The following is a 71,287-nucleotide window of genomic DNA, read 5'->3' as shown; positions in this document are numbered from 1 at the left end:
TTCCGGGTGATTTCGGAGAAAACCGGAATGCCGGGGGGTTATCGGAAACCCCGGGGGAACTAATGGGCCAACATGGTTCTTGTGAGAGAGGGAGGAGGGGGGCTTAGGGCTGGCGGCGCCCCCCCTTGAGGAGTCCGAATTGGACAAGGAGGGGGGCGCCCCCTCTTTCCCTCCCTATCTCCCTCTCCTTCCTTCCCCCTTCCCCCTCCTTGTTGGACTAGGAAAGGGGGAGTCCTACTCCTACTAGGAGGAGGACTCCTCCCCTCCTTGGCGCGCCCTAGGGCCGGCCGGCCTCCCCCCTTGCTCCTTTATATACAGGGGCAGGGGCACCCTAGAACACACAAGTTGATCATTGATCTCTTAGCCGTGTGTGGTGCTCCCCTCCACCATAATCCACCTCGGTCATATCGTTGCAGTGCTTAGGCGAAGCCCTGCGCCGGTAGCTTCATCATGACCGTCATCACGTCGTCGTGCTGACGAAGCTCTCCCTCGACACTCAGCTGGATCGAGAGTTCGTGGGACGTCACCGAGCCGAACGTGTGCAGATCGCGGAGGTGCCGTACTTTCGGTACTAGGATCGGTCGGTTCGTGAAGACGTACGACTACATCAACCGCGTTGCCATAACGCTTCCGCTACGGTCTACGAGGGTACGTGGACTACACTCTGCCCTCTCGTTGCTATGCATCACCATTATCTTGCGTGTGCGTAGGAATTTTTTTGAAATTACTGCGTTCCCCAACACTCCCTCACCCGCTAAATCAAATATTCCATCAGTTCCAAAATATGAGGGGCATTAGTTTTGTTGAAAGTCAAATTTCTTTAACTTTGACCAAGTTCAGAGCAAAAATATCGACATCCACAATATTAAGCAAAAAAGTATGAAAATTTATTTCTTGATGAATTTAAAAATAACGATTTGATATTATGAATTTTGATATATTTTTATACAAATTTGATCAATCTTAAAAGATTTAATTTTAAAAAAATAATACACCTTATATTTTGAAACAAAATTATTACTTTTTAAGGAAACCCAACAACACCAACGGCGCAGCAGAGCGCGCCCAGACCTTTCTAGTAATTAGTAATTATGTAAACAGGAGTACATCATCCGAAAACCTTCTGATGATTGTAACACGTGGCACGCAGACATAACCAGACGCAGCCATTTGCTAACTAGGAGAAACACACTGACACACACACACACCCCACACCCTACTCCACAGAGAGAGACTCGACAGGGTCGAAGGCGTCCGGCCGCAATGGTGGGCCTCTCGAACGGCGTCCTGGGCGCCCTGAGCATCGTGTCCCTCGTGGCCGCCGTCCCGCTCCTCGGCGCGGGCGCCTACCTCCACGACCACGCCGCCTCCACCGAGTGCCAGCGCCTGCTGCGGCTGCCCACCCTCGCCCTGGGCGGCGGGATCATCCTCCTCTCCCTCATGGCCCTCTTCGGCGCGTGCTGCCGCGCCTGCAGCCCGCTCCTCTGGCTCTACGTGATCGCCATGTTCCTGCTCGTCGTCGGCATGTTCTTCCTCACCGTCTTCGCCTACGACGTCACCAACAAGGGCGCCGCCACCGCCGCCGACGGGAGCGGCTACGGGGACTACCGGATCGGGGACTACTCCGACTGGCTCAAGGACAAGGTCGAGGACTACGAGACGTGGCAACAGATCCAGAGCTGCATGGCCGACGCCGGCGTCTGCGGAGATGGCCGGTTCAGCGGCCGGCTCGGCGGCGTCTCCGCGGGGATCGACGCCACCGACTTCTACCGCCTGCATCTGCCGCTCCTCCAGGTATGCGTGCGCGCTTTGTGGATCCGTTGGATGGTTGCATCTTGCGTGGCGTGCATGTATCACGCGTCACTCGCCCACGCACTCCTGCTCCTGCCAACTGTTAAAAACTTAAAACCGTTTCACTCAGATAACTTTTTGCCCTCTCTCATTCTAAGTAACTGAAATAATGCCCATTTATTTATGGAGATTGAACGTTGCATTAATACGTCACTTCAATTCAGGAGCTGCTAAGTAAGGCTGATGATTAATTGCCTACATCCATATCTCGATCGCCATATTGGCCCTTGTTCATTTCACTGGAACTATAAACATCACTCGCTTAATGACTAAAAAGCACGAACACGGAAAATGCAATATCCAAAAATATCAAATATCGTGTTAACTGAGGATTGGCGTGAAAAATGTTGGTGGATGAACGAATTTTATTTGTACTACAAAAGCTTTTTTTTTGTTTTGAAAGAACTGCCATTTTTCTGTAACCGTGCCAAACCAATTAAGTTCATTCGAAAGAAACGATATTCAAGATAATAAGTTGTTTTATTTCTGTTTTATGTATCAAAATATTGTGTGCATATTTTCTTCTTAAAAAATGGCCCTTGTCATTTGTTTTGTTTCTGGCTGTTCGGTTTGTTTTTGGCTTGTTTCTTATTCCATCCATCCTAAAATCTAAAATACCCCTGACTCCCAAATACAAGGTGTATTTGTATTCTAAAGTCAGATGTGTCTAATGTTTGAGCAAGTTTATAGCAAAATATATCAACATCTACAATACAATTTCATGACGAATCTAATGATACCGATTTCGTATTGTAAAATATTGATATTTTTCTATACAAACTTGCTCAAAGTTAGAGAAGTTTAAATTTGGAAAAAAAGTTTAATACACCTTATATTTTGGAACGGAGGGGGTAAGAGATATTTCGACTCACTAAGACAAGGTATTAACCAACAAATGCTTGCTTTGCACAAAACTGATTTAGTTAGGTATGGCGTGATTCTGTAACACATAAAAACATATTGGTGGGGGTAAATAAAGTATCAATGAAAGGTCTGTGCAAACGAATCAAAGTGTCTTATATTTTGAGACAACCTTTTGTTTCTCGTGGCTTGATGATCCCTGTATTATTTTGCACAACCAGTTAGCCACACTGCTCCTCCTTGAATGAATGAATTAAAGCAGGCCATCGAGCCAGCTAACAAAGTGTCTGCCCTGAAATGAACAATCTTTTGCGTGCAGTCCGGGTGCTGCAAGCCGCCGGCGTACTGCGGGTACCGGGCGGTGAACGCGACGTTCTACGAGGCCCCGGCGAGCGGGCCGGGCACGACGGACGCGGACTGCCAGGCGTGGAGCAACGAGCCCAGCCTGATGTGCTTCCGGTGCAACGCGTGCAAGGTGGGCGTGTTGGCCACCGCCAAGAGCAACTGGCGGGCCGTGGCCGGCGCCAACATCGCCGCCCTCCTGCTCATCCTCCTCGCCTACTCCCTCGGCTGCTGCGCTCTCCGCAACCACGACCGGCCCCGCCGCGGCGGATACTACTACTGATTGCTCCAGGGGATTATTAGTTGGTTTGAGGTTCAGGATTCAGAGAATCGGAGTAGATTTTCGATCTCGTGCCTTTTCTTTCTTCTCTTTGCTTATTAGTGCAGTAGCAGTAAGTAGAGCTAGCGCAGAGGTAACAGAGTTGATGTAAAATTTGTTTGGCATCAAGTCATGTTCAATGGTGTTCTTCAGAGTTCGAATCGGCCCAACCTATGATCATGCGTTCTGCTGTGACTGCCAAGCGGTTTTGTGCCGCTACCATAATGATGAGTTGCTGACAGCCGGTAAGTCTAAAAGGCCGAGGCAAAGTCCTGTTACGCGTTAAGTCTTCTGAAATTTTCCTTCCTCCATTTTGGACCCCTGTTGTCCCCTCTCGTACGTTGAAGGACGCATGATGTATCTCCGCTGACGTTTACCTTCGATCCCCGCTTGTTTTTGCACCGCGCTACACTCAGAAAAGTGAAACGGGAATGCACACCCTCGCTGTCTTGTTTCTCCATTTATTCAGCTCAAATGGCAAAGTGACAGCAAAGTGAAACGGGAATGCACACCCTCGCTGTCTTGTTTCTCCATTTATTCAGCTCAAATGGCAAAGTGACAGCACAAGTAAAAAAAGAAAGAGAAAAAAATGGTGGTTCGTTGCAGTGGGCTGCGAGGCCCAAGGCGGCCAGGATGTGCAGCAGCCCGTTATCCTTCCACCGTTGGAAGCGGGCAGTGATCGCTGCTCTGTGAAACCAACCTATGATCATGCGTTCTGCTGTGACTGCAAAGCGGTTTTGTGCCGCTACCACAATGATGAGTTGCTGACAGCCGGTAAGTCTAGAAGGCCGAGGCAAAGTCCTGTTCAGCGTCAAGTCTTCTGAAATTTCCCTTCCTCCATTTTGGACCCCTGTTGTCTCCTCTCGTACGTTGAAGGACGCATGATGTATCTCCGCTGACGTTTACCTTCGATCCCCGCTTGTTTTTGCACCGCGCTACACTCAAAAAAGTGAAACGGGAATGCACACCCTCGCTGTCTTGTTTCTCCATTTATTCAGCTCAAATGGCAAAGTGACAGCAAAGTGAAACGGGAATGCACACCCTCGCTGTCTTGTTTCTCCATTATTCAGCTCAAATGGCAAAGTGACAGCACAAGCAAAAAAAGAAAGAGAAAAAAATGATGGTTCGTTGCAGTGGGCTGCGAGGCCCAAGGCGGCCAGGATGTGCAGCGGCCCGTTATCCTTCCACCGTTGGAAGCGGGCAGTGATCGCTGCTCTGTGAAACCAACCTATGATCATGCGTTCTGCTGTGACTGCAAAGCGGTTTTGTGCCGCTACCATAATGATGAGTTGCTGACAGCCGGTAAGTCTAGAAGGCCGAGCCAAAGTCCTGTTCAGCGTCAAGTCTTCTGAAATTTCCCTTCCTCCATTTTGGACCCCTGCTGTCTCCTCTCGTACGTTGAAGGACGCATGATGTATCTCCGCTGACGTTTACCTTCGATCCCCGCTTGTTTTTGCACCGCGCTACACTCAGAAAAGTGAAACGGGAATGCACACCCTCGCTGTCTTGTTTCTCCATTTATTCAGCTCAAATGGCAAAGTGACAGCAAAGTGAAACGGGAATGCACACCCTCGTTGTCTTGTTTCTCCATTTATTCAGCTCAAATGGCAAAGTGACAGCACAAGCAAAAAAAGAAAGAGAAAAAAATGGTGGTTCGTTGCAGTGGGTTGCGAGGCCCAAGGCGGCCAGGATGTGCAGCGGCCCGTTATCCTTCCACCATTGGAAGCGGGCAGTGATCGCTGCTCTGTGAAACCAACCTATGATCATGCGTTCTGCTGTGACTGCAAAGCGGTTTTGTGCCACTACCATAATGATGAGTTGCTGACAGCCGGTAAGTCTAGAAGGCCAAGGCAAAGTCCTGTTCAGCATCAAGTCTTCTGAAATTTCACTTCCTCCATTTTGGACCCCTGCTGTCTCCTCTCGTACGTTGAAGGACGCATGATGTATTTCCGCTGACGTTTGCCTTCGATCCCCGCTTGTTTTTGCACCGCGCTACACTCAGAAAAGTGAAACGGGAATGCACACCCTCGCTGTCTTGTTTCTCCATTTATTCAACTCAAATGGCAAAGTGACAGTACAAGCAAAAAAAGAAAGAGAAAAAAATGGTGGTTCGTTGCAGTGGGCTGCGAGGCCCAAGGCGGCCAGGATGTGCAGCTGCCCGTTATCCTTCCACCGTTGGAAGCGGGCAGTGATCGCTGCTCTGTGAAACCAGCCTCGCGCAGTGCCTTCCACATCATGGCCCGTGAAGCCCAGCTTTCACCGCGCTACACTCAGAAAAGTGAAACGGGAATGCACACCCTCGCTGTCTTGTTTCTCCATTTATTCAGCTCAAATGGCAAAGTGACAGCAAAGTGAAACGGGAATGCACACCCTCGCTGTCTTGTTTCTCCATTTATTCAGCTCAAATGGCAAAGTGACAGCACAAGCAAAAAAACAAAAAGAAAAAAATGGTGGTTCGTTGCAGTGGGCTGCGAGGCCCAAGGCGGCCAGGATGTGCAGCGGCCCGTTATCCTTCCACCATTGGAAGCGGGCAGTGATCGCTGCTCTGTAAAACCAACCTATGATCATGCGTTCTGCTGTGACTGCAAAGCGGTTTTGTGCCGCTACCATAATGATGAGTTGCTGACAGCCGGTAAGTCTAGAAGGCCGAGGCAAAGTCCTGTTCAGCATGAAGTCTTCTGAAATTTCCCTTCCTCCATTTTGGACCCCTGCTATCTCCTCTCGTAAGTTGAAGGACGCATGATGTATCTCCGCTGACGTTTACCTTCGATCCCCGCTTGTTTTTGCACCGCGCTACACTCAGAAAAGTGAAACGGGAATGCACACCCTCGTTGTCTTGTTTCTCCATTTATTCAGCTCAAATGGCAAAGTGACAGCACAAGTAAAAAAAGAAAGAGAAAAAAATGGTGGTTCGTTGCATGATGTATCTCCGCTGACGTTTACCTTCGATCCCCGCTTGTTTTTGCACCGCGCTACACTCAGAAAAGTGAAACGGGAATGCACACCCTCGCTGTCTTGTTTCTCCATTTATTCAGCTCAAATGGCAAAGTGACAGCACAAGCAAAAAAAGAAAGAGAAAAATTCAGCTCAAATGGCAAAGTGACAGCACAAGCAAAAAAAGAAAGAGAAAAATTCAGCTCAAATGGCAAAGTGACAGCACAAGAAAAAAAGAAAGAGAAAAATTCAGCTCAAATGGCAAAGTGACAGCACAAGCAAAAAAAGAAAAAGAAAACCAATGAAGCCCAGCTTTCGCACAGGCCCCGAACGGTCCACTACTCAACTTGGAACGGGCGGGCCAACAACAGCACAATCCTGACCAGGCCCGCAGCGCTACGGCAACGTCCACACCACCTTATTGCCCCCTCTCGGGTCACAAGCTCACTCTAACGAGCTCGGCGAGGAAAGGGGTGGAGGAGGCTATTTAATCTGGTCGTTCGCTCCCTCGCTAAGCGAGGTGGGACTAAAAAGAGGTGGTGGAGAGCCGTGCGAGTGCGTATGTGCTGAAGCGGTACGTGGCTTTTGTTTCTGTCTCTGTCGCTTTGCGCCGTTCAGATAGGAATATTCGTTTCCCTCAAAAGAAAAAAAGATAGGAATATTCGTGAAGCAAGAGTAGACGTGCGGAAGGATGTGGACCAAATGTGTAACTGCAACCTTTTGACTACTGATGAATTACTGATCGCTTCGTCCGTCCATGGGGGCTTTGGTTGGTTCAGGATTCAGAGTAGATGTACAAGCGTGACCATGACTCAGGAGCTGGTGGCAGTCAGGAAGTCCGGAAGACCGAAGCAAACATAATTTTCATCAAGGAGTGATCTTGTGAACTTTTCCATCGTTATTCGATTCAGAATGTTGGTAGTGTTCTCTCTGCTGCCCCTGTCGTCGACTGTTATTTATCTCTGGCCCGTGCTGGTGCCAACTGCCAAGGGAGGGGCACCTTTGTTGCTTGTTGCTACACCGACACTACACTCAGAAACGGGACATGGAGAATGTCGCAGACTCGCAGCCTTGCGTAATGTGCGGCTCACTGAATCTGACTTGAATCAGGTCGACGGCGCTAAGAGCATCTACATCTAAATTCACGTATAAACATCACCAAAAAGATCGGTCATAGTTCACACATTCATGCTGTTCGGCAAATGCTAACTAGATACTAGGAGGTAGATACTACGAGCTAGATATGAGAGGGCGAAGCTTCGCCACGTCCTCGCCGGCCCTTTTTGCCCTTCCGGTCGCCAGCACTGCTATAGGTGTCCACGTCAGGACGTGCGTCGATGTTGGAGCCGTGGGAGTCGGACGTGTCGGAGGAGGAGGAGGAGGAATTGGAGATGATAATGTAGCCCTGCAAGCGTCGGACGATGCGGTCCCACTTGCACTTGAGCTTGGCCACCCTCGTCGCTGCCTCCGCCACCTCCCGCTCGGACTGCTCAATGCCGAGTTGGAGCTGCTTGGTGTTAATCCTCTGGAGCCGGCGGGCGTCCATCTCCGCTGTGGTAAGTGACTGACGGTACACCCATTGGAGGAGACGCTCCTCTTCGTCGGGCACGGACATGACGCCTCGGCGGCGGGCAGATTGCACAGCCGCGGCGGACGCAGCCCCATCTCCCTTTCCCTCTTCCTCTTGTGGCGGGCCGCGCGTGCCTCCGACTCCGGAGTCCGCATTCGCGCCGCCGGCGGTGCATGCACTAGAACCCACCGCTGCCCGCGCGGAGTAGCGGCCAGAGGTGGAGGAGGCTGCCGTACGGGCAACGCCGATTGGGCTGCCATCACAGATCCGCATGCGGGGCGGGAAGGGAAGGCGCCGACTTCGGCGCTGCGGCGACGGGCGACAGGTGGCGTCGCACCTGAACCGGAGCCACCGCTCGTACCGACCCACGAGCGCTCCAGTGCGATACAGAGCGCCAGCTCGTCCTCGTCTCCGGAGCGGCCATCGGAGTGGCTGCGGTGCTGGACATGATCGTCGTCGCCCAGATTTGGACGAATTGGGGAAAGGGAAGTGGAACGGAGCGGAGTGAAGTGAAGTGAGCCTAGGGTTTGCTCCAGAGGGGGATTTTGTGGGGGTGGGCCAGATGTGGGCTAGGCGGACGTGGCGCATATCCGGCCTACATTTGAGCTGGATATGAGGGGTGCTGGTCATCCCGGGCGTTTGAGGACAGTTTGAGATGTCCGGTTAGATCCCTTTTTTTTGTGACCGGTCAGTGACCGAACGGCCTGCCCGGACATTAAGACAAGTTTGAGAGGTCCAGTTGTAGATGCTCTAAACCACGAGAAGTTAGGTGACATGGGAACGGACGATGAATGAATGACAGCGAGGCCGGTGCTCATAGTGAAGCATCAACAATAACTAAACACCCAGCATCTGTATAACTAAGATGCACACAATCAAAGTGAACACATACACACAAAGAAATCCGCTGCAAAGAGCATAGTTATAGAGGACCGAAGCTACGACTAGCTGTGTGCAACGCTTGACGCAGAGGCCGAGGATAATTCTCCTTTTCTAAGAAAAGATTAAAAAGGGACAAAAAAAAGGCAACTACAATTCATTCCAAGCCCAACGATGATGATGCAAGCACACATGATTCAAACGTCATAACCACACAAATCAGACACTGTGCAGTGCACACACTAGGCAGGCAACACATACATTACGAGCCATCACGAGCCATACACACAATTTATATCATTTGGTCCATCATGAAAAGTAGTTTCATATTTTATATATTATGCATTATAGATATTATTATTTTATTCTATAATCTTGATCAAACATTTAAATTGTTGACTTGCATGGAAACCAATACACCTTATATTCTAGAACTGAGGGAGTATTACATTTACAACTGGACAACTTTAGATACACTATTTTGGAAAGGTTGTATTATAACCTGTTGGTTGATTATTGCTACTTGTGGTAGATGTTGGGTTTTTTCCGAAGAGGAATAGTGAATTAGTATAGTAACAGATAGTATTTCCCTCATTTAAGAACCAATGTTTATCGAACCAGAAAGAGACGGCACACAAACAACATGAACGGTACCTACACACACAAATAAGATGCTTGCACCCAACGAAGGCAAGAGGGTTGTCAATCCCTTTCTTTTGCCAATTGAAAGGATTAAATCTGATAGTGATTGGTATGCAAATAAAATAAAAGCAAATAAAAACAGCGAGCAATTGTAGGTTTTTAGTAATAATGGAGAATACACTCAGGGGACATAGGTTCGCTAGAGGTGCATCTCTCCTAAGCATAGCATCGGTGGGTAAACAAATTATTTTTGGCAATTGGTAGAATTGTGCGTTATGATTATGATTCTTCATGGCATGATTTACATATGCATTACGGCCGTGACAAGTATACCGTTAATCCAACTGCATCTACTACCATTACTCCACCCCAAGACCGCTATTCAACATGCATCTCAAGGCATTAAGTTCATGAACTTAGTAACGCTTTAAGCAAGATGACGTAATATAGACAAAGTAAGACCAAGCAATATGTTCGAACCCCGTCATTTTATCCTTAGTAGCAACAATACATTACGTGCCTTGCAACTTATCTGTCACAGAGTAAGGACACTGCAATATTGAACCCACTACTATTCACCACTCTCTCTAAAGATCTACTCATCTAATTGATCAAAGAAGACTCATAGATCGGAAAGCATACATAACTATAAAATCACACATAAATAAATCTTAAAAAGATTCAAATAGTTTCAATGAATAATCTGATCATAAACCCACAATCCCAACAAACACACCACGATAATTACATTGAATAGATCTCAGAGGAGATCATTGTATTGAAGATCAAAAGAGAGAGAGAAAGTGATCTAGCTACTACTATAGACCCGTAGGTCCTGAAGGAACTCACACACCATGGAGGCAGCAAGATCGATGAAGATTGCCTCCCCAATGGTTTCCCTGTCCGGCGGAGTACCGGAAAAGGCCTCCGGATGGGATTGCGGAAGAACAGAGGCTTGCGGCGGTGATAAAATTGTGTCAGGTCCCGCTTCGGGAGTTTTAGAATATGTGGGAATTCATAGGCTAGAAATTAGGTTAAGAGGTGGCTCAGGGGGGCGTTCCCCTTGAGGTTGTGGAACCCTCGTGGGACTTCTGGTCTCTCCCTGAAGCTTCTAAGTTCTCTCGTGATCCACAAAAAATCACTATAAAATTTCATCGTGTTTGGAGTTCGTTTGGTATGGTTTTTCTGTGAAACAAAGAAATAGGCAAAAAGTAGGAACTCACACTAGGCACTAAGTTAATAGGTTAGTCCATAAAAATAATATAAAATGACATGTAAAGTGTACAAGAATGATAATATAATAGCATAAACAATAAAAAATTATAGATACGTTGAAGACGTATATATTATATGGACCTATTTACCAACAAATCAAAAATAAGCTATTGGAGATGCTCTTAAGCGGATCTGGTACCATATGTGGCACTACTTTTTAGACAATATGTGACACTATTTAGTGTTAGTTACACCATATGTCCTTATTTACATGTCATATTGTTGTTTGTGATTATACTTTTATCATAAAATTTGATCAACAATATATTTAAAAAAATCATAAAAAATGTATAGCTGGAACTCCATTTCAGTACGAATTGAACAATATGATTTATGTGACATGTAACCCATGTTTTGTTGGTCGCCAAAGTCGATCCTTCATATATGTGTGCGTCACATAGATAGGGACAAAGGAAGTACCTTGTATGGGGTTGCAAGATGTCTTGTATTTTGAAGTATACGGATTATTACAAATGTTACTGGAGATATATATTCTGTTGGAAATATGCCATAGAGGCAATAATAAAATGGTTATTATTATATTTCCTTGTTCATGATAATTGTCTATTGTTCATGCTATAATTGTATTAACCGGAAACCGTAATACATGTGTGAATACATAGACCACAACATGTCCCTAGTGAGCCTCTAGTTGACTAGCTCGTTGATCAATAGATGGTTGTGGTTTCTTGACCATGGACATTGGATGTCGTTGATAATGGGATCACATCATTAGGAGAATGATGTGATGGACAAGACCCAATCCTAAGCATAGCACAAGATCGTGTAGTTCGTTTTGCTAGAGCTTTTCTAATGTCAAGTATCGTTTCCTTAGACCATGAGATTGTGCAACTCCCGGATACCGTAGGAATGCTTTGGGTGTACCAAATGTCACAACATAACTGGGTGGCTATAAAGGTGCACTACAGGTATCTCCGAAAGTGTCTGTTGGGTTGGCACGAATCGAGTCTGGGATTTGTCACTCTGTATTTCGGAGAGGTATCTCTGAGCCCACTTGATAATGCATCATCATAATGAGCTCAATGTGACTAAAGAGTTAGCCACGGGATCATGCGTTACGGAACGAGTAAATAGACTTGCCGGTAACGAGATTGACCGAGGTATGGGGATACCAACGATCGAATCTCGGGCAAGTAACATACCGATAGACAAAGGGAATTGTATATGGGATTGATTGAATCCCCGACATCGTGGTTCATCCGATGAGATCATCGTGGAACATGTGGGAGCCAATATGGGTATCCAGATCCCGCTATTGGTTATTGGCCAGAGAGGTGTCTCGGTCATGTCTGCATGGTTCCCGAACCCGTAGGGTCTACACACTTAAGGTTCGGTGACGCTAGAGTTGTTATGGGAAATAGTATGTGGTTACCGAACGTAGTTCGGAGTCCCGGATGAGATCCCGGACGTCACGAGGAACTCCAGAATGGTCCGGAGGTGAAGATCGATATATTGGACGAAGGGTATTGGAGTCCGGAATTGTTCTGGGAGTACCGGGTGACGACCAGCGTGACCGAAACGTGTTTCGGAGGCCCCGGCAAGCGTTGGGGGGCCTTATGGGCCAAGGGGAGGGGCACATCAGCCCACTAAGGGGCTGTGCGCCCCTCCCACCCCATCTCACGTAACGTGGAGAGGTTGGGGCGCCTCCCCTAGGGCAGCCACCCCTCCCGGCTTGGGGGGCAAGTTTCCTAGGGGTAGGGGTGCCCAAACCCATCTAGGGTTTCCCCTGTGGCCGCCACCCCTCCCCTAGGGAACCCTAGGGCGTCTCCTCCACCCCCTTCCCCCTATATATAGTGAGGGAGGGAGAGGGCAGCCGCACCCCTTCCCTGGCGCATCCCTCTCCTCCTCCAACTCCTCCTCCTCCTCCATAGTGCTCAGCGAAGCTCTGCCGGAGAACCACGAGCTCCATAGCCACCATGCCATCGTGCTGCTGGAGTTCTCCCTCAACTTCTCCTCTCCCCTTGCTGGATCAAGAAGGAGGAGACGTCCCCAGGCTGTACGTGTGTTGAACGCGGAGGCGCCGTCCGTTCGGCGCTAGATCGGATCTTCCGCGATTTGAATCGCCGCGAGTACGACTCCATCAACCGCGTTCCTGTAACGCTTCCGCTTAGCGATCTTCAAGTGTATGAAGATGCACTCCTTCTCTCTCGTTGCTACCATCTCCTAGATTGATCTTGGTGACACGTAGGAAAATTTTGAATTATTACTACGTTCCCCAACAGTGGCATCATGAGCTAGGTCTATGCGTAGATTCTATGCACGAGTAGAACACAAGTAGTTGTGGGCGATGATTTGATCAATTTGCTTACCGTTACTAGTCTTATCTTGATTCGGCGGCATTGTGGGATGAAGCGGCTCGGACCGACCTTACACGTACTCTTACGTGAGACAGGTTCCACCGACTGACATGCACTTGATGCATAAGGTGGCTAGCGGGTGTCTGTCTCTCCCACTTTAGTCGGATCGGATTTGATGAAAAGGGTCCTTATGAAGGGTAAATAGCAATTGGCATATCACCGTTGTGGCTTTTGCATAGGTAAGAAATGTTTTTGCTAGAAACCCATAGCAGCCACGTAAAACATGCAAACAACAATTAGAGGACGTCTAACTTGTTTTTGCAGGGTATGCTATGTGATGTGATATGGCCAAAAGGATGTGATGAATGATATATGTGATGTATGAGATTGATCATGTTCTTGTAATAGGAATCACGACTTGCATGTCGATGAGTATGACAACCGGCAGGAGCCATAGGAGTTGTCTTAATTTATTGTATGACCTGCGTGTCAATGAAAAACGCCATGTAATTACTTTAGTTTATTGCTAACCGTTAGCCATAGTAGTTGAAGTAATATTTGGCGAGACAACTTCATGAAGACACGATGATGGAGATCATGGTGTCATGCCGGTGACGAAGGTAATCATGCCGCGCCTCGAAGATGGAGATCAAAGGCGCAAGATGATATTGGCCATATCATGTCACTTTATGATTTGCATGTGATGTTTGTCATGTTTACATCTTATTTGCTTAGAACGACGGTAGAATAAATAAGATGATCCCTCTCTAAAATTTCAAAAAAGTGTTCCCCCTAACTGTGCACCGTTGCGAAGGTTCGTTGTTTCGAAGCACCACGTGATGATCGGGTGTGATAGATTCTAACGTTCGAATACAACGGGTGTAAGCCAGATTTACACATGCAAAACACTTAGGTTGACTTGACGAGCCTAGCATGTACAGACATGGCCTCGGAACACGAGAGACCGAAAGGTCGAACTTGAGTCGTATAGTAGATACGATCAACATGGAGATGTTGACCGTTGATGACTAGTCCGTCTCACGTGATGATCGGACACAGCCTAGTTGATTCAGATCATGTATCACTTAGATGACTAGAGGGATGTCTATCTGAGTGGGTGTTCATTAAATAATTTGATTAGATGGACTTAATTATCATGAACATAGTCTAAATTGTCTTTGCAAGTTATGTTGTAGATTAATAGCTCGCGCTTTAGCTCCCTGTTTTAATACGTTCCTAGAGAAAGACTAAGTTGAAAGATATTGTAAGCAATTGAGCGGACTAGGGCCGTAGTCTGAGGATTGTCCTCACTGCTACACAGAAGGCTTCTGTCCTTGATGCACCGCTCGATGTGCCAACCCCTCTGGCGTCGTCTGTGGATGTTGTGAACATCTGGTAGACACGTTCTGATGACTACCTGATAGTTTAGTGCGCCATGCTTTACGGCTTAGAGTCGGGGCTCCAAAAACGTTTTGAACGCCATGGAACATATGAGATGTTCCAAGAGCTGCAATTGGTATTTCAGGCTCATGCCTGTGTTGAGAGGTTTGAGACCTCTGACAAGATCTTTGCCTACAAGATGGAGGAGAATAGCTCAGCCAGTGAGCATGTGCTCAGAATGTCTGGGTACTTCAATCACTTGAATCAAGTGGAGTTAATCTTCCAGATAAGAGAGTGATTGACAAAAGTTCTCCAGTCACTATCACCAAGCTGCTAGAAGTTTCGTGATGAACTATAACATGCAAGGGAAGATGATCCCGGAGCTGTTCGTCGTGCTTAAGGCCATAAAGGTAGAAGTCAAGAAGGAGCATCAAGTGTTGATGGTTAACAAGACCACTGGTTTCAAAGAAGGGCAAGGGAAAGAAGGGAAACTTCATGAATGGCAAGCCAGTTGCCACTCCGGTAAAGAAACCCAAGAACCCAACCCGAGACGAAGTGCTTCTATTAGGGGAACGGTCACTAGTAGCGGAACTGCCTCAAATACTTTGTAGATAAGAAGGCTAGCAACTTCAACAAAAGTATATTTGATATATGTGTTATTGATGCGTACCTTACTAGTACTCCTAGTAGCACATGGGTATTAGATACCAGTTCAGTTGCTAATATTGGTAACTCGAAAGAAAAGCTACGGATTAAATGGAGACTAGCTAAGGGCGAGGTGATGATGTGTGTTGGAAGTGTTTCCAAGGTTGATGTGATCACCATCGCACGCTCCCTCTACCTTCGGGATTAGTGTTGAACCTAGATAAATGTTGTTTGCATTCGTGTCTGCGTTGAGCATGAACATGATTAGATCATGTTTATTGCAATACGGTTATGATGGGGAACGTAGTAATTTCAAAAAAATTCTACGCACACGCAAGATCATGGTGATGCATAGCAACGAGAGGGGAGAGTGTTGTCCACGTACCCTCGTAGACCGAAAGCGGAAGCGTTAACACAACGCGGTTGATGTAGTCGTACGTCTTCACGATCCGACCGATCAAGTACCGAACGCGCGGCACCTCCGAGTTCAGCACACGTTCAGCTCGATGACGTCCCTCGAACTCCGATCCAGCCGAGTGTTGAGGGAGAGTTTCGTCAGCACGACGGCGTGGTGACAATGATGATGTTCTACCGACGCAGGGCTTCGCCTAAGCACCGCTACGATATTATCGAGGTGTAATATGGTGGAGAGGGGCACCGCACACGGCTAAGAGATCAATGATCAATTGTGTGTCTAGAGGTGCCCCCCTGCCCCCGTATATAAAGGAGCAAGGGGGGGTTCGGCCGGCCAAGGGGAGAGGCGCGCCAGGAGGAGTCCTACTCCTACCGGGAGTAGGACTCCCCCCCTTTTCCATGTTGGACTAGGAGAGAGAGGGGGAAGAGGTGGAGGGGAGGAAGGAAAGGGGGGGCGCCGCCCCCCTCTCCTTGTCCTATTCGGACTGGGGGGAGGGGCGTGCGGCCCTGCCCTGGCCTCCTCTCCTCTCTTCCACCTAGGCCCACTAAGGCCCATTAAGTTACCGGGGGGTTCCGGTAACCTCCCGGTACTCCAGAAAAATCCCGATTTCACCCGGAACACTTCCGATATCCAAACATAGGCTTCTAATATATCAATCTTTATGTCTCGACCATTTCGAGACTCCTCGTCATGTCCGTGATCACATCCGGGACTCCGAACAACCTTCGGTACATCAAAACATATAAACTCATAATATAACTGTCATCGTAACGTTAAGCGTGCGGACCCTACGGGTTCGAGAACTATGTAGACATGACCGAGACACCTCTCCGGTCAATAACCAATAGCGGAACCTGGATGCTCATATTGGCTCCCACATATTCTACGAAGATCTTTATCGGTCAGACCGCATAACAACATACGTTGTTCCCTTTGTCATCGGTATGTTTACTTGCCCGAGATTCGATCGTCAGTATCTCGATACCTAGTTTAATCTCGTTACCGGCAAGTCTCTTTACTCGTTCCATAATACATCATCCCGCAACTAACTCATTAGTTACAATGCAAGGCTTATAGTGATGTGTATTACTGAGTGGGCCCAGAGATACCTCTCCGACAATCGGACTGACAAATCCTAATCTCGAAATACGCCAACCCAACAAGTACCTTTGGAGACACCTGTAGAGCACCTTTATAATCACCCAGTTACGTTGTGACGTTTGGTAGCACACAAAGTGTTCCTCCGGTAAACAGGAGTTGCATAATCTCATAGTCATAGGAACATGTATAAGTCATGAAGAAAGCAATAGCAACATACTAAACGATCGAGTGCTAAGCTAACGGAATGGGTCAAGTCAATCACATCATTCTCCTAATGATGTGATCCCGTTAATCAAATGACAACTCATGTCTATGGCTAGGAAACATAACCATCTTTGATCAACGAGCTAGTCAAGTAGAGGCATACTAGTGACACTCTGTTTGTCTATGTATTCACACATGTATTATGTTTCCGGTTAATACAATTCTAGCATGAATAATAAACATTTATCATGATATAAGGAAATAAATAATAACTTTATTATTGCCTCTAGGGCATATTTCCTTCAGTCTCCCACTTGCACTAGAGTCAATAATCTAGATTACACAGTAATGATTCTTACACCCATGGAGTCTTGGTGTTGATCATGTTTTGCTCGTGGAAGAGGCTTAGTCAACGGGTCTGCAACATTCAGATCCGTATGTATCTTGCAAATTTCTATGTCTCCCACCTGGACTAAATCCCGGATGGAATTGAAGCGTCTTTTGATGTGCTTGGTTCTCTTGTGAAATCTGGATTCCTTTGCTAAGGCAATTGCACCAGTATTGTCACAAAAGATTTTAATTGGTCCCGATGCACTAGGTATGACACCTAGATCGGATATGAACTCCTTCATCTAGACTCCTTCATTTGCTGCTTCCGAAGCAGCTATGTACTCCGCTTCACACGTAGATCCCGCCACGACACTTTGCTTAGAACTGCACCAATTGACAGCTCCACCGTTCAATGTAAACACGTATCCGGTTTGCGATTTAGAATCGTCCGGATCAGTGTCAAAGCTTGCATCAACGTAACCATTTACGATGAGCTCTTTGTCACCTCCATAAATGAGAAACATATCCTTAGTCCTTTTCAGGTATTTCAGGATGTTCTTGACCGCTGTCCAGTGATCCACTCCTGGATTACTTTGGTACCTTCCTGCTAAACTTATAGCAAGGCACACATCAGGTCTGGTACACAGCATTGCATACATGATAGAGCCTATGGCTGAAGCATAGGGAACATCTTTCATCTTCTCTCTATCTTCTGCAGTGGTCGGGCATTGAGTCTTACTCAATCTCACACCTTGTAGTACAGGCAAGAACCCTTTCTTTGCTTGATCCATTTTGAACTTCTTCAAAACTTTGTCAAGGTATGTGCTTTGTGAAAGTCCAATTAAGCGTCTTGATCTATCTCTATAGATCTTGATGCCTAATATATATGCAGCTTCACCGAGGTCTTTCATTGAAAAACTCTTATTCAAGTATCCCTTTATGCTATCCAGAAATTCTATATCATTTCCAATTAGCAATATGTCATCCACATATAATATCAGAAATGCTACTGAGCTCCCACTCACTTTCTCGTAAATACAGGCTTCTCCAAAAGTCTGTATAAAACCAAATGCTTTGATCACACTATCAAAGCGTTTATTCCAACTCCGAGAGGCTTGCACCAGTCCATAAATGGATCGCTGGAGCTTGCACACTTTGTTAGCTCCCTTTGGATCGACAAAACCTTTCGGTTGCATCATATACAACTCTTCTTCCAGAAATCCATTCAGGAATGCAGCTTTTGACATCCATTTGCCAAATTTCATAATCATAAAATGCGGCAATTGCTAACATGATTCGGACAGACTTGAGCATCGCTACGGGTGAGAAGGTCTCATCGTAGTCAATCCCTTGAACTTGTCGAAAACCTTTCGCAACAAGTCGAGCTTTATAGACAGTAACATTACCGTCAGCGTCAGTCTTCTTCTTGAAGATCCATTTATTTTCAATGGCTTGCCGATCATCGGGCAAGTCAACCAAAGTCCATACTTTGTTCTCATACATGGATCCCATCTCAGATTTCATGGCCTCAAGCCATTTTGCGGAATCTGGGCTCACCATCGCTTCTTCATAGTTCGTAGGTTCGTCATGGTCTAGTAACATAACCTCCAGAACAGGATTACCGTACCACTCTGGTGCGGATCTTAATCTGGTTGACCTACAAGGTTCAGTAATAACTTGATCTGAAGTTTCATGATCATTATCATTAACTTCCTCACTAATTGGTGTAGGTGTCGCAGAAACTGGTTTCTGTGATGATCTACTTTCCAATAAGGGAGCAGGTACAGTTACCTCATCAAGTTCTACTTTCCTCCCACTCACTTCTTTCGAGAGAAACTCCTTCTCTAGAAAGGATCCATTCTTAGCAACAAATGTCTTGCCTTCGGATCTGTGATAGAAGGTGTACCCAACAGTCTCCTTTGGGTATCCTATGAAGACACATTTCTCCGATTTAGGTTCGAGCTTATCAGGTTGAAGTTTCTTCACATAAGCATCGCAACCCCAAACTTTAAGAAACGACAACTTTGGTTTCTTGCCAAACCATAGTTCATAAGGCGTCGTCTCAACGGATTTCGATGGTGCCCTATTTAGAGTGAATGCAGCCGTCTCTAAAGCATAACCCCAAAACGATAGCGGTAATCAGTAAGAGACATCATAGATCGCACCATATCAAGTAAAGTACGATTACGACGTTCGGACACACCATTACGTTGTGGTGTTCCGGGTGGCGTGAGTTGCGAAACTATTCCGCATTGTTTCAAATGTAGGCCAAACTCGTAACTCAAATATTCTCCTCCACGATCTGATCGTAGAAACTTTATTTTCTTGTTACGATGATTTTCAACTTCGCTCTGAAATTCTTTGAACTTTTCAAATGTTTCAGACTTATGTTTCATTAAGTAGATATACCCATATCTGCTCAAATCATCTGTGAAGGTGAGAAAATAACGATATCCGCCATGAGCCTCAATATTCATCGGACCACATACATCTGTATGTATGATTTCCAACAAATTAGTTGCTCTCTCCATAGTTCCGGAGAATGGTGTTTTAGTCATCTTGCCCATGAGACACGGTTCGCAAGTACCAAGTGATTCATAATCAAGTGATTCCAAAAGTCCATCATTATGGAGTTTCTTCATGCGCTTTACACCGATATGACCTAAACGGCAGTGCCACAAATAAGTTGCACTATCATTATCAACTCTGCATCTTTTGGCTTCGACATTATGAATATGTGTGTCACTACTACCGAGATTCATTAAAAATAGACCACTCTTCAAGGGTGCATGACCATAAAAGATATTACTCATATAAATAGAACAACCATTATTCTCTGATTTAAATGAATAACCGTCTCGCATCAAACAAGATCCAGATATAATGTTCATGCTCAACGCTGGCACCAAATAACAATTATTTAGGTCTAATATTAATCCCGAAGGTAGATGTAGAGATAGCGTGCCGACGGCGATCACATCGACTTTGGAACCGTTTCCCACGCGCATCGTCACCTCGTCCTTGGCCAGTGTTCGCTTAATCCGTAGTCCCTGTTTCGAGTTGCAAATATTAGCAACGGAACCAGTATCAAATACCCAGGTGCTACTGCGAGCTCTGGTAAGGTACACATCAATAACATGTATATCACATATACCTTTGTTCACCTTGCCATCCTTCTTATCCGCCAAATACTTGGGGCAGTTCCGCTTCCAGTGACCAGTCTGCTTGCAGTAGAGCACTCAGTCTCAGGTTTAGGTCCAGATTTGGGTTTCTTCTCCTGAACAACAACTTGCTTGCTGTTCTTCTTGAAGTTCCCCTTCTTCTTCCCTTTGCCCTTTTTCTTGAAACTAGTGGTCTTATTGACCATCAACACTTGATGCTCCTTTTTTATTTCTACCTCCGCTGCCTTTAGCATTGCGAAGAGCTCGGGAATTGTCTTATTCATCCCTTGCATGTTATAGTTCATCACGAAGCTCTTGTAGCTTGGTGGCAGTGATTGAAGAATTCTGTCAATGACGCTATCATCCGGAAGATTAACTCCCAGTTGAATCAAGTGATTGTTATACCCAGGCATTTTGAGTATATGCTCACTGACAGAACTATTCTCTTCCATCTTGCAGCTGTAGAACTTATTGGAGACTTCATATCTCTCAATCCGGGCATTTGCTTGAAATATTAACTTCAACTCCAGGAACATCTCATATGCTCCATGACGTTCAAAACGTCGTTGAAGACCCGGTTCTAAGCCGTAAAGCATGGCACACTGAACTATCGAGTAGTCATCAGCTTTGCTCTGCCAGACGTTCATAACTTCTGGTGTTGCTCTTGCAGCAGGCCTGGCACCCAGCGGTGCTTCCAGGACGTAATTCTTCTGTGCAGCAATGAGGATAATCCTCAAGTTACAGACCCAGTCCGTGTAATTGCTACCATCATCTTTCAACTTTGCATTCTCAAGGAACGCATTAAAATTCAACGGAACAACTGCACGGGCCATCTATCTACAATCAACATAGACAAGCAAGATACTATCAGGTACTAAGTTCATGATAAATTTAAGTTCTATTAATCATATTACTTAAGAACTCCCACTTAGATAGACATCCCTCTAATCATCTAAGTGATTATGTGATCCAAATCAACTAAACCATAACCGAACATCACGTGAAATGGAGTAGTTTTCAATGGTGAACATCACTATGTTGATCATATCTACTATATGATTCACGCTCGACCTTTCGGTCTTAGTGTTCCGAGGCCATATCTGCATATGCTAGGCTCGTCAAGTTTTAACCTGAGTATTCTGCGTGTGCAAAACTAGCTTGCACCCGTTGTAGATGGACGTAGAGCTTATCACACCCGATCATCACGTGGTGTCTAGGCACGACGAACTTTGGCAACGGTGCATACTCAGGGAGAACACTTTTATCTTGAAATTTTAGTGAGAGATCATCTTATAATGCTACCGTCAATCAAAGCAAGATAAGATGCATAAAAGATAAACATCACATGCAATCAATATAAGTGATATGATATGGCCATCATCATCTTGTGCTTGTGATCTCCATCTCCGAAGCACCGTCATGATCACCATCGTCACCGGCGCGACACCTTGATCTCCATCGTAGCATCGTTGTCGTCTCGCCAACTATTGCTTTTACGACTATCGCTACCGCTTAGTGATAAAGTAAAACAATTACATGGCGATTGCGTTGTATACAATAAAGCGATAACCATATGGCTCCTGCCAGTTGCCGATAACTCGGTTACAAAACATGATCATCTCATACAATAAAATATAGCATCATGTCTTGACCATATCACATCACAACATGCCCTGCAAAAACAAGTTAGACGTCTTCTACTTTGTTGTTGCAAGTTTTACGTGGCTGCTACGGGCTTAGCAAGAACCGTTCTTACCTACGCATCAAAACCACAACGATAGTTTGTCAAGTTGGTGCTGTTTTAACCTTCGCAAGGACCGGGCGTAGCCACACTCGGTTCAACTAAAGTGAGAGAGACAGACACCCGCCAGTCACCTTTAAGCAACGAGTGCTCGCAACGGTGAAACCAGTCTCGCGTAAGCGTACGCGTAATGTCGGTCCGGGCCGCTTCATCTCACAATACCGCTGAACCAAAATATGACATGCTGGTAAGCAGTATGACTTATATCGCCCACAACTCACTTGTGTTCTACTCGTGCATATAACATCAACGCATAAGACCAGGCTCGGATGCCACTGATGGGGAACGTAGTAATTTCAAAAAAATTCTACGCACACGCAAGATCATGGTGATGCATAGCAACGAGAGGGGAGAGTGTTGTCCACGTACCCTCGTAGACCGAACGCGGAAGCGTTAACACAACGCGGTTGATGTAGTCGTACGTCTTCACGATCTGACCGATCAAGTACCGAACGCACGGCACCTCCAAGTTCAGCACACGTTCAGCTCGATGACGTCCCTCGAACTCCGATCCAGCCGAGTGTTGAGGGAGAGTTTCGTCAGCACGACGGCGTGGTGACAATGATGATGTTGTCCGACGCAGGGCTTCGCCTAAGCACCGCTACGATATTATCGAAGTGTAATATGGTGGAGAGGGGCACCGCACACGACTAAGAGATCAATGATCAATTGTGTGTCTAGAGGTGCCCCCCTGCCCCCGTATATAAAGGAGCAAGGGGGGGTTCGGCCGGCCAAGGGGAGAGGCGCGCCAGGAGGAGTCCTACTCCTACCGGGAGTAGGACTCCCCCCTTTTCCATGTTGGACTAGGGGAGAGAGGGGGAAGAGGTGGAGGGGAGGAAGGAAAGGGGGCGCCGCCCCCCTCTCCTTGTCCTATTCGGACTGGGGGGAGGGGCATGCGGCCCTGCCCTGGCCTCCTCTCCTCTCTTCCACCTAGGCCCACTAAGGCCCATTAAGTTACCGAGGGGTTCCGGTAACCTCCCGGTACTCTGGAAAAATCCCGATTTCACCCGGAACACTTCTGATATCCAAACATAGGCTTCCAATATATCAATCTTTATGTCTCGACCATTTCGAGACTCCTCGTCATGTCCGTGATCACATCCGGGACTCCGAACAACCTTCGGTACATCAAAACATATCAACTCATAATATAACTGTCATCGTAACGTTAAGCGTGCGGACCCTACGGGTTCGAGAACTATGTAGACATGACCGAGACACCTTTTCGGTCAATAACCAATAGCGGAACCTGGATGCTCATATTGGCTCCCACATATTCTACGAAGATCTTTATCGGTCAGACCGCATAACAACATACGTTGTTCCCTTTGTCATCGGTATGTTTACTTGCCCGAGATTCGATCGTTAGTATCTCGATACCTAGTTTAATCTCGTTACCGGCAAGTCTCTTTACTCGTTCCGTAATACATCATCCCGCAACTAACTCATTAGTTACAATGCTTGCAAGGCTTATAGTGATGTGTATTACTGAGTGGGCCCAGAGATACCTCTCCGATAATCGGAGTGACAAATCCTAATCTCGAAATACGCCAACCCAACAAGTACCTTTGGAGACCCCTGTAGAGCACCTTTATAATCACCCAGTTACGTTGTGACGTTTGGTAGCACACAAAGTGTTCCTCCGGTAAACGGGAGTTGCATAATCTCATAGTCATAGGAACATGTATAAGTCATGAAGAAAGCAATAGCAACATACTAAACGATCGAGTGCTAAGCTAACGGAATGGGTCAAGTCAATCACATCATTCTCCTAATGATGTGATCTCGTTAATCGAATGACAACTCATGTCTATGGCTAGGAAACATAACCATCTTTGATCAACGAGCTAGTCAAGTAGAGGCATACTAGTGACACTCTGTTTGTCTATGTATTCACACATGTATTATGTTTCCGGTTAATACAATTCTAGCATGAATAATAAACATTTATCATGATATAAGGAAATAAATAATAACTTTATTATTGCCTCTAGGGCATATTTCCTTCAGGTTATTCATTTAAGTCAGAGAATAATGGTTATTCTGTTTACATGAATAATACCTCCTATGGTCATGCACCCAATTTGAATGGTTTATTGAATCTCGGTCATAGTGATACACATGTTCATAACATTGATGCCAAAAGATGTAGAGTTGATAATGATAGTACCACTTTCTTGTGGCACTGCCGCTTAGGTCATATTGGTGTAAAGCGCATGAAGAAACTCCATGCCGATGGACTTTTGAAGTCACTTGTTTTTGAATCACTTGACACATGCGAACCATGCCTCATTGGCAAGATGACTAAAACCCCGTTTTCTTTGTAACAATGGAACGGGCAAGTGACTTGTTGGAAATCACACATGCTGATGTGTGCGGTCCAATGAGTGTTGACACACGCAGTGGATATCGTTATTTTCTCACCTTCACCGATGAATTGAGTAGATATGGGTATATTTACTTAATGAAGCATAAGTCTGAAACGTTTGAAAAGTTCAAGCAATTTCAGAGTGAAGTTGAGAATCATCATAACAAGAAGATCAAGTTCCTACGATCTGATCAAGGGGAGAGTATTTGAGTTATGAGTTTGGCAATCACTAAAGACAAGGTGGAGTCGTTTCACGATTGACGCCACCTGGAACACCATAGTGTAATGGTGTGTCCGAACGTCCTAATCGAACCTTATTGGATATGGTGCGATCTATAATGTGTCTTACCGATCTACCGCTATCATTTTGGGGTTATGCATTAGAGACAATTACATTCACTTTAAATAGGGCACCATCTAAGTCCGTGGAGACGACAACTTATGAACTATATATGGTTTGGCAAGAAACCTAAGTTGTTGTTTCTTAAGGTTTGGGGCTACGATGCTTATGTCGATAGGCTTCGGCCAGAAAAGCTCGAACCCAAAGCGGAAAATTCTGTCTTCATAGAATACCCAAACAAGACGATTGGGTATACCTTCTATCTCAGATCCGAGGGCAAAGTGTTTGTCGCTATGAACAAGTTCTTTCTCGAGAAAGAGTTTCTCTCAAAAGAATTGAGTGGGAGGAAGATAGAACTTGGTGAGGTTGTTGAACCTTTACTTCAACCAGAGAATAGCGCAGCACAGAAAAATGTTTCTGTGGCACCTACCTCAGTTGACAAGAAAGCTAATGATGATGATCATGGAGCTTCAGATCAAGTTACTATCGAACCTCATAGGTTGACAAGGGTGTGTACAACTTCTGAGTGGTAACCCTGTCTTAAAGGTCATGTTGTTGGACAACGATGAACCTATGAGCTATGGAGAAGCGATGGTGGGCCCGGATTCCAACAAATGGCTAGAAGCCATGAAATCCGAGATAGGATCCATGTATGAGAACAAAGTATGGACTTTGGTGGACTTGCCCGATGATCAGCAAGCCATTGAGAATAAATGGATCTTTAAGAAGAAGACAGACGCTGATGGTAATGTCACCATTTATGAAGCTCGACTTGTCACAAAGAAGTTTCCGACAAGTTCAAGGAGTTGACTGTGATGAGACTTTCTCAATCATAGCGATGCTAAAGTCTGTTAGAATTATGTTAGCAGTTGCTGCATTTTGATTTACGAAATCTGGCAGATGGATGTCAAAACAAAGTTTCCTTGACGGTTTCCATGAGGAAAGGCTGTATGTGATACAACCAGAAGGTTTTGTCGATCCTAAGGATGCTAAGAGGTATGCAAACTCCAGCGGTCCTTCTATGGACTGGAGCAAGCATCTCGGAGTTGGAACATACGCTTTGATGAGGTGATCAAAGCATTTGGGTTTATACAAAGTTTGCAAGAAACTTGTATTTGCAAGAAGTGAGTGGGAGCACTACAACATTTTGATAAGTATATGTGGATGACATATTGTTGATCATAAATGATGTAGAATTTCTGGAAAGCATAAAGGGTTGTTTGAATGGAGTTTTTCAAAGGAAGACCTATGTAAAATTGCTTAAATGTTGGGTATCAAGATCTATAGAGATAGATCAAGACGCCTGATAAGACTTTCACAGAGCACATACCTTGACATGATTTTGAAGGAGTTCAAAATGGATCAATCAAACAAGGAGTTCTTGCCTGAGTTGTAAGGTGTGAATTTGAGTAAGACTCAAAGCTCGACCACGGCAGAAGAAAGAGAAAGGACTAAGGTCGTCCCCTATGCCTTAGCCATAGGCTCTATACGATATGCCATGCTATGTACCGCACCTGATATGTGCCTTGCCACGTGTCTGGCAAGGGGGTACGAGAGTGATCCAAGAATGGATCATTGGACAGCGGTCAAAATTGTCCTTAGGAATAAGGAAATGTTTCTCGATTATGGAGGTGATGAAGAGTTCGGCGTAAAGGGTTACGTCGATGCAAGCTTTCACACCTATCCGGATGGCTCTGAGTAGCAAACCGGATATGTATAGTGGAGCAACCATTTGGAATAGCTCCAAGTGGAGCATAGTAGAAGCATCTACAATATGATATAGAGATTTGCGAAGTACATGTGGATCTGAATGTTGCAGACCCGTTGACTAAAACCTCTCTTGCAAGCATAACATGATCAAATCCCAGAACTCATTGAGTCTTAATCACATGGTGATGTGAACTAGATTATTGACTCTAGTAAACTCTTGGGTGTTAGTCACATGGCGATGTGAACTATGAGTGTTAATCACATGGCAATGTGAACTAGATTATTGACTCTAGTGCAACTGGGAGACTGTTGGAAATATGCCCTAGAGGCAATAATAAAATGGTTATTATTATATTTCCTTGTTCATGATAATTGTCTATTGTTCATGCTATAAGTGTATTAACCGGAAACCGTAATACATGTGTGAATACATAGACCACAACATGTCCCTAGTGAGCCTCTAGTTGACTAGCTCGTTGATCAATAGATGGTTGTGGTTTCCTGACCATGGACATTGGATGTCGTTGATAACGGGATCACATCATTAGGAGAATGATGTGATGGACAAGACCCAATCCTAAGCATAGCACAAGATCATGTAGTTCGTTTTGCTAGAGCTTTTCTAATGTCAAGTATCGTTTCCTTAGACCATGAGATTGTGCAACTCCCGGATACCGTAGGAATGCTTTGGGTGTACCAAATGTCACAACATAACTGGGTGGCTATAAAGGTGCACTACAGGTATCTCCGAAAGTGTCTATTGGGTTGGCACGAATCGAGACTGGGATTTGTCACTCTGTATTTCGGAGAGGTATCTCTGAGCCCACTCGATAATGCATCATCATAATGAGCTCAATGTGACTAAAGAGTTAGCCACGGGATCATGCTTTACGGAACGAGTAAATAGACTTGCCGGTAACGAGATTGAACGAGGTATGGGGATACCAACGATCGAATTTCGGGCAAGTAACATACAGATAGACAAAGGGAATTGTATATGGGATTGATTGAATCCCCGACATCGTGGTTCATCTGATGAGATCATCATGGAACATGTGGGAGCCAATATGGGTATCCAGATCCCGCTATTGGTTATCGGCCAGAGAGGTGTCTCGGTCATGTCTGCATGGTTCCCGAACCCGTAGGGTCTACACACTTAAGGTTCGGTGACGCTAGAGTTGTTATGGGAAATAGTATGTGGTTACCGAAGGTAGTTCGGAGTCCCGGATGAGATCCCGGACGTCACGAGGAACTCCAGAATGGTCCGGAGGTGAAGATCGATATATTGGACGAAGGGTATTGGAGTCCGGAATTGTTCTGGGAGTACCGGGTGACGACCAGCGTGACCGAAACGTGTTTCGGAGGCCCCGGCAAGCGTTGGGGGGCCTTATGGGCCAAGGGGAGGGGGCACATCAGCCCACTAAGGGGCTGTGCGCCCCTCCCACCCCATCTCACGTAACGTGGAGAGGTGGGGGCGCCTCCCCTAGGGCAGCCACCCCTCCCGGCTTGGGGGGCAAGTTTCCTAGGGGTGGGGGCGCCCAAACCCATCTAGGGTTTCCCCTGTGGCCGCCACCCCTCCCCTAGGGAACCCTAGGGCGCCTCCTCCACCCCCTTCCCCCTATATATAGTGAGGGAGGGAGAGGGCAGCCGCACCCCTTCCCTGGCGCAGCCCTCTCCTCCTCCAACTCCTCCTCCTCCTCCATAGTGCTTAGCGAAGCTCTGCCGGAGAACCACGAGCTCCATAGCCACCATGCCGTCGTGCTGCTGGAGTTCTCCCTCAACTTCTCCTCTCCCCTTCCTGGATCAAGAAGGAGGAGACGTCCCCCCCGGGCTGTACGTGTGTTGAACGTGGAGGCGCCGTCCGTTCGGCGCGAGATCGGATCTTCCGCGATTTGAATCGCCGCGAGTACGACTCCATCAACCGCGTTCCTGTAACGCTTCTGCTTAGCGATCTTCAAGGGTATGAAGATGCACTCCTTCTCTCTCGTTGCTACCATCTCCTAGATTGATCTTGGTGACACGTAGGAAAATTTTGAATTATTACTACGTTCCCCAACATATTCTTCATCACATAGATATATATTGTGTAGGATTTGAATTGCTTGCTAGAAAGCGTAGTATTGCAAACCTTGTTAACACACAAAATATTGGTGGCTTGGTGCTCTTTGAGCATGGCATATCAAGGATTTCATGTTTTTCAGTATTCTGACGTTAAATTCGACACGAGGATTAATCTAAACTAGTAAATGTCTTAAAACATGTTTCCATTCTCTCTCTCTATGCGGCATCTAGGTCCTTCAAAACGGTGCTAAAACTCTAGAGTATGTTGCATACTTTACTTTGTGTTTGTTACAAATTATAAAGTTTCAAGTATATATGTAATAAAATATTGAATTAATCATACAATAACAAAGGAATCTAACAATACTAGAAGATTGCTCGTATTATAGGTCTTGGTGAAATAATATCTGGTGAATTAGTCAAATTTGTAGGACTCTACAAAACTCTGTTAATATATTTGCTAACATATATGATATATAAAAAAATCTTGAGATATTTACATGCATTGCATGAGTGTGGACACATATAAATACACTATAAACTCTCTAAGTGCCAAAAATTAATCAATGGGAGCAATGCCATTTTCCTTAGATCCAAGGATTTTTTTAGTGTGACATCCCAACAATATTTCAAGAAAAACTAACAAAACTAATCGACGACACTTATTTGGGACGGATGGAGTACTAAACACCATGTTTTCAATTACAAGTGTATTTGCACCAACATGTGTTATTTAGCATAAATGTAGGTGTTTAACTTAGCCTGGAAAAAACACCGGTTAATATATTAAGTTAAGACAACAAATTTTAAAGTATAAAAGTTTAGTACAAATAAATGGGATACATATATTTTATGCCTACACCCTTGGTCTGTCGAAATAACTCAAGTAAATTAACGGTTGATTTGTTTGAATGGATTAAAAAAAGACATAAGCCTTAAGGGTATGTTTGTTTGGGCACGTGGCGGTTTCCTCATCAACTTCTTGCCCCCACTAAGCATATCTAGTGTAGGATTCCGAAACAGCACTATTGTCCGGTATCCGTTATCTTCCAAATTGGTGCTTCTCTAGTACAGACGACCATTTAGAAGGAACGCCCGATTGGACCAAGAATGGGAGGAGACACATATGGAACTTCATCTCGGAAGTTGTCTCACACAAAGTGAGGAATTTTGCTTGGAGGGCTGCTATTTGGTCACCGTGAAAAGCAATGAAAGGAAATGAACTCCTAAGGAGAGGCAACCCCTGCAATATGTGTGGATGTGATTTAGAAGATGAATAATATGCTATTATTTGTTGCACCAAGGCAAGAGGTCTGCGAGAATAAATATGAAAAGTATGGCCTCTACCAAAAGAGAGCGCTTTAATTCGACATAGTCGGAATGACTTTGTTATGTTATACGTGCATTGTGCATCACTATTTCTTAATATAATTTGCCCACATATAACCATATTTTATACATTATGACACTATTTTTATTCCCCCCTTTGTTTCCAATAATACATGAAGGAGCGGGATGTGCTGAAAAACTACGAGAAAGATGTAAAAGGTCACGTGAAGAAGAAAAAACGGAGCAATAAAAAATCAAGAATAATCACTTCAGATATTTCCATAGGACAATGAGCCATGGGCTAGAAGCCAAGACCAAGGGGAGGCATGTGGGTCCCATGCTCCCACGCCACACACCCAAGACTTGGGGCATGTGCGTAGAGCCCACAAAGACCCTGACCCCCGCTCCATGCCCCTAGTGTTATACTGGCCTAAAAGCCCTATCCTAGATTAATCATATTTTTCAGTCACCGCATCAAAACAGAAAACATCTTCTCTCCTAGTGGGTTGATTCAGCCAAGAATCCGCCTCTTCGGCTGAGAGAGCTTGAAGACATCGTCATCACCAACACTCAAGGCATTGTGGAGATCATCTTCAGCCACATCATTGCCATCTCCATCCACAACATCAACCCATCGTATTAGGTTGGTCGTTGCATCGCAATCCAAGGGCCACCCCTCGCGGCATTGTTCTTCTCTCCCACCTTCTTCATTCTAGCGACGGGACCCACGGCCTGCCCACGCCATCAACATAGGCCGGCTTAACCGCTTGCTCATGCCCACTTGCCTCTCGCTCCCACGATCGCCTCACGCCCCATTCTCTGTTGGCCTTCGCCTGCCACCGCATTGCCGCCGCCCCAACTATTCCTCTACCCCACCTCTTGTTCTTCTCCAGTGACGGTAGCCCCCCACCGCACCTGTACTAGTCAACCCTCATGGCATTGATCAATCTCTTCACCGCCTTCGTCTGGGATGTCGCGGTCCGTTGTGCTCACTGCGCCACCCCCGTCTCCGACGAGGCCCTGCCGCGGCCTCGCCGAGGTCGACGCTCATCATTGCCGCTTGTCACGTCGCCCCCTTCTTCGGCCTCGGCAGAATCGACCGACGCTTGTAAAATTTCCAAGGACCTGATAAATAGCAAAACTATTGGGAATGTCTCCTCGCACTGAAAGCACATCGCCGGAAATCCTGAAATAAATTCAGGAATAATACGAGCACCGGGACTTGAATTCTGATGGGTTGGAAATACCACTGTTCCTCTAACCATCCAACCACATGTTGGTTCGCGCCAATCCGGGTTCGAGACTAGAAGAAGATGACACGAGGAAGTCTCAAACTTCTGCCACCAACAAAAAAGTGTCTGGCGCTGGCGCTAAGCGTGCAACCGCGGTCACGGACAGCGGCAGGGATTTCGTGAGCATTCTGGTAGCGGCCTTTATCAGTCGTGCAACGCACACCATACGTACCTGCCACGTTGACCTCCACCGCCACCACCAGCACTAGCCCGGTATACTCTGCACCTCGCATGCCCTGTGTTCTCCAAGCAACGGCACCCTCCCACCGATCGGCCCATCTCCTCTCCCCGCCATGAAGTCCCACCAGAGCAAGAGCGTCTCGTCTTCTCCGAAACGCTCCGCCGCCTTTGCCGCGCCGGTGGCCTTCCTGCTCGTCCTGGTGCTCGTCACGCTCTACGACTTGACCTTCGCCGACCGCCGTTACCTGCGCATACATGGCGCCGCTTCCTCGTCGTCGGCGTCTCCGGCATGCGACCTCACGCGGGGCGAGTGGGTGCAGGACGCCGCGGAGGCGCCATACTACACGAACCTGACGTGCCCCTTCATCGACGACCACCAGAACTGCATGAAGTTCGGCAAGCCGAGCCTCGAATTCCTGCGCTGGAGGTGGCGGCCGGACGGCTGCGAGCTCCCCCGCTTCGACGCCGCGCGGTTCCTGGAGGCCATGAGGGGCAAGTCCATGGCCTTCGTCGGGGACTCCCTCGCCAGGAACCACTTCAAGTCCCTGCTCTGCCTCCTGTCCAGGGTACGTCTGTGGTGCATGCGCTCGGTCAATGACATCTTCTTGCTTTGTTTCTGATGGAAGTTAACCAGTGGAGACGTGCAGGTGGCGCAGCCGGTGGAGGTCGGGGGTGAGTCGGAGATCGACCCGACGGGGAGGGCCGTCCGGCGGGACTACTACTACGGCAGCCACGACTTCACCGCCTCCCTCTTCTGGTCGCCCTTCCTGGTCAAGGCCAACTTGTCGAACGCCACGCTCGGCATGTGGGACGTGCACCTCGACACGCCGGACGCCCGGTGGGCGGCGCACCTCGCCGGCTTCGACCACGTCGTCCTGTCCGGCACCAACTGGTTCCTGCGCCCCTCGGTGTACTACAAGGGCGGGCGCGCCGTCGCGTGCAACGGCGGCGCGAGCTGCGTCAACGGGAACGTGACGGCCGAGATGACCGTGCCCCGCGCCCTGCGCGCGGCGTTCCGGACGGCTCTCGGCGCCGTCGCCGCCAGCGAGGGGTTCCGCGGCAAGGCGGTGCTCCGGACGGTGACGCCCGCGCACTTCGAGGGCGGCGAGTGGAACACCGGCGGCGACTGCGTCCGCACGCACCCGTACCGCCGCGGCGACCGCGCCCTGGGCGCCTTCGAGGCCGAGTATCGCAGCGCGCAGGTACGTCAAATGGCGCAAACCTCGTAAACCCCCATGATCTCGTGCCATACGGAACGTGACGCACGGCTGCTAAATGAAATGCTGTGACCCGACTAGGTCGAGGCGCTGCGGGAGACGAAGGCGGCGGCGACGACGAGGAGGAACGGCGCGGAGGCGGAGCTGGTGCTGATGGACATCACGGAGGCGATGGACCTGCGGCCGGACGGTCACCCGAGCCGGTACGGGCACCGGCCGGGCGGGAGCGTGGAGGGCAGCTTCGTGGTGGACTGCCTGCACTGGTGCCTGCCGGGGCCGATCGACCTCTGGAGCGAGCTGCTGGCCCAGATGCTCCTGGGTTGAATCGTCTCTAGAAACCTGCAGAATACGATGATACGGCCGTGATTCTTCGATTCTTGAGACGTGTGAAACTGTGATGTAACTTGGAAAAGCTAACCTGTGCTCGTGTCGACAGAGTTAAGCGGTGCATCGTGGATCGTCGGCAGAAGTTTATCTGGCAAAGTAGATCCTCCACTAAACATGGCCACTGTCACGCTGTCAGGACGTTGACTTGCTTAATTGAGTGTGTCTGCCTCACGTTGGCTACTTGCCGCTTGCCAGTGCTTGATTGCTTGGTGACTATGGAGTGGAGGTCCATATGCAACTCACGCACCGGCACTAGCAAGGGAGACAAAACTGTGGACTCGAGCACCCAGCGACGTGCGGGGTAACGTGTAGCCCATGATCATGGATTCCCCATCTTTTTTAGAATATTTCCCACGAGAGGAAATGGACCCTGATTGGACTTGGACACATGCTGCCGCCTTTGTGTTTCTGTGATTGGAAACTGCTTCCTCGTACCATATGGAGCTCACCTTAGGGCATCTATCTTCCCTCAAAATTATTTACCTCATCAAAAGGCTCCCTTTTAATGAGTTAGGGCATCTCCAATGCTACATCCCTAAAATGGACACAATATTTATCCACGGACCGACCCGTCGGAGCCGGTCATCCAACCATGTCCCTTGGATATCTGGCTCTGCTTTTTTTAAGTTCATGAGCTCAAATTAATGGCATATCATATCTTCGATGAGTCAAAATATTCAAATGCAACAATACTCTAACTTAAATATTACAATCCAACTAAGTTTTCAAATGTGATAGCATATCAAATACACTAGAGAAACCCAAGAAAAAACACCACAAATTATTATTTTTAGCTGACATGGGAAATAGCTTTTATATACATTCGTTGGTGTTTCCGTCAGAGCGCTCGCGGAGACACTATACTTCCTCCGCCACATGAATAGCAACACCCGTCGAAGTGTTCATGAAAACACCAACCAATGATGCATTAGAGAATTCATGAAATAAACCACAAAAAATAGCTTTTTTTTGCTTATATGGAAGCAAGGGAAACTCCACGCCATGCATCAAAACAGACACACCAAATGTCCATGGACACGTTTGAACATGTCCGCGGACAGCGTTAGGGGAGCCGGTCATCCAACTGTAGTCGGCCAGACGTGGGCCAGGTAGAACTAGAGGAAAACACACATGGGTTATGAGGACATGTAGCCCAATTGACAGTGGGCCAAGTGGACTGTCCGGACTCCCCAAAGCCTCCCAGATTAGTTGCCGGTCTAGGGGATTTTTATGGTGTGGACTGGTCCGCGGACGACCTTGGTTCTGTAGGAGCTAGTAAGGTTGAGAAATAGAGCCATCTGTTTTGATTCGTTCCAATAGCCATGAGTTGATCATCTTGTTGGATGGCAAAATGTGCTTGGATATGGTAGTCCAGACATTTACTGGCGTTTTGATGAACCACATTCGAGTTACCCCCTTTTCGAAAAAACATTCGATTTACCCTAAAGAAGGTTCAAATAGCTAATTTTCATATATTAGACAACAAACTTAGTTGACTGAGTTGGTTAGTGCATCGGGTACTTTGAGCCCTACCCTATAGGGGCCATGGCGGTTCAACCGGTTTATCACTGAAAACCGAGATTGCGCGGCAAGCATAAAAGATGGATCCAGCTATGCGGGTAGCGGGGCGATTGTCTGATTCAGATCAGAGGCGGTCAAATCGTGCAAATCTGTTGCTAATTGGCGATTGTTCGCCAGTTAACTTTTCCGATACATGAAATATAAAGTACACTTCATGATGAATCTAACGATACTATTTTCGTATTGCTAATGTTGAAATGTTTTCTATAAACTTCTTTAAACATAAATATGTTAAACTTCTTGTAAAACCTGATACACATGCACTGAAAACGGATGGAGTATTGTACGGGCCTTTCTAATCATTGGCGTCCATGAAATATATCTTTTCGGCTGTTGCAAAGTTCTTTCGGATGTTTCATGTTGTGATGGAATATACAACTACTCCGTAGTACTATAATAGTGATCCAAATACTCTTATACTCTCTCCGTCCGGAATTACTTGTCTCGAAAATGGATGTATCTAGAACTATTAGTTTACAGAGGAAGTAGTATATAACTGAGGGTTGACAATTGGGTAAGAGACGCCAAACTAGCAGGTAGCCTTAACCGTAGCTGTTCAGGGGCATGTCAACTCGCCTGACTTTCTACGAACACAGGGTGTACAGTTAACTGAAGAGCTTAATTTAGGACTAGATGCAGTTTTATCTAGCGGGATCCGTGTACTAATTACGCCGTAATTAGTGGTGTGGCACGAGGCCACCTAACTGGCTGGATCTCCATCTTGCATCTGACCCAACATTCCAGAACTGATTACTCAATCATGCAGCTTGAGGTTGACTTCGACGTTCCAGAACTGATAACTCAATCATGCATCTTGAGGTTGACTTCGACGTGCTGCATGGTAGCGTGGAGCTCTTGATCAAGTTGGCGTCTCCCGCTCCGTTTCTTCTTCTGAAATTGAAAAACAATCGTCTCAAGACCCCAACGAACGGAACAAGCAGTGGACTGGAGAGCTTGATTAAACTTTCCGGACATTCCATTTCTAAGTCGGTTGAGTTTGTATACTCCCTCCGTCCAAAAATACTTGTCGGAACAATGGATAAAAATAGATGTATCTAGAACTAAAATACATCTAGATACATTCATTTCTCCGACAAGTATTTCCGGACGGAGGGAGTATTAAGTTTGGACTTGCAAAAGCAAAGATGCCGCTTTTGGTTTATAAAATGTGTAACTGTTCAGGTACCCATTAGATGAGAACAAAATAAAGTCCAAAAACGTTGTCTTAAAATAATTGTCAAACAGCTTAAAAAAGAAAGAAAAAAAAAACCCGGCCTCTACATCCATCTTCGCCTCCATGAATTTTCAATGACTATATTAGCGATACAATATAGATCCGAGGGAGTACTATATTTAAATCTTATAAATGACGCAACCTCACTCGGGATCAGAAAGCAGAGAGCACCTCGGCAACATGCCATGAAGCAATCTGGTCCTAACTTTTTTTCAACTAAAGTTGCCATCCGAAAAGAAAAGAAAAACTGAAACTTGTTATCCGAAAAGAAAGTTGCGATGTTTGACAACTAAAATTGTCATCCTCGCGTCACTAAACTTGCCATAAAAACGTTTGGAGTTGCCATGTGTTCGTGCCACATGTATGCCACTTATCAGGGTCCTAAAATTTTACGTTGCCGGGAAGAAGAAGCTGAATTTGCTTAAAGATTCGTATTGTCCACGTGTCATTTTGATTAGTTGGGTCTAACAATGTGACGAAAAGAGACCCGGTCTTATGGAAAATTTTCCAACCTAAACTCCAAGCAAAGAGACCTGTATCGTATAACACCCTGCATCCAAAACCATTCCGTTTGTGCAATTACAGTTAGGGAGAAAGAACAACCAAGTAGCTGGGCGCAAGTGCAAATCATGTCAGCAAATGCAGCAGCAGCTCGCTCCAAGCGTCGACGGGGCCGGGCAAGCACCAGTGCACGCAGTCGATGCCGAAGCCGACCTTCTCGTGCGGCCAGTGCCCGTACTGCCCGGGGTGCCCGTCGCCCCTCATCTGCATCATCTCGCTCACGTCCATCAGCACGAACCTCCCCGCCGCCGCCTCCGCCGTCGCGGCCCGGAACTCCTCCACCTGCGCGGCGTGGAACGCGGCCTCGGTCTCCGGAAGGCTGCTCTCGTTGCTCAGCAGGGGCCCCGTCCTCAGGCAGTTGCCGCCGTCGTACCACTTGCCGTTCTCGTAGTGCGGGGGCGCCACCGTCCGGACGACCACCCGGCCGCGGAACCCGGCGAGCGCCCTGAGCGCGGTCCGGAACGACGCGCGCATCGCGTAGTGCGGCGCCACGGCGGTGGCGTTGTGCTTGGCCTGGCAGCCGTCGACGTTGGCGCAGCCGAGGAGGCGGCCGCCCTCGTAGAGCACGGTGGGGCGGGTGAACCACTTGGCGCCGTTGAGGACGACGTAGTCGTAGCCGGCGACGTCGCGGCTCCACTCCGGGTCCGGCTCGTCCAGGTACACGTTGTGCGGGTCCATGAACTGCTGCCCGCCGGCGCGCGTCAGGTTCCACCGCACCAGGAACGGCGTCCAGAACACGCACACCGTGAAGCCGTGCTCCCGGTAGTGGTACTTGCGCGTGCAGTGCACGCAGTCCTTGGGCTCGATCTCCCTCGGCTGCTCCACCTGCATGCCCATGCGCGCGCCGGCCGGCAACCAAGAAATCAACACGCGAGCTCATGATGGCAACGCAATGGTGGTCGATCGAGTGGAAGCGGGCATGTACCTCGGCGAGCAGGCACATGAGCGACTGCATGTGGTTGCGCGCGACGGAGTCCCCGACGAAGGCCATGGACTTGCCGCGGACGAGGCGGAGGAAGGCGGCGGCGTCGAAGCGGGGGAGGTCGCAGCCGTGGGGCTGCCACCGCCACCGGAGGATGGAGTCGATCCCGGGCTTGCCGTACTTCATGCAGTCCTGCCGGGCGTCGATCAGCGGGCACGTCGCGTTGGTGTAGTAGGGCGCGGCCGGGTCGGGCACCCACTCGCCCTTGGCCACGTCGCACGCCGCTCCGGCATTGCTGTCGCTCGCGCGGGATCCCGATCCCGCCGCGGCAGTGGAGGAGGAGGACGGGGTGGCGGGCACGGCGACGAGCAACTGCTCGGTGTAGAGCGACGAGTAGTTGGACGCCGTGAAGGCGACGAGCAGGAGGATGAGGAGCAGCCCGCTGGTGGAGGCTGCCCTCCGGACGGCCTGGTTGTTGGGCTTCATTGCGTCCCAGGCTCACAGGGGAGGCGGACTCAGTTGATGGCTTCATTCTTGTAGGTCTCACCGGGAGATCTGGAATAATTTGCAATGCTGTCTCACTGGACGAACATGTGCCACTTGATCGAGCACGTAGCTGACTACTTGATGGAAAGTCAACACTTTGAGTACTTTTTTCCCCCTGACGAACGACGTGCTCTCCTCCACCGAGATAGCCATCCGTCTTTCCTGAAGAATGTATCAGAGCGTATCGGATCGACTAGCTGGAGTACTGTAAATGGGAAACATATCTAATCTAGCGTCTCCGGCGACGTCTCTCCGTTCTTCTCTCTCGCCTCGCTTGCATTATCGACCATCTCTCCTCACATCACTCCCGCCTCGCTCTTTCTCCTGTTCCCTCCATTCCATAGTTTAGTGCACCTGCACTTTTCGAGTTTTAAGTTTGAATGTAAATTTAATGGTATAATTTTTTGCTTCCGCCGCAATCGCACATGTTAGTTAAATTTATGATTAAATTTAAATCTTAAAAAATGCAAACGCACTACATTATGAAATGAAGATCATAATATTCTTCCAGCTCTCTCTAGGTGCCGGACTCTGCCCGAGGGACTGCGGCTCACAGATTTCACACCACCAGAACTAGATGGTCCATAATTTGTTCCGCGTAGCAGCTAGGCCTCCTGGCCCGGATGCCTCTTCCCTTCCCAGATAGCCCATCGGCCTTCCTCCTTTCCGGAAGAATGTATCATGTAGCTGAGCACAATTTTTACGAAATATGTTCCACGTAGCAACTTGAGAGGTTATTTTGTCCATAAAACTTGCAAATGGGCAGTTTTTTTAGGGTGCAAATGGGCAGTTAACTTGACTCATTCTGTGAAATTCGGTTAAAAAAACTCATTATGTGAAATTCAGACTTTTTTTTAGTAATTTACAAACAATATGTAATTGTCCTTATCTACAATACCTAAATAGTTCATCCCCACTATTCTATTTCTCTTGACATGCAGCCTATCCACCTCACCAAACTGCCATATCAGCAATTATTTTCCTTTTCAACTAATTTTTATCAACATTTTATGTGCAGACTTAAATACAGACCGAAGTCCAATGGTCTCAATAAGCAAATAGAAAGAAGAAGCCCAACTGTTTGTCCCTTGAACTGCAAGTGTGACGTATCTTGGTCCTGAAAATTGATAAAAAAAATCATTTAAAGCTTTAATATTGGTGGTGTATGCACTAGGCGCAACCAAAGTTCAAATTCCCAACCAGTCGGTATGAATGGTAAACCGTGCAAGTTTGACCCCATTTTGAAAAAAAAATCAAAGAACATAAAAAAAGCCTCAAAATTAAAATCCTTTTGCATTCAGCCATATTATGTGAACTAGTTAGTAGAAAAAATAATAAATTTGCAATACCACAAGTTTGGAAAAAAAAAGCTTCACAAAATGGCCTATCTGGTATGAACATGCATGAATTTTAAGCCATATGTCCATGGCCATGCCCACATCCATAGCATAGTCCATTATAACATGGAAGCAACTTTTCGGTGGACGCGGGCTTGTGTGGACTTAATCTTGGCCGCAGGTGGATTCCTGGAGATGAGCAAACGTCAAGTCGCTGTCCCCCCATGCTCTATCGCTAGTGATAGGTGGTAGGGGCCTTAGGCGTATCGCTTTGGAACAAATGTTTCGTGCTTTTGAGGCTGGACCAGCGAACAGCGCGATGTGGTACTGGTGCAGCTCGTTTGGTGCATTTGCAAGATCACGTGACCCAAGTGGTGGGACAGCTTGTCCACACCAAACTGTTCAGCTATTCATAATCAAAAGCAGGGTTGGTCCGTCGGTGACGACCCAGGTCGAAGCGACGACTGCTGCTCCTCTGTCCAGCTCGTCTTCTTCCTCGGGGTCAAGACCGAGCGACCAAGATCCAAGCGACGCCTGCTGCTCTTCTCTACACCTCCTGTTCTTCCTCCAGATCGAGAGCTTGGATAGGGCTCCATGGACCTGTTCGTGCCGCCGGAGGGCGATTCAGAAAAGAGGTAATTAAACTGCAACTTAATCTCCCTCTAGGCGAAGGTTTCATTAGATCCGCTTGTTTATTGGATGTAGTCGCTGCGGATTGCTAAGATTACTTGGTCCCATTTTTTGCACGCAGGATTAGCCATGGGCAGATGGAGGGTGTTGCTGTTGCGCGCCCTATAGAGTCCCAGGCATCTATCAGCGTCGCCGAGGGCGACATCCGCCATGCCAGAGACCTCTGCAGCGGCGGCGGAAATGCTGGATCTGTCGGCGAGGGCCCGCTTTTGCAAGTGCGCTCAGAGGCTACCAGCGGATGGACACGCAGGTATTAGTAATCAATTTCTTTTGATTATCTTCTTGGCTATATGCTTGGATGTCAGGCTCGCCACCTGTATGATATGTAGGAATTTACTGTCGATTTGTCTAGTTCCTAAATTTTAGCCAGGGTGTTCGGTCTCGAAGTGTACAAAGTTTTTGTATACTGATGAAAATGTTTATATTAGCATCATGGTTGTAGTCAGGCAAAGGACATTTGTTTTGGTGTGTTCAACTTATGTAATTGAAACGGACATAATAAAAGGGAGTGGGTTGGATAATGGACTAATCCGTTTTACGGTGGCTCTTTTCGTTGTGGCAATATCGGATAGTGGTCATTGAAATTAATTAGCAATTTTGTTGTCTTTGGAGCACCAGGGGACAAATTTTCACTCTGTTATGGAAATGTCACATACGGTAGTTGAAGCTGATTTGATTTTCCAACTACGTGCGAATAACTAAACTTATAATTGTACCATGACAGAGTAAGGATCAGGAAAGCCCCTGCGGAGCGAGAGCTAAATCCTAACCGGAAAAGTGCTCTTGAACTATCGATGAGGGCGTTCATAAGTAAACGAGATGGCAATGTAGTCAACCCAGCAGTCGGCACTTCATTTGATTCACTGGATGAGGCGTATCAATTCTACAATTTGTATTCGTGGGAGGTTGGATTTGGCATAAGGTATTCGAAAAGCTGGCTAAATGTGGAGAGGGTGAAGTGCATGCAGGAGATTGTATGTGGATGCGCGGTGCGTTTCTTAATATTTTTGTCAGTGAGCAAAAAACATGAGTACTATGCGATCGAAACATGATTGGTACTGACAATTGATTCCATGTCCATTGGCAGGGTAAACCGGAGAGGGAGAATACAAGATCAACTAGGTGCGGCTGTGCTGCCAGGATTAGGCTACTGAGGTCGGATGACAATGGATGGTATATTTCAGAGCACAGGCCTCTTCACAACCACTCTCTCTCAAGTACTTGTGGTGAGAAAATGCACTGGCCTTCACACAGGCTCATTGATCACTACACTAAAGATCTTGTTAGGCAGCTGAGAGAAAACAATGTTAGCCTTGGAAAGGTTTTTAGCATAGCTGGTAGTTTTTTTTGGATCAGTTGACAATGTGCCATTTACAAAAAGGTCATTGAAGACGCTGTGCTGCAAGCTGAACAAAGAACAGTCTGATTCAGATGCCCGGAAGACAATGGACATACTTGCAGAGATGAAGGCAAACGATCCAGAATTCAATTATACTGTCCAAGTTGATGATGAGAGCAGAATAAAAACACTTATGTGGGTTAACGGGCGCAGTGTAGAACAGTACAGGTGTTTCGGAGATGTTGTGACATTCGATACAACATACATGACAAATCTATATGACATGCCATTTGGACTGTTTGTTGGAGTCAAAAATCACTTCCAGAGCATTATTTTTGGAGGTGTCATGTTGCGGGATGAAAAGGAGGATACATTCAAGTGGGTTTTCCGTGAATTCATCAGGATGGTTGGCGGCAAACACCCGCAAACAATTTTAACCGGTACACCTATATTGGATAACAATTCTGATTTTTTTAATGTTAGAATGATGATCATGCTGTAAGACTCTGACATGATGACATTATGCATTCATTTGCAGATCAGGCGCGATCAATGGAATTGGCTATAGAAGCAGAAATGCCTAACACAACTCACAGGTGGTGTAAATGGCATGTGCTGAAGAAAGCAAAGGAATCTATGGGGGCTTTGTGGAGCAAGAAGTCTGATTTCAAGAGTGAATTCCACAAGCTGGTGCATCACATGGTCACAGAACAAGAGTTCGAAGATGGCTGGTCTGCAATGCTTGACAAATATTCACTTAGAAAGCATCCATATCTGACTCAAATATATGAGGTGCGGCATAAATGGGCAAAGCCGTATTTCAGAGGTGTTTTTTGCGCGAAAATGACCAGCACTCAACGTAATGAAAGTGCCAATCACATGCTTAAGAGTTATGTCCCACCCAGGTGCCCAATGCATTTGTTCATTAAACAATACGAGAAGCTTCAGTTCGATAGGGGCTCTGAGGAGAGTTTCCAGGAGAAACGGACTGCTCTGGTATGTTCCAGCCTTCAAGAAGATAGTGTTTTTTCCATCCAGTAAAACAAATTGCAGATCATTTTGCCCAATGCTCACTTGTTTGTGTATGTTTTAATGTTTTTAGAGTGGTGTTCTTTTGAAAGTAAATCTCCCAATTGAGAGGCACGCTAGCAAGATTTACACCAGGGCAATGTTTGAGCAATTTGGCAGTGCTCTTTACAAGGCAGGGGCTTATGAACTAGATGTTGCTGTACCAAAAAAGGTATACATTCTTACTCATGTGGATGCGCTCTCTCGTGAGAAATGGAGCAAGGTCCAGTTCAAGGTTGATGTTGATGATGATCAGACCTTTTTCAACTGCGAGTGTGGTATTTTCGAGCATTCTGGAATGGTCTGCTGCCATGCATTGAAGGTAAATGTAATATCTTGCCATGTAAACCGTGCAATTGTTGTTCCGATGTCTAAAATCGTGTTTGTGTCAGCAGGTTATGATCGAGCTCAAGTTGAGCAAGATACCAGAAAAGCACATATTGAAGCGATGGACTAGGGATGCCCGTGATATCTTGCCTGATCATCTCGTTCGGTACCAGAAGGACAGAGGGCCACATGGCTTTGACACTTACAGGCACAACACCATGTACATGAAGGCGCTGGAGTGTGTTCGACTCGGCGATAGTAACGTGAAGTGCTATGATGTTTTCATGGCAATGGTGAAGGAGGTTCACACAACTCTTCTCCCACTAAGCCATGACAAAGATGGTATGGGGCTCGAGGAGCGAGAGGCTGCGGATCAGAAAGCCAAAGAAGGTAACCATGGTAAGATAAATGTCGAGGCCAACATCGATATAGATGAGGGTGATGCAGTGTCAAACTGTTCTGGTATTGCACCTGCGAAAGAAATGCGCCTGGCTGGCAGGCCAACCACAAGCAGAGATAAGGCTCCGTATGAAGAGAAACTGAAGAGGTCAAGGTTCTGCACGATATGCCGGCTTAAGGGGCACAAGAGCACAACCTGTCCAGATACGGGAGATATTCCAAAAGCTCCGAGGAAGATGCCCAAGTGTGGCAAATGTGGAGTGGTCGGACATCGTCGAACTTCATGCGGGAAGCGGGCAGAACCATTTGTTCCGAATTTCCTGTAGTTTTGAAGATGGCATGAGTGCATTTGTTTGTCTCTGATTTCAGCTGGGATAGAAATATATTCGTGATATCCTGGCTTAATTGTGTTGAGCTGATTGTTAGATCTTTGAACTGTTCTGGCTAATTTTATTTCATGTTGATGGGCGTGTTTGAATCGTGTTTTCGTGCGGGAAAAATATTGTTTTAATAGAAAAGCAATACAAGTGCACTCACAAGCATCATGGGCCGCGTTATCTGATTCCAATGGGCCCTGTATATGAAAAACTACCATTGCTCTGGAAATGTTTTTTCTTTCATTGCCACGCTCCACAGGAGAAAGGTCAATGGAGCCGCCGCGCGTGCGTGCTTGTTTCGTCAGAGGCGTGGGAGAGCTGATGTGATAATTTGCTGATGCATGCACAGCAAGTTGATTTGACTAGACACGTCTCTTGATTTCTCAAGAGGCATGGGGCGCGAGGTCTGGGACAGACTAACAAGGAGGAACACATGTGCCTGCATCCACTAGTAGAAAAAGGGCCTTTAGTCCCGGTTTTGGAACCGGGACTAAAGGGTCGTTACTAAAGCCTCTCCTTTAATCTCGGTTCTTACACGAACTGGGTCTAAAGGCCCTCCACATGGCCGCTGCCTGGAGGTCCATCTTTAGTCCCGATTGGTAACACGAACCGGTACTAAAGGAAATTTTATGATTTTTTTTTTGAAAAAAAAATTTGAATTTTTTTTTGATTTCAAATTTCTGAATTATTCTAACCTCTAATCTCTAATCACCCCTCATCACTGCTCAAGTTAACCTCTAATCTCTAATCACCCCTCATCATTCCAAATCATCTAACTTCCCGGACGGTCACCCATCCTCTCACTACTCCAGCCTGAGCACGCTTAACTTCCGGGTTCTATTCTCCCTCGTTTCCAAGTCTGCACTTGTTGTTTTCCAGACAATAGTAAGATGTCAATCCTATTAACCCTCGGAAATTTGGCTTGAGCATGAAGTCACACATTTCACTGTTTGAGTTTGAAACTATTGTTCTAAAAAACAATAATTATTTAGTAACACTAATATTTCTTGAATAAGTAGTTTGACCATAGTTTGACCAGATTTGACCAAAATTCAAAAAAACTGAAATAATTATTTCGTAACACTAATATTTCTTGAATAATTAGTTTGACCATTGTTTGACCACAATTTGACCAAAATTCAAAAAAACTGAAATAATTATTTAGTAACACTAATACTTCTTGAATAAGTAGTTTGACCAGATTTAACAAAAATTCAAAAAAAACTGAAATTTGAGCATAACTTTTTTTTCTTTTAGAATTTGAGGATTCAAAAAATTTGCAAACAAGCCGTAGGCAGTCAAAATCGGATGCGGATTTTCGTGCTGAACATTTTGATATATTATACGTTTTTTTTGACATCGTATGCAAAAGTTATAGCCGTTTTACATTTTCCCTACACTTTTTGCAAAACATGTAAATTTTCCTAACTAGTACATGTAGTAACATAACTACATCTGGAAGGATTTTAATTTTTGAAGTTTTTATCATTTTCTTTTGCTTTTTACAAAACTGAAAAGACGATCCACCGGGGGGGGGGGTAGAGTTTGAAAATGGGACCTTTAGTACCGGTTCGTGCCACGAACTGGTACTAATGCTTCAAACCCCATTAGTACCGGTTGGTCGCTCGAACCGGGACTAAAGGTCTAACCTTTAGTACCGGTTGGTGCCACGAACCGGTACTAATGGGCATCACACCCTTTAGTCCGGTTCGTGGCACCAACCGGGACTAAATGTCCCATTTGAACCGGGACTAATGCATGTACGGTGCCGTAGCCGCTCGAACCAGGACTAATGCTCACATTAGTCCCGGTTCGTAATGCAACCGGGATTAATGTTCTTTTCTGGCCGAACCAAAACCATGTTTTCTAGCGGTGATCTACCCACCCTAGTCTAGTTGACGAGCGTGCTGTCCTGGTTTTCTGCCCCGTCCTCTCCTGGAAAAAACGGATTGCGTATCTGGTAAAGTAGATATGCTTCCAACGTAAAATGCGCCTGCAGTTGTTAGGGTTTGCTCTTTTAATTAATTTCATTAACTTGCGTGTGCACGGTGAGAACACGGGGGGCATTTGTTGGCTTCCAGAATATAACAATCTGGTGATTATCGTTAACATGATCGCATGGTCTACCGTGTGGTAGGTTTAAATCTTCCTAATCCACACGGAAGACACCTAAAGGATACCTGCACAAAGACGTGCAGCGTGCGGCGCGGCTGTCTCCTGCTCCAGAAAAGCACTTTATGAGGGTGGGCGTCCATCTGTGCTAGGACATGGACCTGTCAGAGTGCAGGTTCGCTGCTCGAAAACTTTACATGCTTGATGATGGCGTGCTGGGCGTCGGATGTGCTTGTACTCGTGATGACAAGATGTTTTTAACAGACAAAGATGAAGAACACATGGGCGAGTAAATGCGTCTGTACTGCTAGGGCATGCCTATGGAGATGACGCCGATTTTCAGTTCTTTATCAGCCTATGGAGACTAGCTGGCCAAGTTTCAAATTTTCACCATACCTCAGTTTTGGAGCGCTTGGATTTCGAAATTCGAACGTATGGACATGGAGGGAAAATGAAAATTTGGATGCTCTATAAATAGAGGTGGCGGGCTTCCTCCAAATTCAGTCTTGTAAGGATTTGATGGCCCCCACCAATAGTTCGGACGTGCATTCCGCGGTGACTACCTCCGATGGATCAACCCTGGCGCCCAGTTCGCTAGTTGTTAGTTCCTATAATCTCTACTGTTAGCAAATATGCGATAGTGTTGTGAGTTAATTTTTGTGGTTTGCAACTTGCAGCAAGGTGGCGCATTGCATGTCGTCGCGGAGGGCAGCGTGTCACATGCATCGGCTTCTCTTTGCACCACAGCGGACGACGTTTGCGCTAGTATTAAAAAATGAAACCATACATTAATTTCCTGCTGTTCGCATAAATAATGCATTTTGTGACCTCAGGACAGTGTGCTCGGGCAAGGACCAGTTGAGCGTGCCGTGATTGAGATGGTTCACGTTGCAGAAAATGTAACGGACAACTTTAAATTTTCTGTCCATGATTACACTTTGAAGACAATCGATGCTTTGGTGTGTTAATTTGCTTTCTTTTCAGATCTGTGTACTTCCACATATTACATGCACGGATGAGGAGACGGGAGAGTTTGATCCATTCCGAAGAGAAGATCCATCTGGCAATACTTTGGAGCTCGCGGATGGCGATAATGAATCCGGAACAGGGCCTGTTTACCAAGGTGATGAGGATGATGACGTTGACAGCCCACCCAACAAACGGGTGAAGGTTTAGTTTAGCTGGTCCAATTAGTTGCGATGTGGCATGTAGTTGAAATCACCACGTTTTGTGAGAGTACACTCCAAAACACGTGTGATGAATTATGTTAAGCATTTTGTATTAGTAAGACAATCATTTGCTAGTGTGGCAACCAATTGCATCCTAGCCTGTTTTGTTGTGTGAGCCCATGCATGAGTTGCATGTGATGGTCCCACTTGTCACTTGTGTGCGTGTCTGTGTGTGTGATGGCCCCACTACTCATAGGGTGCGCAAGTACTGCATGCAAAGGCTCGCATGCAAAAAGGCATGCTGCTGTTAATAGATGTCTAAACACATGATTAATAAAAGTGTCATGACACGGTTAATCGGGTTCACCTACCGCTGTTCCACTAGGACGCTTGCCGAAGGGATGGCGCATGTGTATAAATGCCCCGGTGCTGGACTAACTCATTATCCATCCCACCCCACACCCGCCACCTCCCTCCCTCGGAAGCGACGCCGCCCACAGCCGCACACACCACCATTGACGACCGCTGCATTGACTGAAGGAAGAACAAGGTAATCTCTTTGCCCGCGGAGGCCTGCTACTTGATCGTTTTTTCTTCGGTTTGCATTGCTGACTGCATTTTCTTCTGCTAGTTCTTGATGAATCAGATCTAGTCGCCTAGTTCGCGGGGGTGATGGCGCGGGGTCGCCCACCAAAGGCGGCATCTCCGGCAGCAGCGGGCATGACTAACGCTGGTTCTTCGCCCGCGACGACCAAGCGTCCTCCTACAGTATAGACCTGCTTCACCTCCGTTGCATTGCAATCTCTTGCTGGTGAATGGAACCCCGAGGTCAGAAGTGTTTTAAAAGATGTAGGCATGGATGAGTTGTGCAAAATCAGAGTGCTAGGGAACACAGACAGGATCTTTTCCATGTCTTTGATATCTAGAATCAACCCAGATAACATGATGATGGACATGGGTGATGGTGTATTCATAGAGATTAACAGTAGAGAGGTTGCTAGATGTATTGGTCTTGCGTTGTAGACACCGCCGGTGGCCGGTGCGTTGTAGATCGTGAGGACTTGCTTGGCAAAGTCCACGGCATACTTGGCACTGGTATGCCGAGGTCGAACAACATCCCGGTTCACAAAGTCAAGAAGATAGTTCAAGGGGCTAGCAAAGTTGCGATAGAGGGTGATGAGCGCACCACGATGAAGGTGGCGGTCACACTGTTAGCCAGCTCTACTTTCCTTGTGCCTAGGGGTGCCACAGCAAAAAACGCAAATGAGCTACTTCCTGTTGTGGCCGACCCAGAGACGATAGCAGAGTTTGATTTCTGTGATTATGTGGTTGAGGGCCTGAGGGAAGCAGCAAGAAAGTTAAGGGATGATCTCAGCTGTGATCCTTGTTTGGTCAACCTTACTGGGTGCCTTATCATCCCGCAGGTTAGTTCAGTAGCATTAAAACAAATTTATGCAAGCATGTGTATCCTTTAATCCGTACTAATTTCTCTTGGCGTGTTAACTGCTAGATGATCTGGCTGGACTACCACGAGCACAGTCGTCAAGGCAGGCTGCTGCTACCGCTCCCTAGGCTTGTTGACTATTCTGACATGATACTAAGGGGGCTGATCCGGAAGCATGCAATTGCTCAGGGGATAGAATGCGGTCTGGAGGTACATTCTGTCCTTGCTTGGATTTTTCCTGTCTTGTTTGCATGCAACAAAATATATCATTGTTTGCGCTTCTTTTTCTGCCACTTTCAGATCGGTGATATTCCTCGTTCTCCGTCAGCAAACATTATTGGGTGGTGTGGCAATGCTCCTAAGCAACATGGTGAGAGCAGTGGAGCTGGTGTGGCAGCTAGCGGTTCAAACCATGATCAAACGACTCCAGCTGCAGCCGGCGGCTTCTCTGATGAGGTGCACGAAAGAATATTTCCTTGTGTTGTTCTCTGTTTTGTTCTGTTACATATCCTAAGATATGTATTTTATGCTTTGTTGTATTGAACATGCAGATGAAGAAAAATACAGCCGAAACCCGGAAAAGGGTTCTTGAATCATTCAAAGCTGCCATGGACTACCAGTACCAGCGATGAGAAGATGAATTTCTCAAGGTATTTGATAGTGTCAGAGAGTGTCATGGGTGAGATCAAGAAGAGAGCAGCAGAAAACAGGCGAAAGGAGTTGGAGGGCACTTTGGATTTCTTCCTGGCACACGTGAAACAGCATGCTTCCGTGATGCCTGTGTTTCCTGTTAACATGCCTGATGCGCCACGTAACGGAAAATCTGCAGGTACAGATGTGATTTTTTTCCCATTTGTTGTATACAAGATTAAGTGCTGTTTTGTTTGACACTGATTCTAGTTGTGTCTTTTGCAGTGGCACAAGACCTGGCTGCAAGTTCACGGCAAGCTACTCAAGCAATGATGTTTGTGGTTGTGGAGAATAGGAACAATGAGGGACGCTTTGCTACAGCTGCTGGTCAAGCAGATAAAGGGAATCTTCCGATCGTTGATGAAGGCACATCAACTGGACTGATTGCCACTGCAGGTAATTTGCCTGTGTCATCAAGTGGCATAACTACTATATGATTACTTATACACTTTTTGTTCAAGCAGCTGCTGCATTTGGAGAAGCACATGTTGATAGTGAGCCAGAGGACAAACCAATGGTGGTGGTTGACCGCAAGGGGAAGGCAAAAGCAACTGATGGTATAATTTCAAACTAGACCCCGCTATGGCATTGTTGTGATTACATGCTAGTTTCTGATCCATTTTCATTCTGCATGGCTGTCAGACATAGCTCCTAGGGCCACTCGTCAGAAAACCATGCACGAGATGCTCGCTACTTCATCTCCATGCAACCTCACTGGGCCTGATATACCAAGTGGATTAGTTGACACGTCTATGTACTATGTGATGACTGAAGGTATAGAAAACTAAATGAACTTCAAAACCTTTCCTAAGGTTCTTCAGTTTGTGGTGTTTAAGTATTCGGTGTGATTGATGCAGATCATGTGATGCAACCGCTTATTGAAGAAGCTGGTGCTGCCGGCGAGGGTTCGCATGCCAAATACATTGCTAAGTACACTCCGATCGGCAACAAAAGGCTTACTCTCCCTGGGGTTGAGGGAAGCCCTGATCCGACTCCTAATCCACTTGGTATGTTTTATTTGAAGATCACCCATAATGAATTTTTGTTGCTTCAGATTCATTGGCATGACACATTGACGCGGCTGTTTATTCTTGTGCTCAGCTGTAGTTCATCCAGATGCATACCTGAGTCCAGAACTAGACTACGGTTACTCGCCTTTCGAGCTTGAGCTAAATCAGTTTCAGTACCCTGATCATGTTTGCCTTGGGTTCTACGACAATGTGGAGTATCTCTGTTGCATTACTTCTCTTGGATGGTGAGAGTGATTGCATTTGTTTGCTACAATTATTCTTGTGTCTGCTTACCATGGGCTTAACAAAACTTTGTTTGTTTTGATAGTGTTTGGTATGAAAGCTCACACCCCACACCTTTGAAACTTGATGGCAACAAGATAAAGTACCAGTTCAGTCTCAAAGGGGAGATGCACTACAATGGGATGGAGGCTTGGGTACGTGGATTCAATGAGAGAGAGATTAAGATGATGGAGATGGTTGGATTACCAGTTTGGAGGGGTTTTGTATCTCCTGATGTGCCGGTGAGTTAAAAACTGTAACGCTAATATGTGGCCCGTAAATATATGTTGTGTAAGATGCTTACAGAAGCTGATTGGTTGATGCAGTTGCACTTTGAGAACATCTTGGACCTGGAGGGGGCTGCTGTGCTGCGGATGTTGCTTTCTTCTAGGAGCATTGGATATCAGTTGAGACTTTGTCGCCTGGTACGTGGCAGCTTGCTTCTCCTAAGTAGTCGTGGCCGTTGTTGTTCCAAACTGATATCTTTCATGCATTTGCAGATAATGATGCCTATCTCAATGATGAGAGGCTGGTGCTTGTATGTGTTTGACATGCATCTGAAGAAACTGAACGTCCTCGACCCAGTTTTCACGTAGATGGGTTCCGATGCGTATAGAGCTAAGCACAAGAAGACAATCATGTTGATGCTTAATGGTATGAAGCGCGCAGGTGCGCTGTTAGACGATGGATGGAAGATGACCGTGAGGTGCAACATGAACATGCATGTTGCATGTGGCAGGTGCGTTGATTGTGCATTGTACATCTAGTGATTGCAAAAACTATATTACTTCTCTAATGTATATACTTGTCATTGCAGTGGTGAGTCTCCTGGCTACATAGCTTACTACGCAGAGAACTTCAACGGCACTCGCCTGGAGGTCGACGTACCGCATGTAAGAGAGCTACTATTTAAGCTAACGACGGTTTCCCGGTCAAGTTCATATTTATTCTACAAGCACTGACATGATGTTTCCATCTTTGCACCAGGTTGGTCTGGTGGTTAGAAGGAAGAGGATGTTGTACGAGACGATGGCGGCAAAGGAAAACGCTGCACCACGCCCAGGAATCATGGAGCAGGTGGCTGATCCAGAGTAGATTACAACGCCTTGGTGGTGTACTCGTAGTTCTCTAGGTTGTTGACGTAGTTCGCAAAGCGTATTATGGCATTATTTTGCGGTGACGTGGCCAGCGCTCGTGCATGTCTTTTGGTTAGGGCGTAACAGTAAAAATTAAGATTAAAGATTATGAATGCTATGCTTTGTGTGATTTGGGTGCTAGTGTTTCCACGATTCCAAAAACTTTGTGTAATGTGCTAGGTTTCCGTGAATTTGATGATTGTTCTTTAAATTTGCATCTTGCGGATTCAACCATTAAGAAACCTATGGGAAGGATTAATGATGTTCTTATTTTTGCAAATAGAAATTATGTGCCCGTAGATTTCATTGTTCTTGATATAGATTGCAATCCTACATGTCCTATTATTCTTGGTAGACCTTTCCTTAGAACGATTGGTGCAATTATTGACATGAAAGAAGGAAATATTAGATTCCAATTCCCGTTAAGGAAAGGCATGGAACACTTTCTTAGGAAGAAAATTAAATTGCCTTATGAATCTATTATGAGAGCCACTTATGGATTGCATATCAAAGATGACAATACCTAAATCTATTCTTGTTTTTATGCCTAGCTAGGGGCGTTAAACGATAGCGCTTGTTGGGAGGCAACCCAATTTTATTTTTGTTCTTTAAATTTTTGTTCCTGTTTAGTACTCCCTCCGTCCGGAAATACTTGTCGGCGAAGTGGATGTATCTAGACTTATTTTAGTTCTAGATACGCCCATTTCTATCCATTTATGCGACAGGTAATTCCGAACAGAGGGAGTAATAAATAATTCATCTAGCCTCTGTTATGATTGTGTTTTTTTATGTTTTAATTAGTGTTTGTGCCAAGTAAAGCCTTTAGGATCTTCTTGGGTGATTATTGTTTGATCTTGCTGATAAAAACAGAAAGTATGTGCTCACAAAAATAATTTTCATTTTTTACCAGAAAGCGATAAAATACCAATTCCAACTGCAGTAGATCAATATACAAATTGTCCTGGTCGTCATAATTTTTCAGAATTTTTGGAGTTACAGAAGTATTTGAAACCTACAGATTGCTACAAACTGTTCTGTTTTTGATAGATTCTGTTTTTTGCGTGTTGTTTGCTTATTTTGATGCATCTATGGCTAGTATCGGGGGGTATGAACCATAGAGAAGTTGGAATACAGTATGTTTAACACCAATATAAATTAAGAATGAGTTCATTACAGTACCTTAAAGTGGTGGTTTATTTTCTTATACTAACGGAGCTCATGAGATTTTCTGTTGAGTTTTGTGTTGTGAAGTTTTCAAGTTTTTGGGTAAAGATTTGATGGATTTCGGAATAAGGAGTGGCAAGAGCCTAAGCTTGGGGATTCCCAAGGCACCCCAAGGTAAAATTCAAGGACAACCAAAAGCCTAAGCTTGGGGATGCCCCGGAAGGCATCCCCTCTTTCGTCTTCGTTTATCGGTAACTTTACTTGAGGCTATATTTTTATTCACCACATGATATGTCTTTTGCTTGGAGTGTTTTGTATGATTTGAGTCTTTGCTTTTTAGTTTACCACAATCATCCTTGCTGTACACACCTTTTGGGAGAGACACGCATCAATCGGAATTTATTAGAATACTCTTTGTGCTTCACTTATATCTTTTGAGCTAGATAATTTTGCTCTAGTGCTTCACTTATATCTTTTTAGAGCACGGCGGTGGTTTTATTTTATAGAAATTATTGATCTCTCTTGCTTCACTTATATTATTTTGAGAGTCCTTTAGAATAGCATGGTATTTTTCTTTGGCTATAAAATTAGTCCTAATATGATAGGCAGCCAAGATGGGTTTAATAAAAACTTTCATATAAAGTGCATTGAATACTATGAGAAGTTTGATTCCTTATGATTCTTTTGAGATATGAAGATGGTGATATTAGAGTCATGCTAGTTGAGTAGTTGTGAATTTGAGATATACTTGTGTTGAAGTTTGTGATTCCCGTAGCATGCACGTATGGTGAACCGTTATGTGATGAAGTCGGAGCATGATTTATTTATTGATTGCCTTCCTTACCAATTACACCCCCTAGGAGCATGCGTGTAATACTTCGTTTCGATAACTAATAGATTTTTGCAATAAGTATGTGAGTTCTTTATGACTAATGTTGAGTCCATGGATTATACGCACTCTCACCCTTCCACCATTGCTAGCCTCTCTAGTACCGCGCAACTTTTGCCGGTACCATAAACCCACCATTTAACTTCCTCAAAACAGCCACCATACCTACCTATTATGGCAGTTTAATAGCCATTCCGAGATATATTGCCATGAAACTTTCCACCGTTCCGTTTATTATGACACGCTCCATCATTGTCATATTGCTTTGCATGATCATGTAGTTGACATCGTATTTGTGGCAAAGCCACCTTCATAATTTTTCATACATGTCACTCTTGATTCATTGCACATCCCGGTACACCGCCGGAGGCATTCACAAAGAGTCATATTTTGTTCTAAGTATCGAGTTGTAATTCTTGAGTTGTAAGTAAATAAAAGTGTGATGATCATCATTATTAGAGCATTGTCCCATGTGAGGAAAGGATGATGGAGACTATGATTCCCCCACAAGTCGGGATGAGACTCCGGACGAAAAAAAATAAAAAGGAGGCCATAAAAAAGAGAAAAGCCCCAAATAAAAAAATGAGAGAAAAAGAGAGAAGGGGTAATGCTACTATCCTTTTTCCACACTTGTGCTACAAAGTAGCACCATGATCTTCATAATAGAGAGTCTCCTATTTTGTCCCTTTTATATACTAGTGGGAATTTTTGTTATAGAACTAGGCTTGTATATTCCAGTGATGGGCTTCCTCAAAATGCCCTAGGTCTTCGTGAGCAAGCAAGTTGGATGCACACCCACTTAGTTTCTTTTTGAGCTTTCATACACTTATAGCTCTAGTGCATCCGTTGCATGGCAGTCCATAGCCCGTTGATACGCCTAGTTGATGTGAGACTATCTTCTCCTTTTTTTCTTCTCCACAACGACCATTCTATTCCACCTATAGTGCTATGTCCATGGCTCACGCTCATGTATTGCGTGTAGATTGAAAAAGTTTGAGAACATCAAAAGTATGAAACAACTGCTTGGCTTGTCATCGGGGTTGTGCATGCTTTAAATATTTTGTGTGATGAAGATAGAGCATAGCCAGACTATATGATTTTGTAAGGATAGCTTTCTTTGGCCATGTTATTTTGAGAAGACATGATTACTTCATTAGTATGCTTGAAGTATTATTATTTTTATGTCAATATTAAACTTTTATTTTGAATCTTTCGGATCTGAAAATTCATGCCACAATAAAGAGAATTACATTGATAATTATGTTAGGTAGCATTCCACATCAAAAATTCTGTATTTATCATTTACCTACTCGAGGATGAGTAGGAATTAAGCTTGGGGATGCTTGATACGTCTCCAACGTATCTATAATTTTTCATTGTTCCATGATATTATATTATCTGTTTCGGATGTTTAATGGGCTTTAATATGCTCTTTTATATTATTTTTGGGACTAACCTACTAACCGAAGGCCCAGTGCCAGTTTCTGTTTTTTTGCCTATTTTAGAGTTTCGCAGAAAAGGAATACCAAACGGAATCCAAACGGAATAAAACCTTCGCGATGATCTTTCTTGGACCGAAAGCAAACCAGAAGACTTGGAGTTGAAGTCTGGAACTCCGTGAGGCGGCCATGAGGCAGGAGGGCGCGCCCAGGGGGTGTAGGCGCGCCCCCACCCTCATGGGCCCCACGTAGCTCCACCGACGTACTTCTTCCGCCTATATATACTCTTACACCCTAGATCGATCGCAGAGAGCCACAAAACCACTTTTCCACCGCCGCAACCTTCTGTACCCGTGAGATCCCATCTTGGGGCCTTTTCCGGCGATCTGCTGGAGGGGGAATTGATCACGGAGGGCTTCTACCTCAACACCATAGCCTCTCTGATGAAGCGTGAGTAGTTTACCACAGACCTTCGGATCCATAGTTATTAGCTAGATGGCTTCTTCACTCTCTTTGATTCTCAATACAAAGTTCTCCTCGATGTTCTTGGAGATCTTTTGATGTAATATTCTTTTGCGGTGTGTTTGCCGAGATCCGATGAATTGTGGGTTTATGAACAAGATTATCTATGAATATTATTTGGTTCTTCTGTGAATTCTTATATGCATGATTTGATATCTTTGCAAGTCTCTTCGAATTATCGGTTTAGTTTGGCCTACTAGATTGATCTTTCTTGCAATGGGAGAAGTGCTTAGCTTTGGATTCAATCTTGCGGTGTCCTTTCCCAGTGACAGTAGGGGCAGCAAGGCACGTATTGTATTGTTGCCATCGAGGATAAAAAGATGGGGTTTATATCATATTGCTTGAGTTTATCCCTCTACATCATGTCATCTTGCTTAAAGCGTTACTCTGTTCTTATGAACTTAATACTCTAGATGCATGCTGGATAGCGGTCGATGTGTGGAGTAATAGTAGTAGATGCAGAATCGTTTCGATCTACTTAACACGGACGTGATGCCTATATTTATAATCATTGCCTAGATATTATCATAACTATGCACTTTTCTATCAATTGCTCGGCGGTAATTTGTTCACCCATCGTAATACATACTATCTTGAGAGAAGCCACTAGTGAAACCTATGGCCCCCGGGTCTCTTTCTTATTATATTGCATCTCTTTTATTTACATCGCATCTCGTTTACTATTTTGCAATCTTTACTTTCCAATCTATACAACAAAAATACCAAAACTATTTACTTTACTATCTTTATTAGATCTCACTTTCGCGAGTGACCGTGAAGGGATTGACAACCCCTTTATCATGTTGGTTGCAAGGTTCTTGATTGTTTGTGCAGGTACTAGGTGACATGTGCGTTGTCTCCTAATGGATTGATACCTTAGTTCTCAAAAACTGAGGGAAATACTTACGTTACTTTGCTGCATCATCCTTTCCTCTTCAAGGGAAAACCAATGTAAGCTCAAGAGGTAGCATATGGTATGATTTCTGAATCCTTATTTATCTATTATTTCTAACTCAGCACCTACCAAAGTAAGCACGAAACCGTATCCCCCCCCTTTAATGGGATTTAGATTTTTAATGGGATAGAGAAAAATTCCGCAACAGGGGCGATCAGAGGTGAGGCATAAAAAATGAGAAAAAAATAAACCGGTGATGAGAAGCTACCAACTCCCCCTTTAGGAGTAGAGATTCCTATTTCTAATTATCTATATACTTAATTAACTATCAGCGTAATTAATTAATTTCATTAATAACTTAGTATTCAAATTTATTCCGCGCTCAAAATTTCCTATTGAAATGGACTTAATTAATTGCATAAATAATTAACAATCAGGTAATTGATTGCATTAATGGCTTGATTATTGTTTTGGCATCCGGTTTCCAATTGTCCTCGAAGGGGCCGTCAAAACCTTTTATCGTGAGTGCTTGGTTGTCCTCGACCGCCTGTTGACCTCACATATGAATGTTTCGCAACTGTGAGCGCATGGACCTCCTACAGAGCATGTCATCATCCATCTTACCGACCGCTTGGTTGCCCACATCGAAAGCGTGTGGTGGCCGTTGTCCATATTCGAAAGCACTGGTCGGTGATGTCATTGAAAGCCCACTGAGAGTCGGTGAGAGCCTGCTGGCCATCCTCACTAGCGAGCACTTTCAAATTGTTGGACACGCTTGACTGTTTGCCTAGTTAATTAATTGCGAGATAAATTAACTGCATGTCTAATTATGAGAAGGCCGAATTAATTACCTACCTAATTAATTAATTGCCCACCAAATTGGAATAAAATTCTGCTTCCAATTATCTAGAGGACGAATTAAATGTATGTTTAATGAATTAATTGCATTAATGGCTTGGTTTTAAATTTGATTCCGTGTAAAACATCCTTATTTAAATGAACCAAATTAACTTGCCCCCACAATTAGCAATCAAGTAATTAATTATATTAATGGTTTGATTTGTTAATTGATTTTGCAGTCGGTTTCCAAACTATTTTCGCATTAATGACTACGTGCGAACCAACCAAACGACGTATGGTATGATTTCTGAATCATTATTTATCTATTATTTCCGACTCAGCACCTACCAATGTAAGCATGAAACCGTATCTCCCCCTTTAATGGGATTTAGATTTTTAACGGGAGAGAGAAAAATACAGTGACAGGGGGTGAGAGAGGTGAGGTGTAAAAAATGAGACAAAAATAAACCGGTGATGAGAAGCTACCAACTCCCCCTTTAGGAGTAGAGATTGCTATTTCATCCCCTGTCACTGTATTAACAATCTGGTAATCTATTGCATTAATGGCTTGAATATTTTTTGGGCATCCGGTTTTCAAACTATTTTCACCGTTGTTCCTGAAGGGGCGGTCAAAACCTTTTATCGTTAGTGCTTGGTTGTCCTCAAGCGCCTGTTGACCTCACCTATGAATGTTTGGCAACTGTGAGTGTATGGACGTCCTACAGAGCATGGTCATCATCCATCTTACCGACCGCTTGGTCGCCCACATTGAAAGCGCGTGGTGGACGTTGCTACTTCTTGAGCTTCCGTTGGTTTTTCCCTTGAAGAGGAAAGGGTGATGCGGCAAAGTAGTGTAAGTATTTCCCTCAGTTTTGAGAACCAAGGTATCAATCCAGTAGGAGACAAAGAACAAGTCACCGAATATCTGCAAAACAAACACCAACTTGCACCCAACGCGATAAAGGGTTGTCAATCCCTTCACGGTTATTTGCAAAGTGAGATCTGATAGAGATGTATAAATGGTAAAGTAAATATTTTTCGTGTTTTTGATTTATAGATGGAAAGTAAAAGATTACAAAGGAAGTAAATTGGAAACTAAAATTGTAGATCGAAAAGTTATATGATGGAAAATAGACCCGGGGACCATAGGTTTCACTAGAGGATTCTCTCAAGATAGTAAATATTACGGTGGGTGAATAAATTACTAGGGAGCAATTGATAGAAAAGCGCAAAGTTATGACGATTTCTAAGGCAATGATCATGAATATAGGCATCACGTCCGTGTCAAGTAGACCGACAACTGCCTACATCTACTACTATTACTCCACACATCGACCAACTCCTACCTGGATCTAGAGTATTAAGTTCATAAGAACAGATTAACGCTTTAAGTAAGATGACATGATGTAGCGGGATAAACTCAAGCAATATGATGAAAACCCCATCTTGTTATCCTCGATGACAACAATACAATATGTGTCGGTTCCCCTTCTGTCACCAGGATCGAGCATCATAAGATTGAACCCAAAGCTAAGCACTTCTCCCATTGCAATAAAAACCAATCTAGTTGGCCAAACCAAATCGATAGTTCGAAGAGACTTGCAAAGATATCAAATCATGCATATAAGGATTTAGAGGAGAATCAAATAATATTCATAGATAAGCTGATCATAAATCCACAATTCATCGGGTCTCAGCAAACACCCCACAAAAAGGTATTACATCAAATAGATCTTCAAGAACATCGAGGAGAACATGGTATTGAGAATCAAAGAGAGAGAAGAAGCCATCTAGCTACTAGCTATGGACCCGTAGGTCTAAGGTAAGCTACTCATGCTTCATTGGAGAGGTAATGGTGTTGATGTAGCAGCCCTCCGTGATCGAGTCCCCCTCCGGCAGGACGCCGGAAAAGGTCCCTAGATGGGATCTCACAGGTACAAAAGGTTGCGACGGTGGAAAAGTGTTTTCGTGGCTCTCCTGGTAGGTTTTGGAATATTTGAGAATATATATAGGCGGAAGAAATAGGTCAGTGGAGTCACGAGGGGCCCACAAGGGTGGGGGCGCACCCTCCGTCCTTGTGGGTACCTCGTGGCTTACCTGACGTGTACTCCAAGTCCTCTGGATGTCTTCTGGTCCAAGAAAAATCAACACGAAAGTTTCATTCCGTTTGGACTCCGTTTGACATTCCTTTTCTACGAAACTCTAAAAAAGGAAAAAACAGGAACTGACACTGGGCTCTAGGTTAATAGGTTAGTCCTCAAAATAATATAAAATAGCATATTAATGCATATAAAACATCCAAAACAGATAATATAATAGCTTGGAACAATCAAAAATTATAGATACGTTGAAGACGTATCAGCCATTGTCCATATTCGAAAGCACTCGTCGGTGATGTCGCTGAAAGCCCACTTAAAGTCGGTGAAAGCTTGCTGGCCATCCTCACCAGCGAGCGCTTTCAAATTGTCGGACACGCTTGACTGTTTTCCTAGTTAAATAATTGTGGGATAAATTAATTGCATGCCTAATTATCAGAAGGTCGAATTAATTACCTACCTAATTAATTAATTGTCCGCCAAATTGGAATAAAATTCTACTTCCAATTATCTACAGGGCTAATTAAATGTATGCCTAATGAATTAATTGCATTAATGTCTTGGTTTTAAAATTGATTGCTTGTAAAACATCCTTATTTAAATGAACCAAATTAACTTGCACCCACAATTAGACATTAAGTAATTAATTGCATTAATGGTTTGATTTGTTAATTGATTTTGCAGTCGGTTTCCAAACTATTTTCGCATTAATGACTATGTGCGAACCAACCAAACGACGTATGATATGATTTTCGAATCCTTATTTATCTATTATTTATGACTCAGCACCTACCAAAGTAAGCAAGAAACCCTATCTCCCCCTTTAATGGGATTTAGATATTTAATGGGAGGGAGAAAAATTCAGCGACATGGGGTGATGAAAGGTGAGGTGTAAAAAATGAGACAAAAATAAACCGGTGATGAGAAGCTACCAACTCCCCCTTTAGGAGTAAAGATTTCTATTTCTAGTTATCTACATGCTTTATTAATTATCAGCGTAATTAATTAATTTTATTAAAAACTCAGTATTCAAATTGATTCCACGCTAAAACAAATATATTGAAATGGACTTAATTAATTGCATAAATAATTAACAAACTGGTAATTATTTGCACTAATGGCTTGATTATTGTTTTGGCATCCGATTACCAAACTATTTTCATCGTTATCCTCGAAGGGTCCGTCAAAACCTTTTATCGCGAGTGATTGGTTGTCCTCGAGCGCCTGTTGACCTCACCTATGAATGTTTGGCAACTGTGAGTGTATGGACGTCCTACAGAGCATGGTCATCATCCATCTTACTGACCGCTTGGTTGCCCACATCGAAAGCATGTGGTGGCCGTTGTCCATATTTGAAAGCACTGGTCGGTGATGTCGCTGAAAGCCCACTGACACTCGCTGAGAGCCTTCTAGCCATCCTCACCAGCGAGCACATTCAAATTGTTGGACACGCTTGACTGTTTGCCTAGTTAAGTAATTGCGGGATAAATTAATGGCAAGCCTAACTATCAGAAGGCCAAATTAATTACCTACCTAATTAATTAATTGCCCGCCAAATTGGAATAAAATTCTACTTCCAATTATCTACATGGCTAATTAAATGTATGTCTAATGAATTAATTGCACTAATGGCTTGGTTTTCAAATTGATTCCGTCTGAAACATCCTTATTTAAATGAACCAAATTAACTTGCACCCACAATTAGCAATCAAGTAATTAATTGCATTAATGGTTTGATTTGTTAATTGATTCTGCAGTCGGTTTCCAAACTATTTTTGCATTAATGACTACGTGCGAACGAGCCAAACAACGTATGGTATGATTTCTGAATCCTTATTTATCTATTATTTCTGACTCAGCACCTACCAAAGTAAGCACGAAATCGTATCTCCCCGTTTAATGGGATTTAGATTTTTAATGGGAGAGAGAAAAATTCAATGACAGGGGGTGAGGAGAGGTGAGGCGTAAAAAATGAGACAAAAATAAACTGGTGATGAGAAGCTACCAACTCCCCCTTTAGGAGTAGAGATTCCAATTTCGAATTATCTACATGCTTAATTAACTATCAGTGTAATTAATAAAATTCACTAACAACTCAGTATTCAAATTGATTCCATGCTAAAATATTTTTATTGAAATGGACTTAATTAATTGCATAAATAATTAACAATCTGTTAATCGATTGCATTAATGGCTTGAATATCTTTTTGGCATCCGGTTTCCAAACTATTTTCACCGTTGTCCTTGAAGGGGCGGTCAAAACCTTTTATCGTGAGTGCTTGGTTGTCCTTGAGCGCCTGTTGACCTCACCTATGAATGTTCGGCAACTGTGAGCGTATGGACATCCTATAGAGCATGGTCATCATCCATCTTACCGACCGCTTGGTTGCCCACATCGAAAGCGCGTGCTGGCCGTTGTCCATATTCGAAAGCACTGGTCGGTGATGTCGCTGAAAACCCAGTGACAATCGGTGAGAGCCTGGTGGACATCCTCACCAGTGAGCGCTTTCAAATTGTTGGACACGCTTGACTGTTTGCCTAGTAAATTAATTGCAGGATAAATTAACTGCATGCCTAATTCTCAAAAGGCTAGATTAATTACCTACCTAATCAATTAATTGCCCACCATATTGGGATGAAATTCTACTTTCAATTATCTACATGGCTAATTAAATGTATGTCTAATGAATTAACTGCATCAATGGCTTAGTTTTAAAATTGATTCCATGTGAAAAATCCTTATTTAAATGAACCAAATTTACTTGCAACCACAATTAGCAATCAAGTAATTAATTGCATTAACGGTTTGATTTGTTAATGATTTCTGCAGTCGGTTTCCTCACTATTTTCGCATTAATGACTACGAGCAAACCAGCCAAATGACATATGGTATGATTTCTAAATACTTATTTACCTATTATTTCTGACTTAGCACCTACCAAAGTAAGCACGAAACCGTATCTCCCCCTTTAATGGGATTTATATTTTTAATGGTAGAGAGAAAAATTCAGCGTCAGGTGGTGATGAGAGGTGAGGCCTAAAAAGGAGACAAAAATAAACCGGTGATGAGAAGCTACCAACTCCCCTTTAGGAGTAGAGATTTCTATTTCTAATTATCTACATGCTTTATTAACTATCTGCGTAATTAATTAATTTTACTAATAACTCAATATTCAAATTGATTCCATGCTAAAAAATTATATTGAAATGGACTTAATTAATTGAAGAAATAATTAACAATCTGGTAATTAATTGCATTAATGGCTTGATTATTTTTTTGGCATCCGGTTTCCAAACTATTTTCACCATTTACCTTGAAGGGGCAATTAAAACCTTTTATCGTGAGTGCTTGGTTGTCCTCGAGCGCCTGTTGACCTCACCTATGAATGTTTGGCAACTGTGAGCGTATGGACGTCCTATAGAGCATGGTCATCATCCATCTTACCGACCGCTTGGTTGCCCACATCGAAAGCGCGTGCTGGCCGTTGTCCATATTCGAAAGCACTGGTCGGTGATGTGGCTGAAAACCCAGTGACAGTCGATGAGAGCCTGGTGGGCATCCTCACCAGTAAGCGGTTTCAAATTGTTGCACACGCTTGACTGTTTGCCTAGTTAATTAGTTGCGGGATAAATTAACTGCATGCCTAATTATCAAAAGGCTGGATTAATTACCGACCTAATTAATTAATTTCCTGCTGATACGTCCATTTTGCATCATGCTTTTATATCGATATTTATTGCATTATGGGCTGTCATTACACGTTATGTCACAATACTTATGCCTATTCTCTCTTATTTTACAGGTTTACATAAGGAGGGAGAATGCCGGCAGCTGGAATTCTGGGCTGGAAAAGGAGCAAATATTGAAGACCTATTCTGCACAACTCCAAAAGTCCTGAAACTCCACGAAAGTTATTTTTGGAAATAATAAAAAATATTGAGCGGAAGAAGTACGTCAGAGGGGGCCCCACCTGGCCACGAGGGTGGGGGGCGCGCCCCCTGCCTCGTGGGCCCCCTGTTGGCTCCCTAGTGGCCATCTTCTGCTATATGAAGTCTTTCATCGAGGAAAAAATCATAAGCAACCTTTCGGGACGAGACTTCGCCACCACGAGGCGGAACCAATCTAGGGCTCCTGCAGAGCTGTTCTGCCGGGGACACTTCCCTCCGGGAGGGGGAAATCATCGCCATCGTCATCACCAACGCTCCTCTCATCGGGAGAGGGCAATCTCCATCAACATCTTCACCAGCACCATCTCCTCTCAAAACCCTAGTTCATCTCTTGTATCCAATTCTTTTCTCCAAGTCCGGGATTGGTACTAGTAGGTTGCTAGTAGTGTTGATTACTCCTTGTAGTTGATGCTAGTTGGTTTATTTGGTGGAAGATCATATGTTCAGATCCTTTATGCATATTAATACCCCTCTGATTATGAACATGAATATGATTTGTGAGTAGTTACGTTTGTTCCTGAGGACATGGGAGAAGTCTTGCTATTAGTTGTCATGTGAATTTGGTATTCGTTTGATATTTTGATGAGATGTATGTTGTCTATCCTCTAGTGGTGTTATGTGAACGTCGACTACATAACACTTCACCATTATTTGGGCCAAGAGGAAGGCATTGGGAAGTAATAAGTAGATGATGGGTTGCTAGAGTGACAGAAGCTTAAACCCTAGTTTTTGCGTTGCTTCGTAAGGGGCTGATTTGGATCCATATGTTTCATGCTATGGTTAGGTTTACCTTAATACTTTTGTTGTAGTTACGGATGCTTGCAATAGAGGTTAATCATAAGTGGGATGCTTGTTCAAGTAAGAGCAGCACCCAAGCACCGGTCCGCTCACATATCAAATTATCAAAGTACCGAACGCGAATCATATGAACGTGATGAAAACTAGCTTGATGATAATTCCCATGTGTCCTCGGGAGCGCTTTTCTCTATATAAGAGTTTGTCCAGGCTTGTCCTTTGCTACAAAAAGGATTGGGCCACCTTGCTGCACTTTATTTACTTTTGTTACTTGTTGCTCGTTACAAATTATCCTATCACAAAACTATCTGTTACCACTTATTTCAGTACTTGCAGAGAATACCTTGCTGAAAACCGCTTATCATTTCCTTCTGCTCCTCGTTGGGTTCGACACTCTTACTTATCGAAAGGACTACGATAGATCCCCTACACTTGTGGGTCATCAAGACTCTTTTCTGGCGCCGTTGCCGGGGAGTGAAGCACCTTTGGTAGGTGGAATTTGCTAAGGAAAAATTTATATAGTGTGCTGAAATTTACTGTCACTTGTTACTATGGAAAGTAATCCTCTGAGGGGCTTGTTCGGGGTATCTTCACTGTGACACCCCTGATTTAATCATACACTAATCATACATGCAAACGTGTACGATCAAGATCAGGGACTCACGGGAAGATATCACAACACAACACTAAAAATAAAATAAGTCATACAAGCATCATAATACAAGCGAGGGGCCTCGAGGGCTCGAATACAAGTGCTCGATCATAGATGAGTCAGCGGAAGCAACAATATCTGAGTACAGACATAAGTTAAACAAGTTGCCATAAGATGGCTAGCACAAACTGGGATACAGATCGAAAGAGGCGTAGGCCTCCTGCCTGGGATCCTCCTAAACTACTCCTGGTCATCGCCAGCGGCCTGCACGTAGTAGTAGGCACCTCCAGTGTAGAAGGAGTCGTCATCGGCGGTGGCGTCTGGCTCCTGGGCTCCAGCATCTGGTTGCGACAACCAGGTAGAAGGGAAAGGGGGAAAAGAGGGAGAATAGCAACCGTGAGTACTCATCCAAAGTACTCGCAAGCAAGGATCTAGACTACATATGCACGGGTATATGTGTAAAGGGCCATATCGGTGGACTGAACTGCAGAATGCGAGAATAAGAGGGGGATAGCTAATCCTATCGAAGACTACGCTTCTGGCCACCTCAATCTTGCAGCATGTAGGAGGGAGTAGATGGTAAGTTCACCAAGTAGCATCGTATAGCATAATCCAGCCGGCGATCCCCTCCTCGTCGCCCTGTTAGAGAGCGATCACCGGGCTGTAGGGGAACGCGACAGAAAACGAAAATTTTCGGTATAGCGAGCACGCCCAGGACCACTATGGAGACTGCATACAAGGTTTGATCTGATCCGTACCGACTCGAAGCGCAGCGGAAGAAGAGTCGGTGTAGATCGTCGGTGCAGATCCCCGCAGCTAGGATTTACAACCTCCCAACCGCGAGGATGTACTCCTTCTCCGGACAGCCCTTCGGGAGGCGGTCGGACAGTCCCCCGAACTATGTCGCGGACAGCCCTTCGGGAGGACCCTCGAAACTCGGACGGAGACTCGGACAGCCCTTCGGGAGGACACTCGAACAGCCCCTCGGGCAAAAGATCGAAACTACAATCTCTCTACAGGGTTGCACACATACGGTGTCAGCTATCCGGCAGGGCTTCGCCGTCCAGAACTAGTTCCTGCCGGAACCCAGACAGCCTTACGGCTCTACGAAACTCTTTTCGTGGGAGGGAGAGAAGAAGCCAGATAATGCATGGCATGTGTATGAGAGCAAGGGATGAGCTTTGGGCTGCCCACTCCTCCTCTATTTATAGGAAAGCCAAGGGGTAGGGATGGCTCACAAAAACCCAAAATGCCCATGCAAATGTCACACATGAAGGGCATAATGGGGAGTGAAGTGGAGCTCCATGGAGCCCCACACATGCGGCCGGCCAACCCCCTTGGGGGACCCCCATGAGGAGCATGCTTGGCCCCCAAGCCCTTCTAGAAGCCTTTTGGAGATATCCCAAAAGGTGACTCACCATAAAATATCCCAAAAAGCACTTTCACTATTCACGACGACATTTTTCAGCGTCTGTTCGAACTGAAAATATTTATGTGGGCTTAGAACATTTCCAGTACCCACCAAAATTATTTTCAATGCGTTCCGAAACAATTCCGGTTTAGTGATTTTCATCTGCGAAAAGCATCTAAAGTGGCTCCGGCAGCTCCGGAACATTTCCGGTTTTTATCTCAGAAAATTCCAAAAAGCTTCCAGAATGATTCTGGCATCCTCCAAGAATTATCAGGCATGTGACGAAACCAATTTGACTTAATGGTGTATCCCGAAACAACTTTTCGGTATCATCGAAACTTATCCGATGACCTCTCTCTGCGGTACGATTCCGCTGTCCGAAACTTTTCGGTGTCCGAAACTTTTTCGGTGATTTTCTCTCAGACTCCCTGTCTAGTATTCAGCAGATAGATGACCCTTAAGCATGTGACCCTATAGGTTCGGTGAAGTATAGACATGACCTGGAACCCCTTCCGATCAATGATCAACATCGGAGCCGTGGACACCCATATTGACCCCTATACCCACACGAATGAATATTCGAGTGAACCTCCAATTGCAGTGAGCTATTCCTGTTGCTTCGTGATATGTCACAAACACCCGAGGTGAGATTTATTGCATGCCCATGGACGAACAATTTGTCCACCATGCAAGTTACCTCGTTACCAGTTTTGTTCTCTTTTCTCGTTTCCGTGTTCCGGCATCCCAGTGATCAAATCACAATGTGTCTGTCCAGACGATGATGGATACCATTACACTGAGAGGGCCCGAGTATATCTCTCCATCGTCGGAGGAGCAAATCCCAATCTTGAGCTATCTTGTTACTTCCTATACTTTTCCGTGAACCCGAAAGCTGCCGTAATAGCCACCCAGTTACGGATGATGTTTAACAAACCCCAAAGTTCACGAAGCAAGCACGAAGCAACTTGATACTCTCATGGTCTAAGGAATTATGCAAACTTTAACTATCTCAATGATATTAACCATAAACTTGTGACGAAGGTATCTCATAGCATAACATCAATCCGGGTTGATTCAACACAAGCGGTCTACCAAACTTGTGCCCTCAAAATTGCCGGCATAGTCATGCCCATGATCAGGAAACAGGATCATCATGCAATACTTGATCTAGTCTTAGAGGCAAGACTAGGAATATATTTTACCGTTTATTATACCACACGTGCATATGAGTTCCCTCCGAGCCTCGTGGATATTGTAGACTCGAGAATCATTGCAGTTATAGCATGGATCATAAACATTCATTACAAACTTGGAGATACAAAATAACTGTTATTACTGCCTCTAGGGCATATCTCCTACAGACTCCCACTTGCACTAGAGTCATAATCCAGTTACATGGCTTCCCTAACACCAATGGCTATCCGGTGCTGCTCATGTTTTGCTCGTGGTAGAGGCTTTGTCATCGGGTCTGACACATTCAGATCCGTGTGAAATTTGCGTACTTTCACTAAACCCTCTTCGACATGATGTCGAATGAGTTTATATTTGCGTTGAATATGTCTTGTCTTATGGTGCGAACTTGGCTCCCTTGCCTGAGCCACGTCGCCACTATTATCACAATAGATCTCCACCGGGTCCTGGGCACTAGGAACCACACCAAGGTCTTCAAGAAATTGTTTGATCCATACCGCCTCCTTGGAGGCTTCTGAAGCAGCAACATATTCCGCCTCCGTCGTAGAATCCGCCACAGTCTTTTGTTTGGAACTTTTCCAATCAACGGCGCCGCTGTTCAATATGAAAACATAGCCTGATTGAGATTTGAAGTCATCTGGGTCAGTCATGAAGCCTGCATCAGTGTAACCACTTACAATGAGCTCTTCATCACCTCCGTACACAAGGAGTAAATCCTTGGTCCTTCTGAGGTACTTAAGAATACCCTTGACTGCGGCCCAGTGTCCCAACCCTGGATCACTTTGGCATACATAATAGAACCAACTGCCGAGGCATATGGAACATCATTCATTTGTACTCGCTTATCCAGAGTCCGAGGACTCTGATTCTTGCAAAGCACTGTGCCAGGTGACATGGGGAGTAGGCCTTTCTTGGAGTTCTCCATGTTGAACCTTTTCAACACCTTGTCAATGTACGTGCTTTGGCTAAGCGCTATCAGGCGTTTTGATCTATCTCTATAGATCCTGATGCCTAATACATATGCCGCTTCGCCTAAGTCTTTCACTGAAAAACTTTTCTTCAATGAGTCTTTTATTTCGCTAAGAAAATTCACGTCATTTCCAATCAACAATATGTCATCCACATACAAGATTAGAAATGCTTTTGCTCTCCCACTAAACTTCTTGTAAACACAAGATTCTTCGTCATTCCTGATGAAGCCAAACTCTTTGACCACTTCATCAAAACGAATGTTCCAGCTCCTTGATGCTTGCTTCAGACCATAAATGGCTTTCTGAAGTTTGCATACCTTTCCAGCATCCTCATGAATGACAAAACCTTCTGGCTGTATCATGTATACATCCTCTTTGAGGTTTCCATTTAGGAAAGCCGTTTTGACATCCATCTTCCATATTTCATAGTCGAAATAAGCAGCAATTGCTAGCAATATTCGAACAGACCTAAGCATAGCTACTGGCGAGAAAGTCTCGTCGTAGTCCACTCCTGGAACTTGTGTGAACCCTTTCGCGACAAGTCTAGCTTTGTGGATAGTAATGTTACTATCCGCGTCCGTCTTTATTTTGAAAATCCATTTACAACCAATGGGCTTTATGCCTTCTGGAAGTTCTTCCAAGTTCCAAACTTGGTTTTCGTACATGGATTCCATTTCGGATCTCATGGCTTTGTGCCATTCTTTTGAGCTGGGCCCCGCCATCGCTTCCTTGTATTGCGCAGGTTCATCATCTTCAAGAATGAAGATTTCGTTATGAAACCACTCAGGTGGCTGGATAGCCCTACCTGATCTGCGCGGTTTAGTTACAACATTGTCTGAAGTCTCCGAATCACATGCGACAACTTCCGGCTCGGTTGTAGGGATAATTAGCGGAATTTCTTCCGGTTCCTTAGCCATATCAACGGTTGCCGAAGATTCACTAATCTCATTAAGTTGTACTGTCCTCCCACTCACTTCTTTAGTGAGAAACTCTTTCTCAAGAAAGACTCCATGTTTTCCAACAAACACTTTGTTCTCGGAGGCGTGGTAGAAAGAATACCCAACTGTCTCCTTGGGATAACCTACAAAGTAACATTTGTCTGATCTGGGATCAAGTTTGCTTGGCTGTAAATGCTTTACATAAGCTTCACAACCCCAAATTTTGAAAAATGACAGGTCGGGTTTCTTCCCGTGCCACATCTCATGTGGCGTCGTCTCAACAGATTTAGACGGTGCTTTGTTTAGTGTGTGAGCAGCAGTAAGTAGTGCGTGGCCCCAAAAAGATATTGGAAGATTTGTAAGAGACATCATTGACCTTACCATGTCCAACAAGGTTCGGTTACGTCGTTCCGATACTCCATTTCTCTGTGGAGTTCCGGGAGGCGTAAGCTGTGAAACGATTCCAGGATCACTCAGATGTTGGCCAAACTCATGACTAAGATATTCGCCTCCGCGATCAGACCGCAGAAACTTAATCTTTTTGTTACGATGATTTTCTACCTCATTCTGAAATTCTTTGAACTTTTCAAGGTTTCCGATTTATGCTTCATTAAGTAGATATAGCCATACCTACTCAAATCATCAGTAAAAGTCACGAAGTAAAAATATCCACCCCGTGCGCCTGTGTTCATTGGACCACATACATCACTATGTATTATTTCCAATAATTCACCCGCCCATTCAGGATGACCCGTGAACGGCGTCTTGGTCATTTTCCCCATCAGGCAAGCTTCACATGTGTCAAATGATTCAAAATCAAGGGACGGTAAAACTCCATCTTTATGGAGTCTTTGCATGCGTTTCTTACCGATGTGGCCAAGGCGACAGTGCTACATGAAAGTGGTGGTGGTATCAGCCTTCTTAAGGCGTTTAGCATTCACGTTAAAGACATCATTTCCACATTCAAGATTTAGTATGAAAAGGCCCCCAACAATGGGTGCAAATCCATAAAACATATCCTTACAATAAAGTGAACAACCATTGTTCTCAGACTTGTACGAATACCCATCGTGTACCAAACATGATCCGGAGATAATGTTTCTACACAACAGTGGAACAAAATAACAGTTACTTAGTTCTAAGATAAATCCTGAAGGGAGACGTAGAGGCATAATGCCGACGGCTTGAGCGGCGATCCCAGCGCCATTCCCGACGCGCATCACGACTTCATTCTTTGCTAGCTTGCGCACCTTCTAAAGTCCCTGTATCGAGTTGCAAATGTGAGCAACCGATCCGATATCAAATACCCAAGACTTAGAGTTTTCGCTAGCAAGCAAAACGTCAATGACATTAACTTGTATAACAATTATACCTTTTCCGGTTTTCCCGGTCTTCTTATCTTCCAGATACTTCTTGCAGTTTCTCTTCCAGTGTCCTGTGCCCTTGCAGTAGAAGCACTCAGTTTCATTCTTGGCTCCGCCCTTAGAGTTGCTTTGGGAGCTGGTCTTACCGGTGCCCTTGCCCTTCTTTGGCTTGCCTTTCTTCTTTTTGAAACTGGCGGTTTTATTCACAAGCAACACTTGCTTGCGATTTTTCTGCAGTCCTCCTTCTGTAGTTTTCAGCATGGCGAGCACTTCTTCCGGCGTCTTCTCCATCCCTGTCATGTTGTAGTTCATGACAAAACCGTCGTAAGACGGGGGGAGTGAAGAAAGCAACATGTCCATCATATGGCCAGGTGGAAGTGGAAATTCTAGGGCTTTAAGCCTTTCAGAATAGCCAATCATTTTGACCACGTGTTCGCCAACTGAACTACCCTCAGCCATCTTGCAATCCATCAAAGCCTTCATGATATCATATCGTCCAGACTTTGCGGTTTCCTTGTACAGAGCATCAATTCCCGGATCATATCACGGGCTTTATGGAATTCAAAACGTTTTTGAAGCCCTGGACTCATGCAAGCTAGCATGAGGCACTGCACTAAGTTGTGATCATCATCCTTAGTGGCCCAGACATTTTGTTCATCTACCGGTGCATCTGCCGCCGGTTTAGCTGGAAGAGCAGTTTCAAGCACGTACAATTTCTTAGCGCTCCTGAGGACAATCCTCAGGTTACGGACATAGTCCGCATAGTTGTTTCCAGTCGTAGCTAACTTCTCTTTCTCTAACATCGGGCCTAAGTTGAACGCGGTGTTGCGAGCCATTTGATCTACAACGAAAACACAAGTTTCACTTAGACTTTGTTTATAATGAAATTTGCACTAGTGAATAAACATTTTATTCTAAAATGCACTCCCACTCAAATCAATATCTCTCAAAATTGATTATGAGTGATTCAAGATCCGTGTCTTGATTGTTCGCCATTGGTGTAACACCACTGATGACGAAAATCTTAACCGGTAGG

At 45.1% G+C, this 71,287-nt stretch overlaps 5 protein-coding genes across 5 annotated transcripts; 4 read left to right on the top strand and 1 right to left on the bottom strand.

The window, feature by feature from the left end:
• Positions 1-1,102: 1,102 nt before the first annotated feature.
• On the top strand, positions 1,103-3,534 carry LOC109754449 (tetraspanin-8-like). The gene is made up of 2 exons (XM_020313357.4): positions 1,103-1,794; positions 3,032-3,534. Exons 1-2 carry the CDS (start codon positions 1,264-1,266, stop codon positions 3,335-3,337), a joined length of 837 nt encoding a protein of 278 aa, XP_020168946.1. The 5' UTR covers positions 1,103-1,263; the 3' UTR covers positions 3,338-3,534.
• Positions 3,535-31,175: 27,641 nt separating this feature from the next.
• On the top strand, positions 31,176-33,285 carry LOC109754465 (protein trichome birefringence-like 19). Its single transcript, XM_020313372.4, has 3 exons — positions 31,176-31,874; positions 31,956-32,510; positions 32,607-33,285. The coding sequence occupies exons 1-3, from the start codon at positions 31,422-31,424 to the stop codon at positions 32,847-32,849; spliced, it is 1,251 nt and encodes a 416-aa protein (XP_020168961.1). The 5' UTR covers positions 31,176-31,421; the 3' UTR covers positions 32,850-33,285.
• A 2,993-nt stretch (positions 33,286-36,278) lies between these two features.
• Positions 36,279-37,767, bottom strand: LOC109754457 (protein trichome birefringence-like 20). The gene is made up of 2 exons (XM_020313364.4): positions 37,214-37,767; positions 36,279-37,113 (listed from the first exon to the last, which is right to left on the bottom strand). Exons 1-2 carry the CDS (start codon positions 37,694-37,696, stop codon positions 36,355-36,357), a joined length of 1,242 nt encoding a protein of 413 aa, XP_020168953.1. The 5' UTR covers positions 37,697-37,767; the 3' UTR covers positions 36,279-36,354.
• Positions 37,768-39,687: 1,920 nt separating this feature from the next.
• On the top strand, positions 39,688-43,242 carry LOC109754450 (protein FAR1-RELATED SEQUENCE 9-like). Its single transcript, XM_073502095.1, has 8 exons — positions 39,688-39,728; positions 39,845-40,033; positions 40,508-40,757; positions 40,871-40,956; positions 41,165-41,562; positions 41,661-42,118; positions 42,225-42,512; positions 42,586-43,242. Exons 1-8 carry the CDS (start codon positions 39,688-39,690, stop codon positions 43,240-43,242), a joined length of 2,367 nt encoding a protein of 788 aa, XP_073358196.1.
• A 5,451-nt stretch (positions 43,243-48,693) lies between these two features.
• On the top strand, positions 48,694-51,404 carry LOC120965893 (uncharacterized). The gene is made up of 11 exons (XM_040391421.3): positions 48,694-48,847; positions 48,934-49,104; positions 49,173-49,265; positions 49,351-49,482; positions 49,566-49,715; positions 49,810-49,963; positions 50,047-50,242; positions 50,327-50,425; positions 50,501-50,739; positions 50,818-50,893; positions 50,988-51,404. Exons 1-9 carry the CDS (start codon positions 48,694-48,696, stop codon positions 50,594-50,596), a joined length of 1,245 nt encoding a protein of 414 aa, XP_040247355.2. The 3' UTR covers positions 50,597-50,739; positions 50,818-50,893; positions 50,988-51,404.
• The last annotated feature ends 19,883 nt before the right edge of the window (positions 51,405-71,287 follow it).

Source organism: Aegilops tauschii, chromosome 6 (assembly GCF_002575655.3).
Source record: "Aegilops tauschii subsp. strangulata cultivar AL8/78 chromosome 6, Aet v6.0, whole genome shotgun sequence".
NCBI lineage: Eukaryota > Viridiplantae > Streptophyta > Magnoliopsida > Poales > Poaceae > Aegilops > Aegilops tauschii.
This window is presented reverse-complemented; position numbering and strand designations above follow the sequence as displayed.

Coding starts and splice junctions, on each gene's coding strand:
- LOC109754449 (XM_020313357.4), top strand. CDS start 1,264: ATGGTGGGCCTCTCGAACGGCGTCCTGGGCGCCCTGAGCATCGTGTCC. Junction 1,795..3,031: donor TGCATCTGCCGCTCCTCCAG/GTATGCGTGCGC, acceptor TTTTGCGTGCAG/TCCGGGTGCTGCAAGCCGCC.
- LOC120965893 (XM_040391421.3), top strand. CDS start 48,694: ATGGGTGAGATCAAGAAGAGAGCAGCAGAAAACAGGCGAAAGGAGTTG. Junction 49,266..49,350: donor GAAGGCAAAAGCAACTGATG/GTATAATTTCAA, acceptor CATGGCTGTCAG/ACATAGCTCCTAGGGCCACT. Junction 49,964..50,046: donor TGCATTACTTCTCTTGGATG/GTGAGAGTGATT, acceptor TTGTTTTGATAG/TGTTTGGTATGAAAGCTCAC.
- LOC109754450 (XM_073502095.1), top strand. CDS start 39,688: ATGGACCTGTTCGTGCCGCCGGAGGGCGATTCAGAAAAGAG. Junction 39,729..39,844: donor GAGGGCGATTCAGAAAAGAG/GTAATTAAACTG, acceptor TTTTGCACGCAG/GATTAGCCATGGGCAGATGG. Junction 40,957..41,164: donor AGGTCGGATGACAATGGATG/GTATATTTCAGA, acceptor ATTTACAAAAAG/GTCATTGAAGACGCTGTGCT.
- LOC109754457 (XM_020313364.4), bottom strand. CDS start 37,696: ATGAAGCCCAACAACCAGGCCGTCCGGAGGGCAGCCTCCACCAGCGGG. Junction 37,114..37,213: donor TCATGTGCCTGCTCGCCGAG/GTACATGCCCGC, acceptor ATGGGCATGCAG/GTGGAGCAGCCGAGGGAGAT.
- LOC109754465 (XM_020313372.4), top strand. CDS start 31,422: ATGAAGTCCCACCAGAGCAAGAGCGTCTCGTCTTCTCCGAAACGCTCC. Junction 31,875..31,955: donor TGCTCTGCCTCCTGTCCAGG/GTACGTCTGTGG, acceptor GGAGACGTGCAG/GTGGCGCAGCCGGTGGAGGT. Junction 32,511..32,606: donor CCGAGTATCGCAGCGCGCAG/GTACGTCAAATG, acceptor TGACCCGACTAG/GTCGAGGCGCTGCGGGAGAC.